The 60,948-nt window shown below is 46.6% G+C and overlaps 2 protein-coding genes and 1 long non-coding RNA gene across 4 annotated transcripts; all 3 read left to right on the top strand.

Moving 5' to 3' along the window:
• Nucleotides 1–341: 341 nt before the first annotated feature.
• On the top strand, nucleotides 342–4,971 carry rpain (RPA interacting protein). Of its 2 annotated transcripts, XM_023266997.3 has the most exons (8): nucleotides 342–541; nucleotides 647–838; nucleotides 2,345–2,434; nucleotides 2,818–2,890; nucleotides 3,036–3,156; nucleotides 3,436–3,499; nucleotides 4,543–4,683; nucleotides 4,846–4,971. In XM_023266997.3, the coding sequence occupies exons 1-8, from the start codon at nucleotides 470–472 to the stop codon at nucleotides 4,873–4,875; spliced, it is 783 nt and encodes a 260-aa protein (XP_023122765.2). In that variant the 5' UTR covers nucleotides 342–469; the 3' UTR covers nucleotides 4,876–4,971. The 2 variants fall into 2 exon arrangements, with proteins under 2 accessions (XP_023122765.2, XP_023122766.2); XM_023266998.3 differs by lacking the exon at nucleotides 2,345–2,434.
• Nucleotides 4,972–6,812: 1,841 nt separating this feature from the next.
• Nucleotides 6,813–19,470, top strand: LOC111566415 (26S proteasome non-ATPase regulatory subunit 11A). The gene is made up of 13 exons (XM_023266995.3): nucleotides 6,813–6,971; nucleotides 7,658–7,759; nucleotides 9,719–9,915; nucleotides 11,795–11,852; nucleotides 12,082–12,276; nucleotides 12,411–12,555; nucleotides 12,718–12,778; nucleotides 13,948–14,010; nucleotides 14,184–14,309; nucleotides 15,348–15,383; nucleotides 15,526–15,577; nucleotides 15,687–15,830; nucleotides 18,210–19,470. The coding sequence occupies exons 1-12, from the start codon at nucleotides 6,881–6,883 to the stop codon at nucleotides 15,827–15,829; spliced, it is 1,269 nt and encodes a 422-aa protein (XP_023122763.1). The 5' UTR covers nucleotides 6,813–6,880; the 3' UTR covers nucleotide 15,830; nucleotides 18,210–19,470.
• A 15,099-nt stretch (nucleotides 19,471–34,569) lies between these two features.
• Nucleotides 34,570–37,071, top strand: LOC129347660 (uncharacterized). Its single transcript, XR_008599858.1, has 4 exons — nucleotides 34,570–34,710; nucleotides 34,783–34,913; nucleotides 35,705–35,854; nucleotides 35,927–37,071. It is a non-coding gene; the product is annotated as an uncharacterized LOC129347660 (long non-coding RNA).
• The last annotated feature ends 23,877 nt before the right edge of the window (nucleotides 37,072–60,948 follow it).

The following is a 60,948-nucleotide window of genomic DNA, read 5'->3' as shown; positions in this document are numbered from 1 at the left end:
TTAATTTGTTGATGTACATTTTAAAATGTAATTTGTTTGCTATTCTGTCTCATGGTTCATACTTTGGTCAGTGTCAATATTTTTGACTCAGTATTTTGCTACTGTTTAATCATAGTAATACACCAGGATGTAATTGTAATTATTCATAATAATAATAATGAAACAAACAGTTTTTATTTTATTTTATTTTATTTTATTTTATTTTATTTTATTTTATTTTATTTTATTTTATTTTATTTTATTTTATTTATTTGTTCATTTTTATTTTTATTTTATTTTACTTAAGGTGGTTTTGCGTTTTAGCAGCAAGAAACGTCATAGCCCGTCATACAACCCGGAAGAGCACATTAACTTCCGGGGCGCGGGGTGAAAAGCTGAAATGTTATGGTTTTGGAGTGTTCTTCAACTTTAGCTTGTTTGTAACAACGAGTTTTAGTATAAAAACATAAACCCCCTAGCAGCACTTTTAATGGACGCATTGCAAAGACACCAGTCACTTTATAAAGGGAGGACTCCGCCATGGAAAGAAATGTACCGACAGGTGAGAAATAAAACTTTACCGTGTCAATTAGCTGGCTAGTTAGCATGCCGATGCTAGTTCTTGTTTCGCTTTAACGTCGTGTTCTTCTACTTTTCTCTTTTTAAGCGCTGTGTAAACAGGCTGAAAAACAGCCGCTCCAGGCTGCTGGAGAGATACCGGCAGATGGGGGAGAGCCCGCAGTGTAGCGGCTCCGGGGCCTCCATCATCGTCCAGGAGGTGATGGAGGAGGAGTGGAGCGCCCTGCATTCAGAGGACTGGAGGCTGCCCTCCCTGTGGGGGCCGGACGGCATGGCGGAGGTCGGTGTCTTAGTCTCTACCGGGCAGAATCCAAGTCGTATTTTTCTCCACTTTTAGGACTGTCTTGTGTAATTGTTAGCAGTTTTGTGTGTGTGTTGTTTTGAATCAGTGGCGGTTCTAGGCAGATTTTACTGGGGCAGCCAATGTTTAATCACAGGGGCACATTAAAACAACGACAACAATGGTATTTAAGCACTAAAACCTTTTATTTTGCTTCATATTAAAATGAAACAAACATAACTGCCCTGGGGCAGACCGACGGAAGCGTGGCTGCCAATCCGCCCCTCCGACCACCACCAACATTCACACACATTCATACTACAGTGTGAGTAGCAGCACTGGAGGCCAGGTGGGTAAAGTGTCTTGCCCAAGGACACAACAGCACATGACTAGGACAGAGCGGGAATCGAAACGCCGACCCTTCGATCATTGGACGACCCGCTCTACCACCTGAGCCACAGTCACCCCCAACATTTGAACTTTTGGCTGACAGAAGTTAGACGAGAGAGTAAAACTGATCCTCCCTTGTTTAGAACAGGCAGGTTCTACTTTGAAAAACTGAAAGACCTCCTGAGAGCCCAGAGGCAGAGATACGAAAAGCTCAACAAGGCCAAAGACGAGGAGCTGGATCAGCTGAAGAAACAGACCAGGAGATCCTCAACCTGCAGAGTAAAGAGGAGCAGAAGGATACACAGCAGGGGGAGAAAGAAAAACTGCAAGAGAACAGTCAAGAACAACAGGAAGAAAATAATCAAGAACTGCAGGAAGAAAAGCAAGATTTGGAGGAGGGAAATAAAGAAGTAGAAGAGGACAAAAAAGTAGTGGAGCTCCATGAAAACAATCACAAAGACAGGAGCTTCTTCGGTTTCTGGTAAAGAAAATACAGAGGAAGAAAGATAAGAAACAGAAAGAGAATGTAGAGAAGACGGAGCTGAAAAGGAAATTTAATAAAAGCAGGAGCATTTTACATTTTCCTCTTTGATGCTTGTAGAATCTTAAATTTCCCAAAACACAATTCAGTGACCAAGTATTGATTAAACCAGACATCAAAGAATTTAGGAAATGTGATTTCCTAAGTATTAGGTCTCTTTTAGCATTGGAGCAGCTGAAAAACAGTTGAAGCAACTGAAACGATGGGGTTATCAGGGCCGGTGTTGAAATGTGTAACATAAGTCAAATTTGAAATCAATCACATGGAACAAAAGTGGTGTAGTTTCCTGCCATTCAAAATCCTAGAACTACAGCAACAGGATATGGTGGTAGTGCTGTCTGGTAAACTGGTCCTCAGATACGTCAAGATCCAAAGCCTTGGCCTGTCTGGATTCTTCTATATCTGTGTAAAGATGCACAGTAAACATAGTTTACAACTACGGTTATATATTAATTTATTTAATGCTTCATCTCTCTCAACACCTTGACATGACCTCGTTGCTTTCACTTTTTTATTTGTGGCAAAAAAAGATGTAATGTTCCTTTGCTTACTTTGTGCGTGTCTCTTGCAACAAGAAATCTAGCTCCTCCTGTCTCCAAAATTTGTCGCAAGATCGAATCCCACCAAACGCAGGCAGATCTTCTGTCTACGAGGCAGACAGCACAGTGAGTAAAGCTGAGTTGATTCATCTATAGAGCACAGAGTTTCAGTTTTGGCGGTAGCACATATCATCGTGATTAAAGTGATCAGTTTTCTTATTCAGTCAGCACAGCGGCCTCTGTAGGCCCCTGTGTAGAACCGCCACTGCTTTGAACTGTTCAAGTGTCTGATCTCCAGGAGAGCTGCCTTGCATTCACACTGTGCAGGAACTTTTAATAAAAATCTTGTTTAAAATATGTCTTCCCTCTCATACAGTTAATAGTGAGTGACTGAATAAGCACAGCAAAGATGTGAGATGTCCTCAGATTCAGAGCCAGAATACACATTACTTTTAAGAGCTGAATACTATTATAATAAGCGTTTTTCTGGATCCTCTTCTTATAAACAGATGTTCAGTGTCACAAGGGAATATGATGAACTAGCAGTGCTGGAAGAAATCCAGCAGGAGCTCATGTCTCAAGGTAATACATTCCTAACTAATAAATACATGGACATGGTAGTGGATGCTTGAGTTATTTCTTCCCATGGATTAGAAATGTAGGCTGTGTGAGCCTGATGATTATGAGTATCATACTCAAGCTGAACATGGTTTTCTTTGCACCACAGAAATGTCTATTATTGAAGAGTACGAGAAGAACCTGCAGTTTGAGCAGCAGTACATCTCCTCTGTTGTGGAAGGGATGGAAGAGATGGAAGAAATGCATATTATTTGTCCCATATGTCACAGGTGAGTACGGGAAGTCACTGCTTTAAACATGTGAGGTCGGCATTGGTTGATTTTTTTTTTCCCCATTTTAATATGTTTTTACAAAAATATTATTACCACAAATCTAAAGCTACTGTACCACAGTTTTCAAAGCGGTGCTCAGTGCATCTTAAACTTTTAATTTTGTGTGATATCTTTGATTTGGGATATCATTTCTGTAAGACAGAAATCTGTGCCTTATTTTTGAAGTTGCATTGACAACATATTGTTATGCTTCAATGCTGCGTCTTAATCTTTCAGGAACAACCTGAACATCAACAGCCATTTTATCTCCTGTCCATGTGGAGTTTATATCAACACTAAGGTAGGTTTGTCAAACTCTGATCTCTTGATAGTGATCCCAAAAGTCTCAGTTTTAGGGCTATTAAAAACTGGAGCAGTGTGGAGGCATAAGCATAGGCAAAGTTGGAAGTTTTAAAATGACAGTATATTAGTTTGGATGCAGCAGTTTGCTGTGATTTGCACCAAAAATCAAAACGTAATTCATATTTTCTCTCAGCATTGTTACTGTAATGTCAACTGTCAGCTGATATCTGACAATCTACTCGGGATTCATATAAAAAAAGACGCTCCAGAATGTGCCTGAGGATCTTATTTTCTTCAGAGTCACGTTATGAAAGTGGTTGTGCATCGATCGGCCACAATATTATAACCACCTGTTAGGTCCCCATTGTGCTGCCATAACAGCCCCGACCTATAGGGGCTGGGACACAGGACCTGTGAGGGTTTCCTGTGGGGTCTGGCAGCAGATCCTCTGGGTCGCGAGGCCTGCATGTGTTCTTCTTCTGAAGGATCCCAGATATGTTCGATCTGATTGGAGTCTTCGTTGTGTTCGAGTCATTTATGAGCAGTTTTTGCAGTGTACTTCATCTGCAACAGTGTGGAGATTGTCAAGTAACATTCACATAATTACCAGAACCTAATGTTTCCCAGCTGTACATTGGATTGTAATGAGATTATCATCGTTAATTGCTTCACCTGTGGGTGGTTTCAGTGTAGTGGTTGATCTGATTCACTGGTATGGGTTAGGTTAGCCTCCAGCTGTCTCACTGAATCTGTGGCAAAACTTGACGTAATTCTCCATATCTCAGAAGTAAGAGAAAGACCTTACAAAGACACTAAGTCAAATCAACATGATTCCTCTGTCCCTGGAACGTGTACTATATGACTCATTCAAGCAGAAGGGATTCTTCTTAGTCATCCATCCATCCTACTTTGATACTTATAAGTTACCTCCAGGCTAAAACATGACTATGCTGAATGCCTGTGGACAAAGAAAGAAAAAACTAAGTAAGTCATTACTTTGGCTAATATGATGTAATGTAATGTTGTACATCTTGTTCTCAGAAACAGAACATCACCCCTGACATCCTGCAGCATCTTCTGGAGTCCAGAGTCTCAGAACACATGGAGGACTGTCTCCACAACCCTGTTTTCTCCTTAACTCCCAGCACAGAAAGCTCTCTCAACCTAATGATAAGCTGCCAGGTACGACACAGTCACTGGCAAGTCTGTGATGTCTTTAACAGACTGGATGTTTATAGTGATCCAAAACAAAGGAATAAATTACTGCTACTGCAAAGTTAAAGGAGATAACTCTGAGTTGTAACAGATTCAGTATTGATTCATTCTTGTTTTCTCTGCTTTCAGGTTTGTGACTATCTGTCCATCGTCCTGTGAACGGAGACACGGCTGTCAAATTTGATTTGAGGTTTATTTTGGTGCTCACTTTATGTTTTTTGAAATAAAGACTATTTTTTTTTATATTTAACAAGTGATTGCTGTCTTTTACTGTATGTTGTACCTCTCTAGCCACCATGATCTGTTGATCTTTCACATTGAAATTCAAATCTGATGGATTTTGCTGTGGGATGAATTTACTTTTTCCCCCAAGATTTTATTTCCACAAAGTGTCAGTTCCATATCAATTGTTTGAGTATGTCACCTTTATGTGCAGGCACTATTTATAAGTAGTGCAGGGAACATTACAGACAGATAAATGAATTATGAATCAAAATTATATTTGTTGAGAAATAAGTTTATGTCCTTCATGTAGTGGTGCTTGCTTGTATACTGTTGTTTTTAGTTTGATGATGCATTTCTCTGTAATTTTAAAATCATTTCTGTTGCATCTTTGGCTTAATATGACCCCTGAATTATTAATTTCTCAAAATGAAAACCAGAATTTTGGTGGAAATTGTATGCAAAATAAATTCACAAATAGCAAAGTTATTTATTGAAATAGACCACAGTAACCAATATGAAGGGGCAGTGGTGGCGCAACGGTTAAGTCTTTGGACTACTGATCAGAAGGTCAGAGGTTCAAGCCCCGATGTGGTCACTGTGGGGCCCTTAACTCTTCCCGTGGCTGACCTGTCGCTCTAACCACAGTAAGTATATAAAATATGCAATACAATAAAATCCCACTAAAATGTTATAAAGACCAGTAAAATGTAGAATTCCCATCATACTTCTTCCCTTTTAGCATTTTCTAATAATAAATGATACAAATTGAAAATAATCTTGCAAAATGTTTGGTTATGCTGTAATTTCCTAATATATTATCTACCAACAACAACCTTTGTTAGATGTGGATTAAAGATGAGAAATAATAAAAACACACTGCAATTTGATTTCGACTACACTAATTATAAAGCATAGTGTCTTAATCCCACTATGAAGGAGAGGAATAGTGCAGGATTGATCAGTTATCAATTTAAAAACCTGGAGGTTTTTAAATTTCTGCTGGAGGGTAAATTGCATTAGAAATCTTTTAAAATTAGATGTTATATTGTTGTAGTGTAAATTGCCTGTCGAATTATATAAGTATCTAAATGACTATACTTGTTTTTGAACAGAGATGGTGGTTATTACAGGAGGGGGGATTTAAAATTAAAACATGTAAGATTTCTCCCGTTAAAGTCATTTTATCTTTCAATATGTGGAATGATGTTGTGGAACAGATTGGAGGTGGAGCTCAAGCAATGTCCAAGCACAACCCAGTTTTAAAAGCGGTACAAAAATTTGGTTTTCACAAGGTACAGAGAGGAGGGAGTTTGACACAGGTATACCACTGATTATTAAATGTCTTTATATATATATTGCTTATTTTCTATGTTCTAAATATGTACATAAGTAATTGTGGGGGTGGGGTACAGAGTGACTGATGGTTGAAATGGAAAAGGGGTAGGAGTAAATAAGCTTATGCTTTGTCCTACTTCTTTTCGGATATGTTGAGTTACTTTTTTTTTTGCTTTGTTTTATTGTTTGCTTGTTTTGTTGTGTTTTATATTGTTTTGTTGTTGTTTTGGATATTTTGATTTTTTTTTGTGTCTTTTTTCCCCCCTCTCATGTCCGAAATAAAACATTCATGTTACTAAGCTGTGTTTTTTGTCTTATTTCTCTCTTTTTTATTTTTATTCCGATATTGCTTGCTCTAGATTTGTATATATATTTATCCCTATTTCTTTATTACCTCATTGTTGCACTGCCTGCTCTACGTGTCTTATTAATTACCCCCTGGGGACAAATAAAGTTTTCTGAATCTGAATCTGAATTCGTTCATGCATTCATTCAGGCAGGCGGTGCTGGATGCCGCCTGTAGGGGGCAGCGTTGCTCCGAACATGGGTACGACCTGACCGGAAAACAGCCGGGCAGAGTGGAGCGGAGGCAGGCGAAGGAAAGATGGCAGCCGCGGCAGTGGCTGAGTTTCAGAGAGCACAGTCTCTTCTTGGAACAGACCGGAATGCCTCTATCGATATCTTACATTCAATAGGTAAATATAACCGACGGGCCGCGGCGCTAGAAAGACAGTAGTTAAACGGTCAGACACGGACGCTGTACTTTTACTCCATCAGTTAGCTCGCTCCACTGTTAGCGCGTTAGCAGCTAAGCTAAGCTAGGCTAGCTAGCTCAGTGCTGAGCGTCTCTTTTTTTCTCCCTGCTTGCACAGTGAGTCAGCAGCAGTGGGCTAGCCGGCTAGCGGCATACCGGCTAGCTCATGAGACGGGCTAACGCTAGCTAGCTGGGCTCATTCATTTGACAGGGGTTTGGGTGACAGCTGGCTAGTTACCGTTAGCTTGCAGCTAGCGTTGTTAGCGGCTATTCCTCGCCTTGTCAAATGTCAGGCCGGCAGGGAAATTAAAGTGAAACCGAGTTAGCTCTCTGACATTACATTCTTTGACATAGCGTTTAGCACAAACCCATATAGCACATGTTTTTGTGTTGTTTTTTTAAAGCTTAGCTGTGTAGCTGTCATTGTCGTTTATTGTTTAATTTGACAGCTACGGTATTTCGCAGCTTCACTAACCACTTGGCTGTTTGCCATCTATCCACGATATAACTTGACTTCTTAGACCCCAGCAGTGTAACATAAGCATCTTCACTGTTTGTGAGTCGCGTTGATTCACGTTCATACGGATCAGATTACATCATCGGTACATACGTGTGTGTGTGTTGTAGTGAAGCGGGACATCCAGGACAGCGATGAGGAGGCGGTTCGTGTTAAAGAGCAGAGCATCCTGGAGCTGGGCGGGCTGCTGGCAAAGACGGGACAAGCTGCAGGTACACAGGACATGATGTTCACATTTCACGCTGTTTGGTTTGAGCACACACACATAAGGAATGATGAGACAAGACACTTTGTCAAAACAGTAAACAACTTGATCAGTCTGTCTTGAAAGTTCAGCAAAGACACCAGCTGTTTTTACATTCTGTTAAGAGTCTTCGGTTTGCAGCATGTGAGTGAAATGCTCTATACCAGGGGTGTGAAACTCATTTTAGTTCAGGTTCCACATTCAGCCCAATTTGATCTCAAGTGACCAGTAAAATCACAGCATTATTACCTATAAATAACCAGAACTCCAAATGTACACATTTGAGGAATTATCTTTTTACAAAACATTTTAACAACAATTTTTTTCATTTTAACAACATTAAGCCTCAGTTCATCATTTCCACATTACAACTTCCAGATCACAGAGAGTCTACAAAGGAACACAACATTTAGTCACAGGTATATGGAACTGAATGATATAGTATTTTACTTTATGATCAAAACGACAAAAGTCAGGCAAAAAAAGACCAAAAAACAAGACAAAATATTACAATAACAAGACAAAATATTACAAAAATGATACAGAAAATGACAAAAAAATGAGAGGACTGACACAAAACAAAACAAGAGACAGAAAATTTGCCAAAAAATTTAAGAGCTTGCAAAAAACGAGACAAAAATTACACAAATGACAAATGAGACAAAAAAAACAAAACGACACAAACAACACAAAACCATTGAAACACAACACAAAATGATAAAAATAAGACAAGCGAGACAAAAAGAAAACACAAAACAACAAAAACATGAGACAAACGACAAGTCAGACAAAAAAAAGGCATACAATATTACAAAACTGAGCCACAAAACAACCATGAGCAATCTAGTATTTTACTTTATGATCAGAACAACTTGTCATGGTCTAGGAATTATTATAAATTTATAGTTTTCTAAATTCAAAATTTGCGGTTAATGTCTTCTCTTTAATTTTTCTAAAATTGTCCTGCGAGCCTGATTGGACCCTCCGGTGGGCTGGTTTTGGTCCAGAGGCCACCTGTTTGACACCCCTGCTGTAGAGTCTGAGTCACAGTCATATGCACATTTATAATGTTCCTGAAATGCAAGGAGTTGGTGGAGTTCTGGGCCAAAAAAATTGTACTTTTTGTTCATAGAAACAGTCTCTGTAGGGTCTTCTTCTGACAGATGTGGCTGCCCTTAAATAAACGAAACAAAGCAACATGTTGTGCTGGGGAAATATTAGGTTTAAACATCCTGTGGGAAGCGTGAGTGGTTTTGGGCTGACCAGTGTGTTCCTGTTTGGGCTTGTGGGAGTGTTATAACTCATCAAAAACAAAAAGTAGAACCAAAAGAAATTCTGACCTGTGTTTTACTGGTGTCTGGAATTACTTGTCATTGATAGGGCTGAAATAACTGCTTATTTTAATTGTCACTTATTTTCTCAATCAAGTAATTCACTCTTTGGTCTATAAAATGTCATAAAATGTTCATCAGTGTTTCACAAAATCTAAGATGAGGCCCTCAGATCTCTCTTTTTTTAAAAAAAATTAAGATTAAAGAAGTTTACAAAAGCAAACTCAAACTGATTAATCTGTTATCAAAACACATGGAGATTATTTTTAATAGTTAACAGTTAATCAAGTAATCATTGCAGTTTTAGTCATTGATGACACAACAAGATGATGATGATGCCTAATTGCCCAAATTCTCAATTTTCAGACTGTCCATGTCTTCAAGATGTCTGGTGGGCTTCAAATTAGACAGAAAACATTTTAATTGCTGATCACGACCATGTCCAATTGAATAATGAGATATCTGTCTGCACCGAAATCGTACGAGACATATTGACTCTATTGCTAAGGAGGCACATCCTGTTCTTCTGAATTATCTGATTTGCTTTGGTAAAAGTTTTCTATTTACACATTTCCCTCGTTTGACCCTCCTCTCAGAGCTCGGAGGCCTGCTGAAGTATGTACGGCCCTTCCTTAACTCTATCTCCAAGGCCAAGGCAGCCCGGCTCGTCCGCTCTCTGCTGGACCTGTTCCTGGACATGGAAGCCGCCACAGGTCAGGAGGTAGAGCTCTGTCTGGAATGCATAGAGTGGGCCAAGGCTGAGAAGAGGACATTCCTCAGACAAGCACTGGAGGTAAGACTCGGTGCCGCCGCATGGTTTGTCTTCACCGTGTGATCTGTTTCACCACTGGAGCTGTTCTTTTCATGTTTATTGGGACAAGCAACAGCAGATGATTTGTACTCAAATGTCAACAAGATGCCTCAAATAGTTGGTCTCTAAACATTTCCATTACTTGTGTTACTTTTTGTCCTGCACACCAAACAGACAGGTCAGTTCAAGTTTAGGAGAGTACATGTCTGGGAGGTCTCTGGTTTTGGCACCGATGTGGAAAAAAATGACTGGATCAATATCTGACTAACTGAAAAAAAAGTCTTCTTTGTGTCACCAGTTTTCTGACTGTTACTATGAAGTGCTTACACTGCCAACATGTTTAATGCTATTGTGTTGTAATCTAAAACCTTAAATATGTGCAGCGTTATTTGGTATTTTTAATACTTTATTTGTTATTGTGTTTAAAAATATGTTAATTAAATATATTGTTCACACTTTAGTGGGGCTTTTAGGCTACATGGGTAGTGCATGCAGCAAAATGTGCACTGAAACCTATTTGATTAGTCGTAGGAAAAATATCTGTGCATTATCTTTAGATTAACTAAATCTGCTGCAGTGCACTGATTACACTGTAACTGCTAGTTTTATCAGCCTCAATGAAATATAAATTAGCGTACAAAGCCACTATTTCTAGCATATTCAATTATGTTCACCTTGATTGTTTTATACTGAAATGAAACGGACTCAAAGCAGACCAGTGTGCATATTCATATGGTTTATGAAAGTAGAACTCTATCAGTCCCAGCTGAAGAACTGTTGATGTATTATGTTAGTTGTTGGCCTGTAATATATAAACTGCTCTTTGCAAAGTTTACACTGGAAAAAAATGCAGTCACCCCAATGACTTCTGTGAAATGGTATCAGTTATTCTGGAGCCGACCCTGAGTAAATAATCGGTAAATGTTAAGTACGTTAGGACTGTCAGTTTTCATTCGTAGTGTGAGTTTAAAGTTGTGAAAACATGGGGGTGTTTACAGGCCGTCTGTGCCTTCTACAGTCAGAAATACTGGAGTAATCCTGTTCTTGAAAGTCTTTTTTTTTTTTTTTAACGGAAGTAACACAGACAATTGTCACACCAAAAAGAATTAGATAATTTTGACAAAAATCATTCACTATTTTACCTCTATTAAAGGTATATGTTCGGTCTACTTGCTCTAGCAGTTGATGCACATTTTTGTTGTGTAAATTTTTCCACGTACCAGATGTGTACTTGAGCCCTGAGATAGTTGGTCTAAGGGAGAAGGTAGTAACATAAAGCTAGACAGAGGATATCAGAGGTCAATTTTTTGTGCATTTTAATCTCTTAAACCAAGTTAAACGTTATTCTGTTCCTCACAATCACCCATTGACAACATACAAAAGAAACAATAAACATGGGGCGCCCGTATAGCTCAACGCGTTGAGTGGGTGACCCATGTACAGGGCTGGTCCCCGACGCAGCTGGCCCGGGTTCGATTCCCGCTCGCGGCCCTTTGCTGCATGTCTTCCCCTGACTCTTCTCCCATTTCCTGTCTCTCTCTTACTGCACCTATCCAATAAAAGCCGATAAAAGGCCAAAAAAAAAATAACTTTAAAAAAAAAAAAAGAAACAATAAACATGAAAAGTCTTGACCATATACGTAACTGTACACAACAATATGGGTGTCAGCAGGCGGCACACGTGTCCAGGAGACCGAGAGGTGCTGCTCCTCCACCTCTATGTACCCCAAGATGGACTGTAATTGGATGCAGTTTCCTAGATTTAATAGCATGAGGGAGCAACTAAGCAACAACTCGGCACATATTCGCACAATTTATCAGGCATACATTCGGAGGAACATAACATCTTTTCTCTCCTCAGGCTCGACTCATCTCCTTGTATTTCGACACGAAGTGCTATCAGGAAGCACTACAACTGGGTGAGTGTTAAACCTCCTGGAGGTTGTTTTAAAGCTGGTTGGCCATTACAGAATATAAAGAGGACAAAAGAAACATTGTCATGAAACTGTTGGCTTGAGGTTTTTGTTTTAAACTGTGCTTGTTAGTTCACGTCCTTACTCCAGGGTTGAATTTTTTTTCTTTAATTTGCACCAAAATCTCAGCCTGAAAGCATTTTGTTGACTCTACTACACATCCTCCTTTCTCTAGGCTCCCAGTTGCTACAGGAGCTCAAGAAGATGGACGACAAGGCCTTGTTGGTGGAGGTTCAGCTGCTGGAGAGCAAGACATACCACGCACTCAGTAACCTGCCCAAGGCCCGCGCCGCCCTCACGTCTGCCAGGACAACCGCCAACGCCATCTACTGCCCACCCAAACTACAAGCAGCTTTAGACATGCAGTCAGGTACCATAAACAACACATACACCAGAGTTTCTTGTCATGATCGAAACATAATCTGTTAAGAAAATTAAAGCTGCAGTTCTCTCTCCAACGCTGCCGTTAATTTGACATTCATGTGGGTGTTCGTGTGTTTCCAGGGATCATTCACGCAGCAGAGGAGAAAGACTGGAAGACAGCTTACTCCTATTTCTATGAGGCCTTCGAGGGCTACGACTCCATTGACAGCCCTCGAGCCATCACAGCCCTCAAATACATGCTGCTCTGCAAAATCATGCTCAATGCGTAAGTGGTTTGCGTACAGATCTGTAGCATCTATAGTTTAAAATTAGGCTTTAATAGATCTTATGTAGCATGTACGACTGTGTTAAAAGTTAAATATATTTCATTTTCACTGAGGGGGGACATACAGTGTTTGTGTCTGATGTAAATTGTTTTCTGTTTCAGGCCTGAGGATGTCCAGGCCCTCATCAGTGGCAAACTAGCTCTGCGGTATGCTGGCAGACAGGTATCACTCTTCATTCCTAAGACTTTCTACTCGAAGCTTTAAGAATCGACTTTTAGCTAAGCTTTCCTTGAACAGAGATTGTTCTATCGTAGCTTAAATTAAAATCTAAAAAATCTAAATTAAAATCGAATGCCATAACAGATCTTTAAAAGTCTTGACAGGTTTTAAAATCCAAGATCACGCCCAGAACTTGGGACTGAATGATTCTGAAAAACAATTTAATTATAATTTTTTGGCAGATATTGCAATTTAATGTATCATTTTTTTAAAAGTCAAGTTTCAGTTCAATATTCACTCACCTGCAGCATGAGATGCAATCAAAAGCCTGATTGTCACAGGAGGAGGACAAATGAATTTGTAAAAGCAAAACATTTTAAAACCTGTGTCAGAATTGCTGCAAGCCACATCCCTGAACCCCATAATATCCACTGATCAATGGGCAGCATAAATAGCCCATTAACGTTTCTTCTCAAAATACATAAAGTTTTGTTTTAGATCAGTACATTTTTCTTCATTTAATGTATAGTAGTGGAACACAGTTTATTGCATTGTTTTGATTATATTATTTTTGCAAATTTAAAATGAATTTAGCATCAGTTTATTATATATATACATATAAGCAGGCCTTAAAGTCTCAGAAAGCAATAAATTAGATTTAAAAAGAGTGCAGATTGTGTGTGGCACATGCAGTTTAAGTCTCAGTCTTTTAGCATCTTTAAGCCCTTTTGTAGGGTTATGGTTCTAAACAGGTCAGTTTGAAACATAAAAAAATCAGAGGCAGTGTTTTGCACCAACCCCTGAAGCTAATCATTGACCTCTCGTAGATTTCAGTCTGCAAAATTTCTGGTCACTGGACATTTATGAAAAGTGACCTCCTTGTGAAGTCAAGAACCCAGTAGTTTAACTTTAGTGGTAGATCTGCCTCAGTTTTCATTGCAAGTTGCATAATATGACATGTGAGAATGGACGGACATAGCAACAGTAACTATGCTTACCCAAAGATCAGTTAAATTTGGATGGATGGTTTTTGCTGGATTTATTTAAGAACAGATATTGAAATTGCTTACTTTGCATTCAGTACAACACTCGTCTCTTTTAGTAAAAGCTGTTCATTCGCTGCCATCTCCCTGTAACCCTTTCTTCATATTTCTCACTTGTTTTCCTTACAGACAGACTCACTGAAATGTGTGGCACAAGCCAGCAAGAACCGGTCGCTCGCAGACTTTGAAAAGGTTTGTGTGTGTAGAGTTTGATGCTGTGTGTGGACTTTTTGTAAACTGTGGACAAACTTGAAGCCGCTGTGATTGAAACACTGTCTGTCTGCATGTTTATGTAATTTTTAAATTGTGTTTTAGCCACTTCACCCTTAATTTGTCATTAAAAAATCGCTCCTATCCTCCCCAAGGCACTAACAGAGTACAAAGCAGAGCTGAGGGATGATCCCATAATCAGCACCCATCTGACCAAGCTGTATGACAACCTGCTGGAGCAGAACCTCATCAGGGTCATCGAGCCTTTCTCCAGGGTCCAGGTAATCATCCTCAGTCAGTTCAGACAGATATGGAACAACATCGTGACATGGAAGCGGTTCATTAAGACTTATATATGAAAGTCACCACAATAATAAAACCACTCACAGGTGAAGTGAATAACATTGATTATGTTGTTGCTATAGCGCCTGTCAGTGGGTGGGATCTATTAGTGAGCAGCTGTGTCTTCAACCTGATGTGTTGGAAGAAGGTGAATTGACAGCCTGAGGATCTGAGTGACTTTGGCAAGGACTGACTTGTGGAAACAGATGGCTGGTTTGTTGGATTGTTGGGTGCTACTGGTGTGCAGTGGTTAGAAACTGCAAAAAAGGTTCAAGGGAGGATAGCCGGTCAACTAATGAAAGGGTTATGGGCATGAAGTGGAAGCAGGCCTGTATGGTTTGATCCTCAGAAGAGCGACTGCAGCAGGAACTGGACTATGGAGCAATAGAAGGTGACCTGGTCTGATGAATCACTTATTTTTGTTGATCATGTGGACAGCTGAGTGCATTATTTACTTGAGAAAGAGATGGCAGCAGGCTGCAATGCGGGAGGCAGTGTGATGATATGGGGAATGTTCTGCTGCTGGGAAACCTTGGGTCCTGCATTCATGTGGATGTTACTTTGACACGTACCACCTACCTAAACGTTGCTCCTTCTGCAGGATAATCCTCCCTGGCACGCTTCAGAAAGGGTTCAGGTGTGGAATGAAGAACATGACGAAGACTTCAAGGTGTTGACTGGGCCTCTAAATTCCCCAGATATCAGTTTGATCGAGCACCTGTGGGATGTTCTAGAAAGACAAATCAGATCCATAACTTGCAACTTCTAGTCTTAAAGGATCTGCTGCACAGCACAGGACACCTTCAGAGGTCTGTGGAGACCAGGATTTGATGACTCAGAGCTGTTTTAGCTACACAATATTAGACAGGTGGTTTTAATGCTGTGGCTGATGGGTGTATACTTTAATGTCTGTACTAAAATGCTTAAAGCTGCTGAGGGTCTTGAAACAGTCTGATTGTACTTCTTTTCTTTAACAGATAGCACACATTTCCTCCCTCATCAAACTACCTAAGGTAAGGTTTTGGTCATCATCATATCATCTGATCCGTATTTTCTTAAAGACTTTAGTTGTCATTTCACTCTAGTTGCCTATTTTAAGTAATTGTTTAAGTTTTACAGCGGAAAAGCTACAGTCAGATTGTGTCTGCCTTACAGGGGGATGTGGAGAGGAAATTATCACAGATGATTCTGGATAAGAAGTTTCATGGTATGTCATGGTCTTTTCTGTAAACTCTTTATGTCAGTGTTTCCTTGCTGTAAATATTATCACTCTGTGGTCATTTCCTGATTTTATCCCACCTCCTCCTCCACAACAGGTATATTGGACCAAGGTGAAGGCGTGCTGATCGTCTTCGATGAGCCGGTGGTGGACAAGACGTACGAGGCAGCACTGGAGACCATTCAGAACATGAGCAAAGTGGTCGACTCGCTTTACAACAAAGCCAAGAAGCTTACATAAGGTCAGCACCAGTAACAGTTGTGTGTTTCTGCAATAGTTCAATAAAGGACATGCAATTTAAATAATGCGTGTTTATCCACAGCTCCTAAAATTATGGTCATTAGGAGAACAATTTATCCTGATTTGTGGGTGTATTTGCCCAAAGTTATCACAATGAGGCTTAAGTTTAAAGAAATTGTTAATAACCCTATTTATTCTTTCACACTTTCAGCGCCTCGACTTCCACATGTATTGATGTAATTGAACTTTTTAAAAACTGCTCATTAAATTGTCAAAGTTAGATCAAGTACAGTCTGATATTGAATCCAACTTTTATTTTATTATTTCTCTATTATCCCAACAAAAGGAACTGTTGTTGCCCTCCACATTTTCCTACTGATCTTAAATGTCCCACCCTGTGCAGTTATCGCCACCTTTTAGTTTGACACTTGTTATCAGTACTAATGATAAGAAGTCTCAGAAAGAGCTTTTAATGACTACAGCAGTAAGTGTTATCGGTCAGCATACAGTCAAAGCATTTAGTCTGTTGTGTTATTTTGAAGAAATCTGTGCATTTTTCTGTTATTTCTGACAATTTCATGAACAAAATAGTCTATTTTGCTTCAGTAAATAAAGATAGAATAAGATGGTGCCAAATGGAAAAGAATACAAATTGAATTCTTATCCTTTTGGCACTGGTGAGTTTCCTTTGGCACCGGCTATAACCTCTTAGAGGTTTGCCAAAAAATCCTCTGTGGTGGAAAACCCCGACATAAATAATTAGCTACCATATATGCAATAATGGTGCCAAGTTAGGATCAAACCACAGCTGATAATATCCACAACAAATGCACCATTTTAGCATAAAAACTGGAGATAGAGAGACTACAGGAGTTTTAAACCCCTATCCCACCCCTCCTGCCAACCAAACGGGCCAAATCTGGTCTGATGTCTTGGTTTGAACCAATGTTGGTAATGTGAGATGTTACAGGTCCGGTCTGAATCCTCCTGAACTGCACTTAATATCAAACATGCGTGATATTCAGGCTTTAAAATCTGGAGGATTAAGATAATAAGCCGGCACCTGGAGCAGCAGTCTCTGTTGCCAAGCAGTGCCAAACCCTCTATCCCCTGAGGCTAATGTTAGCTACAGATGACAAAACTGCAGTTCTGACCATGCTGAATGTGTCGTCCCCACCATGTTCTCATCCAGACTTGTGTAGCCCTCTGCTTCTGTTTCATTTCTCCCAGCAGAGTAGGATTAGTGTTACAGCAGGTTTCCCACTGAGATCATGTGGGGTGGTGCACAGCTGCCTGATTACTCCCTTTGGCACAATAATCTTAATTAACATCCTGTAGCGTATAATGTGCCATTATTTTCAGATTGTGTAGTTCATGCATGTCTGAGATTAGAGAGAAGATTATGTGGAGTTTCTCCTAATGTGCGTGATGCAACCTGATCACTAAATCTGTTAGGATTTTAAAACTTCTGTGATGTGAGCCTGCATTAGGTGTCCAACAAAATGCACGTACCAGCATCTAGAGGTAACCAGTCGCTTCATATTTAACATACAGATATGAGTGTGGTGTCTGTCTTACCTAACTCCAGGCTAGAAAATAAATACAGTTTCAGCCACCCCACACATTTGTGAAATATTGCATTAAGAATCAGTCTTAGGTCTTCAAGTATAATTTCTTTTAGTACAATCACAGCCATAGTACTAAACAAATTCTAACAAAAAAAGCCATTGAAAACTTAAAATTGATTGGTTCCATGAAAATAAGAGATTTTGAGTATTGGGCCATTTTATTAGACTGTAGTTTTGTTAGTTTTTTTGTAAACAATAAACAAAAAAAAAGTCATTTGTATTTGTTTGTCTGTCTAATGCAGCTGCACCTTTTGAAACGCAAAAAAGATTTTTCCACTAATATTTCATGATAATATTTGAGATCGTGTAAAATTTTAAGGGTGTCCGAAATCTTTTTTCCACCACTGTACATGTACTTCCCACAATTGTCTCAAGATGTTTTACAGAACCCATTAAGCCTGAGCAAGACCTAAGGCGACAGTGGCAAGAAAGAACTCCCTTTTAACGGGAACAAACCTTGAGCAGAACCCGGCTCACATGGGCCGACCCATCTGCCTCACTCCTATTTCTATTTTACACATTCAGTGAAAGTCACCCTTATTATTCTAGTTATGAATGACAGGTTCACTGCTATCATATGCTGTTACAACATTACTTTTAATGTATATCGGGTCCACATATCAGTTATTGGCCTCTCTTGATTTCCAGTAATCGTCATCCATATTGTTAAACAACACCAGCTTCATCCTTTACAACATTTCTTACTTGATGCTCATTTACCATGTTTGTGTAAACTGTCATTCTATCCCCAGAGTGAAACCATCGGTGACGTGGGCCAGTCAGACCTCCGTCGATCGCTCACTTCAAGCCGGGAGGGATGAGGGGAGGAGGATGAGGAGATTACAAACACTTAACAACCCAGCAAGCAAGCAAACAAACCAGCTGACCAATTGAAGACAACCCAACAGAACAACAAGCTGACAGGGTGGACTCCCTCCCTCAGCCCCTCTGCTCTCCCTCCCTCCCTCCCTCCCGCCACTGTCTCTACCTTCCAATCTGATTGGGGTTGATCAGACACAAAGTGCTCCTCCCTGTGGACAAATCCAGGCACTGCGTCCCTCCTCTCCTGTTCCACCACTGGTTTCTACAGTATGTAAAATTGGACAAGCCTCCCTTCCTCCTCCCTTTTTCTTTTCTCCTGTTTCTCTCTGCGCTGGCCATCAGGGAATCTTGTAAAATAACAATAAAGAATACATATACAGTACTTATACATACATGTATTATACAAAAAACCCCCAAACCAACATGTTGGGTCTGTTTTCAGAGTGTAACCTGGGGGTAAAGGCGGGTAGCTCGGTCTGCCCCTCACCGGATTCTACCTGTTCTGTTCCATTTGCCAACTGGCCCTAAAACTGAATGTTTAAATATTTTCTGCGGTTGTGAAAAAACAAAAAAATCCACCCGAGGAGTGATTTTTGAAAGTGCAGGGTGTCATAACGACCCCCCTCTCTTCTCTCCTCACATCCCCTCCATGACCTCCGCCCTCCCGACCCGTCTCACCCTGAGCGCTCTCACTCGCTCACTCACAATGCATTGTGGGATTCGTGGACCATACAGGGAATTCTGTCCACTCGGGACCATTCCACAAGGAGAGGGGGGGACGTTCACCACCACACCGGGGTCTCCCATAATCCCCCTCTTCCTTCCACCCCCCTCTCTCTGCACTCCCACTTCCTGTTTGTATATAACATTGCCAAGCGCCTGTATTCATCCGAGGCCTGATGTATTCACACTGTCCCCCTTTTTTATAATACATAAGAACGGCGCAAACCTCGCCTCCGAGAGCTTGGTCGGTCACACTAAGTGCTTTTAAAGCCTCCAGACGTGACTGGGATAGAGAGCTCTGTGTTCTGACCTGTGATGAGTGGATTGTGCAGAAAAAAGGCAGGTTTTTGCTGAAGAAATTAAAGCTGTACATTTCTGGGAACTAAACTTTGCAAGGACTCGAGGGTTTACCATATATGACGTTGGAGAAAGACAAATGCTAATAAAAAAAAAAGATTAAACCTGCAAGTTGTGTGATTTGAAGGTCCTGGAAATTATTTTTGTTTTCTCTTTGTCTAAATAATAGTTGTGCTTTTGTGTGTGAGAATATGCTTTAATGATTTTTTCCTTGTGTTCAGTTGCCTGTAGTGCATGAAAATAAGGAAGCTGGCATATAGACAAGTCACAAAGTAGTGGGATGTAAAATTAACCCTCGTGTCGTCCTGCGGGTCAAAATTGACCCGTTTTAAAGTTTGAAAATTTTCATAGTGAAACTTCTGATGTCCACATTTTAAAATTTTTTGGAAAATCTTTGAACTTTTTTTGGTGGAAAAAAATGTTGACAATGTTTCTTAAGAATATTCACAAAAAAATCAACCAAAATCCAGTCCGATGCAGTTCAGCAGTTCCTTTGTCCACATTCCCACTATAGGAGCATCCATACTTTCCCAACAAAGTGTAATTTCTCTCCTGGCCTGGAGAAGTTCAAAGTTCCATATTTGTGTCTGGTTTGATGCATATGAAAAATCCTTTGGGTTTATTCCAAGTATGCATAGTTTAGTACTTAGGGGTTCATTAACTTTAAACATTTCTGACAGACATTTTAAGACTTCTTACCAGAATTTCAAATAATTTGTTTACATTTCCGTTACCTCCACTTTTGCAATCCAAAAAATTACTGATTTAAAAAGAGGCCTGCAGGCATGTCCGAGTTTCAAATCACATACTTTTACTGTATAAGTACATATTATAGTACGGATGTATGAATATTGGAAAACACCCACTGGGTTCCAGATAAGTGCCAAGATAAAGAGGAGGAAAATCTTGTTTTTGCAACTACGAACAGCACAGCTGTGTTAATTGAACTTAACTGGAGTCCACCTGTGACTCATTGAATGGATTAGACATAGTTTAAAAAGGCACACACTGGTGTATATAAGGGACATGATATGTGCTGCATGTCAGGACACAAACCAAGCTGTGAAATAAAATGAAAAACTGGAGCTGTGTAGATCAGGGCAAAAATATATAAACATTTCTGAATGGTAGGAATTCTTTCAATGTGACAATGACCTGAAAATATGCACAACACATTAAATAGACGGACAAAAAACAAAAACTACGCTGAAATGTGTGACGTTTCTGTTGATTCAAACAAGACTAACAAAAGCTGAATTAAAAATTGACAAAAACAAAGATACATTTTGGTCAAAAACACGTCAAAATAAAACTGAAATCAGCTGCCACAGACAAACCTGGAGCTTTGACAACATTTCATCTGTTTAACCTCCAAATTCTCCCAGATGTTTCTGAATCGGTCCAATCTGAGCCAAGAGATGCAGCTTTAAATCTAATTATTAGACCACCTGTTGGTGCTACAAAGAGGAATACAGTTTAATGGAATACAGTGAGAGTTTTAAATAACCATTTTGGATTCAACATAACAGCATCCATTAGAAGCTTAAGAAAAAAAAGCAGAATGTCTTCACCAAGAACCACAAAGGTGGAGGCCAAAACACAGCGGTCACAGTGGTCCAGTCATTATTTCCAAAGCTGTAAGCTGAGATCCTTGGGAAGAAGTGATTTATATGAGGCTGAGCTTCAGACTGGACAGACGGATTGGACTCAGAACCCAGCATAAGAATCACCTTTACATTTATATTTAACCCTCGTGTCGTCCTGCCGGTCAAAATTGACCCATTTTAAAGTTTGGAAAAGCGAAAAAAAAAAAAAAGAAATTCTCAGTGAAACTTCTGATGTCCACATTTTCAACATTTTTGGGAAATCTTTGAACATTTTTTCGTGGAAAAAAAAGGAACGTTAAAAATGTTTCTTAAGAACATTCACAAAAAAAATCAACCAAAATCCAACAAAATTCGCTGTATTTATTTTGATTTTTATGTGAATGTTCTTAAAGAAAATATTACAAGTTTTACTGATATGTATATAATCGCTTCAGATATTTTTAGGATTTTTTGGAAGATTTTTACTCATTTTTTTGAAAATATTTACAAGAATTTTCTTGCCAAATTTGGGGGATTTTTTATTTAAAATAAAACTTTTAAGGGAACCATTTAAGGAATTATTGGAATTTTCTTCCTGAAGGTTCTGCAAATTTTCAGAAATTTGGGAAATTTTTTTGCAGAATTTTTGGATTTTTTTCAGACAAGGAAACAATATTTTTTGGTGCTCATAAATGAGGACAACAGGAGGGTTAATACATAGTTTCACTAGCAGGAAGTACTCAGGTTCTGCACTTCAGTGTGTGAATTATCCTACTTAAGTTAAACTGATATATCAGTATAAATGACCTGATGATGTTTTAATAGTGAAGCATCTGCGGATCCGCAGCATGTTACTGTTGTAGCTGCTGCAGTTGGAGCTGGTTTAACTACTTTAGATGTAGTTTTATAGACAGGAACAGCAGATAAATCTGAGGTCTCCTCACGTGATTAATGAGAGAAACAAAGTCTGATACAAAAATTTGTTTCCAGTATTTCTCTCATCTTTCTGTAGTGAAGTGGAAGTATGAAGTAGTATGAAATGGAAATAACTCAGAATTATATTTAAATGTAGTAATAGAATAAATGTAGTAGTTTGTTTAAATAATAATACAGAAAATGCAGGATGAAATATGCTGAATGCCTGTTCTAATTCACGGTTGAATGTAGTACCCAGTAGCAGCCACTAGAGGCCACTAAACTACAGGTTTTAGTAACAGTGACTTCATGAACAAGCATCTCTATTATAGTTGTTTTGATGCCATTTTTAGTTCAGAAGGACCAAGTTAAACGGTATACAGTCTCTTCTGTAGTTTTTCTTGATTTTTTTGTTTTCATTTTTTCAATCAGAGTTGTTGAAAGTTCTTTTTTTAAATTTCTCTGACTAAAATCTTCTAGCATAAGAAGGATAAAATGCAAAAAGCTTCTCTGCAACGGACAGAATTTGGGTCACTGATTAGTTTGTTAACATCAGTGTGCGAACACGATCTGGGTTTAAAGCTTTCATGAAGAGCCGGTGCACACTCACGTGCACACAGAGCGATGCTGACAGCTCGGTGAGCCTCATAGCGTGAGAAGGCTGAGGAAGTGGCTGGTGTGAGAATGTTGCCACCGCAGTCCAGTGGCAGCTCACACTGAAACCTGTGGTCGTCTCAGTTCACCCTGTGAACCTCCATCAGCCTGCTTTTAGCTTCCACTGAACACAACACAGCAGTACTACTGATTAACATGATCACTGATAGTTATATTTTGAAGTTTATGATGTTTTTCCAGAAATTAAATCGACTGTTGTTGCTGTTTTTGAGTATTTTTGTCCACTATTTATACAAATCAAACAAAATGAACATGTCATATGTGACGTACAGTTTATTTTGGGAGAATACGTAAACTATGACTCAGTATGTCTCATTCAAAAATTAACTTTTAGTACCAGATGATTTTAAAAACAAAAATGTTCTGCGCTCCGTAACGCAACAAAAAAGCTGCGATTAAGTCAAGTGCAACCAAAAATTGCAAAATGACCACAAAAACACCTAAAATGATCACAAACAGACTGAAAACGGCCACAAAAGGCAGAAAATGACCAAAAAATGCACAAAATGACCACAAAAAGATTTAAAATGACCACAAAACAGTCTGAAAATGACCAAAAATGCAAAAAATGACACAATAGGACACAAAATGACCACAGAAAATGACTCAATGAGGCAGATAAATATCATATTAAGACACAAATTGATGAAAGACACACAAAATAACTACAAAATTGCAAAATGACCACAAAAATGCACAAAATGACCACAAAACAGTCTGAAAGTGACCAAAAAAGAAACAAAATGAGCACAAAGACACATGACCACAAAAATGCAAAAAATGACACAAAATGACCACAGAAAATGACTCAATGAGGCAGATAATTATCATATAAAGACACAAACTGACGAAAGACACACAAAATAACTGCAAGAAATTGCAAAATGACCACAAAAACACTTCAAATGATCCCAAATGGACTGAAAATTGTCCCAAAAAGGCACAAATTGAGCACATAAAGACCTACAATGCCCACAAAATGGACTGAAAATGACCAAAAAAGAAATCAAATGAGCAGGTCATGTGTTTACAACCAACAGTCGTGTGACAAAACATCTGGGGTGAACTGCAGGCAGTGTTTCCACAGAGCACAGAGGAGAAGTAGCCAAACTGACCAGGCTGTTTGGGCTATTTTCCAGCATTTCTGTCTACATGACTGTACGATTCCTCCCCCTTCTGCAGAAGAGATACATAATCAACAAACTTATCCATGTGCAATATTATTACTTTTGTTTGTGTTTTTCTTCATTTTGCATGTACTTGTGGCTTTTAAAGCTCCACTAACTGACTAATTCCTCCTTGAGAGGCTGAGCGGGAGCATGAAGCCCACTGACCGCTTACAGACACACAAACACGTGTTTCATGACTTTTTCTGATGCCAAAAAATAGAAAAAAAGAAATGCTGAATGTGGGTAATGATTCTTAGCTTCTCTTTCTCATTCTGTAGAAAGGTTATCTGGATCTCTAAAGGTTACTCGAGCTCATGTCTGAACAGCAGAACTGAAAAACAGGAAGGAATCTGAGGTTTGAGGATGGCAGTGAAGTGTGTCTGGTGTGAGTGTGGAGTGAAGCATGATGGGAAAACAGTGGCTGATTAAACACATGTTGTGCAACTCAGAAAACCCATGAGACAGAGGTGTGTGTGTGTGTGTGTGTGTGTGTGTGTGTGTGTGTGTGTGGAGGCGTGCATGAGTCTTAGTTTAACCCTCCTGTTGTTTTCATTTATGGGCACCAAAAAATATTGTTTCCTTATCTGAAAAAAATCTGGAAAAAAATTCCACAAATTTCTGAAAATTTGCAAAATCTTCAGGAAGAAAATTCCAATAATTCCTGAAAAGTTTTATTTAAAAAAAAAAAAGAAAAACAAACAAATTTTGCAAGAAAATTCTTGTAAATATTTTCAAGAAATGATTAAAAATCTTACAAAAAAATCCTAAAAATATCTAAAGTGATTCCATATATATCAGTAAAACTTCTAATATTTTCTTTAAGAACATTCACATACTTCTGATGTCACATTTTCAACAATTTTTGGAAATTTTTGAACATTTTTTGGTGGAAAAAAAGAAACGTTAAAAAAAAAAGTTTCTTTAAGAACATTCAGAAAAAAATCAACCAAATCCAGCGAATTTTGCTGGATTTTGAAGTGAAAGTGACTAGCTCACTGGGATGAATGCAGGACTCTCAACCCAGAGGTCCCTGGTTCAAAACCCAACTTGGCTGATTGATAAAAATGGTTTGGTTGGGGCAGTGGTGGCACAACGGTTAAGTCTCTAGACTACTGATCACAAGGTCAGAGGTTCAAGCCCTGATGTGGCCACTGTTGGGTCCTTAACCCTTTCTGCTCCAGAGGTGCTGTACTGTGGCTGACCTGTCGCTCTGACTCCCCCAATTGGAGAGATATGTGAAAATCAGAATTTCCCCTTGTGGGGTTAATAAGGGATGGTAAAAAAAAAAATATATAGATATTTTTTTTTCTGAATGTTCTTCAAGAAAATATTAGAAGTTTTACTGATATATATGTAATCACTAGATATTTTTAGGATTTTTTTTTTTTTTTTTAAAGTTTTTTTTTTTGGCCTTTTTTTGGCTTTATTTTAGGTGCAGTGAGAGAGAGAGTAAGGGAGAAGAGATACAGCAAAAGGCCACGAGCGGGAATCGAACCCGGGCCGCTGCGTCGGGGACCAGCCCTGTACATGGGTCACCCACTTAACGCGTTGAGATATACGGGCGCCCTTTAGGATTTTTTGGGAAGATTTCTCCTCATTTTTAAAAAATATTTACATGAATTTTCTTGCCACATTTGGGGGATTTTTTTTAAATAAAACTTTGAAGGGAAACTATTAAGGAATTATTGGAATTTTCTTCCTGAAGGTTTTGCAAATTTTCAGAAATTTGGGGAATTTTTTTGCTGAATTTTTGGATTTTTTTCAGACAAGGAAACAATATTTTTTGGTGCTCATAAATGAAGACAACAGGAGGGTTAAGAGACAGTGGTGACATAGTAGAGAAAGACAGAGATTCCTTCATTTTGTTTCACAGAACTAAAACTGGGTTCTTAGAACACCCACACACACACACACACACACACACACACACACACACACACACACACACACACACACACACACACACACACACACACACACACACACACACACACACACACACACACACACACACACGGTGCCCAACAGCTGAATGTAATGCGGACCGACAGCTAGCCTTCACGCTCTGACGCACCTCGCCTCCCAAAATGGACGCAGAAGGACCGTTGTGCACACGCACGTGCACGTACACACACACATGTGGCGCCTAAATGGGCTTTCTGTCCACAGCAGCTGAAAAACCCAAAACATGAGGTGGAGGAGGAGGAGGTGGGGATGAACGGGTGCAGAGGTGGGGGATTAGGTGGATGGATGATCAGGGCGTGTTCGGGCCAACCGACAGACGAACAGACGAACCAGGAATGCTGACAAAAGTCGCTCAGCGAGGGTTGCTGTGACAACGTTTTTGGCCACGATGAGAGCTGCATGAGACACTGACATGAAGCAGCGACAGTCATTTTTGTTTCATACACAGTTAAAGGGCATTCTAGAGATTATTAGGTTGGTGTGCCGAGAGACTTTCAAGAAACTGCTTGAAAAAAAAACAAGGAATGGGCAAAATCTGTCCATTTTGAAAAAATAAATATTTTCAAAAAAATGAATAAAAATCTTCCAAAAAAAATCCTAATTACATATATATCAGTAAAACTTCTAATATTTTCTTTAAGAACATTCAGAAAAAAGTCTTTTTTTCTGAATGTTCTTAAACAAACATTTTTTTTAGTATTTCTTTTTTTCCACCAAAAAATGTTTAAAAACTTCCCAAAAATGTTGCAAATGTGGAAGTTTTCACTGTGAAAATATTTTTTTTTCCACACATTTTCAAACTTTAAAATGGGTCAGTTTGACCCGCAGGACGACACAAGGGTTAAAACAGTGACATTAATATTACTTGCCAGCTTAATTGGATAAACTTAGTTCTATTTAAGCAACTCATTTGAACTGCTTCAGCAATTCTCTTTTTTCAGTGTAATATGACAACAACATCAGGAATATTATGGTTTATCATTGGTTTACTGCAATATAAAGCAGCAGTTTACACAATTATTATTTAGACTGAACGCTGTAATAACCAATTTGATCAGAATACATTTATTAGGTGATATATATTTAATGTTTATATGACTTGGATACACTTTTTGTTTTGTTTTCGTTCTTTCCTCTTTTCTTTTTCTGTCACAATCCTGAAGAAAACTTACGTCCTTGTTGAAAATGCAGTCATTTAAAGCCTCAAATCTGAGCTCTTCCTCTCAACAAACCCGTGTTTTAAAAGTGTTACAGTCAAACACAGGCCTGATCTGACCGGCAGCAGCAAGGAAAAGTTGGAACTGTTTATGATGCTCAAGAGGAAAGTGGGTGAAGTAGAGGAGAAAAGGAGCGTAGAGGGGAAAGTGATTTAGAGAGCGGTTGAGGTATGTAATAGAGACAGTGAGGTGTGATTTAGAGCTGAGAGGAAAATGGGGGAGTGGGGGTACGTTCTTGGCAAAGATTGAGTGTCATTTCATGCGGGAGTGAGTGGAGAAATTATTGCATGGCTGCTACACTAGCTGACTATAGATGTGACACATCGCTCATAAGGCCGCTATCCCAGCTGAATGGGAATTACCCCATTAACGCCAGCTGAATGCTAACTGCTACAGCACATATTGGGCTGGCAGCAAAGTGCTGAGCTGGCTAATGACCGTATGTCACTGTAATGGTGTGTCTCTATCAAGTGGCCCTGCCTCTGCGGGACTCTTAGTCTTCATCGCCCCAACTCTTCATCTTCACCTTGATGCCGGATGACCTTCCAACTGGAGCCTAAGACGAAGAAGTCGTCCCCGCGAGAGCTTTCTCACATCACACGTTCTGCACAGCACCACGCCGGTGTTTTCATAAATCATCCTCTGCTTTTAAGCTCCCCGGCTCGCAGACAGATGGGATTCTTTAAAACAGTGTTAAATAAAGAAAGATTCTGATTACCCCTTTTACACGACTTGGGAACAATTTGCTGTAACGATCCAGGTGCTTCCCATATAGAAAGCAATTTTCCTCAGGCATCCTTCACAGGCATGTCCAATAAGCTGTCAGAGTTCAGGAAATCAGATATGTTTGTGTTTTGGGTCCCTGCAGCACTCCAGACATGAATTTTTACACCATGCATTGCAGAATTTGAGCTAGCTCTTAGTCCTGATTGTGATATAGGATCGTTTTTTACAGGGTCAGCAACGATTTCACTCTGGCAGTCGACCACTAGTGTCTGTCTGGGATCACGAACAACGTAGGAAAAGGGATTTAAAAAGCAACCCTTCTAGACATGATGTTCAATTTAATCTTAGACTGCATTCTATGACAAGTAGTTAAGATTAGGGAAAGATTGCAGTCATACCAACAAAACCTCTATAGCAGGGGTGTCCAACATGCGGCCCACGGGCCAACAGCGGCCCTCCAGAGGGTCCAATCCGGCCCTCAAAGTGTAAAAATTACAGAGAAGACATTAACTGCAGATTATAAATTAGTAAAACTATAAATTTAAAATAATTTCTAGACCATGACAAGTTGTTTTGATCATAAAGCTGGTCTTAAATCCAGCGCTCTGCTCGGTACTGTCGGGTTTTTGAACTCTCTCTCTGCCGGTCGCTTCTCCGCTGCTTTTAATCAGCTCTGCGTCCCCTCTAGTTTATTATTATTCTTTGGTCGCATTTAAAATTGCACTTTTGGCGGCCTTATCATACCCCAAAACGTGTGAAACGCGGGGCACACATCAGGACCCACGAAAAATTTGATATTTTATGGCCATTAGGTCAACTGGCAGAGTGTTTCATCTACAGCTACAAAATTTTGTATGCATATGCAGCACATCAGGACACACGGAAAACTCAATCATGGCCACGCCCTAAACCCAACAGTAAGTCGGCCATTTTGAATTAGCTGTGATATTTTTTGAGATTAATAACTCATCAGGGATAAGTCCGAGAGATGTCAAATTTGGCCAGTACATGCAACAGTCGTCCCTGATGAAAAGCTATCAAAATGCTCCGCAAAAGTCAAAGGGCGTGGCCATGGCGACCCCCAAAATTATTGATCCTTCGCCATGAAACAGGAAGTGGTGTCTAACTCTCTTGTACATGCTCCAATCTGCCTGAAATTTTACATGTATGATCAGAGTCCTGCCCTGACAACATCCATGTGGTTATATACATTGACAGTCATAGCGCCACCTTGTGGTAGCAGGAAATAGACATTTTTTTTTACACTTTAATGTACTATTCTTAGCAGGTTGATCATATTCACTTCAAATTTGGTGACATAAGCCTGAACACATTGATGATGACTCACAGAGAAAATGGTGACTCGTCATCAAAGGGCGTGTCCGTGGCGGCACGGTGAATTTTGATTTCTCGCCATGAAAATTGAATTATTTATATCTCAGCTGGAAATGGTCCGATCTGGACCAAACTTCGTGTGATGGACACCAGTCTGGGTCTGAACACATCCACATTCATAAATTTAGAAATACTCATAGTGCCACCTATTGGCAATAGGAAGAAATTGTCATTACATTTGCACGTGCCATTGCCAGAAACTTTGTCATATCATTCTGAAAATTGGTCAGGTGAGTGGTCACACCTTGACGATGCCACAGTGTGAAGATTTTGACGATTCATAAAACGCTGTTGCCATGGCAACGCAATGTTGCCGTGACAGACAAAATACTTTTTGACAGGAACGCTCATATGCTCGCCAAAATTTCCACACACATCAGGACTACTGAAATATTTGATATTTTACAGAAATTGCACATGATTGTTGCAAAATGGCTCCATAGCGCCACCTGGAAATTTTCAAACATTTACGACAGGCCGTATGTGTCACCTACAGATCTGAAACTTGGTAGGCTTATGTAACTCGTCAAGATGCACAAAAATGTAATTGACACCCATGCCAAAACCCAACAGGAAGTCGGCCATTTTGAATTATATGTCATACTTTTTGACGAATTTGGGTCATTTTTGTACATTTTCAAAAGCTATAAACTCAAACACAGTAACACAGAGAGAGCTGAAATTCGTCCAGGATGTACTCCACATGGGTGATCAAAAGTTATCAAAATGCTCCGCAAAAGTCTGAGGGCGTGGCCATGGCGGCCTCCTGAACTTTGATGCTTCGCCATGAAATATCAACTGCTGTGTAACTATCCTCTACATGCTCCAATCTGTCTCAGACTTAACAGGTGTGATCAGAGTCCAGCTTTGAAGACATCCATAGACAAATGTACATTCAGAGTTATAGCGCCACCTGTTGGATGGAAGGAAATGCTCTATAACTAGCCTGTACATGGTCCGATCTGCCTGAAATTTTGTATGTGTGATCAGAGTCCAACCCTGATCACATCCATAGGCCAATATAGACTCTCGGTCGCAGCGCCACCTGGTGGATGGACAGGAAATGGTCTATAAGTAGCCTGCACATGCTCCAATCTGCCTGAAATTTTACACGTGTGATCAGAGTCCTCATCACATCCACAGGCCGACATGCACTCTCGGTGGCAGCGCCACCTGGTGGACATGCATGGATTCGCCGACCAGCAAGGATGCGAGGACCCGTCCAACGCTGCTTGCAGCTTTAATTTGTTTTGTTTTTGTTGTTTTTTTGTCTTTTTTTGTCCAACTTTTGTCGTTTCTCTGATGTTTTTGTCATTTTGTGTTTCCTTTTTTTCTCGTTTGTGTTTTTTGTCTTATTTTTGTCATTTTGTGTTTTGCTTTTTTGTTATTTTGTGTTTTTTATTCTCACTTGTGTTGTTTACTTTTTTGTCGCTTTGTTTCTTTTTTTGGTAATTTTTGTCTCATTTGTGTCATTTGTATAATTTCTTGTCTCGTTTTTATCCATTTTTTGTCACTTTGTAACCTTTTTGTCTAATTTTTTGTCTCTTTTTTTGTTTTGTTTTGTGTCGTTTGTCTTTTTTTGTCATTTTGTGTCTCACTTTTGTCGTGTGTGACTTTTGTCTTATTTTTGTAATATTTTGTCTTGTTTTTTGTTGTTTTTTGTCTGATTTTGTCATTTTGATCATAAAGTAAAATACTATATCATTCAGTTCCAGATTTGTGTCTTTATAGATCCTCTATGATCTGGAAGTTGTAATGTCTCAATGATAGACTGAGGCATAATGTTGTTGAAATTGAATCTATTTTTCTTAAGAAATTTCAGGTTATTTTTGATGTTTTGTAAAAAGATAATTCCTTAAATGTGAATATTTTCAGAATGTACTTTTGTGAACTAAAACTAATGAAAAAATTCGGAGTTGTGGTCATTTATAGGTTATTATTCTGTGCTTTTACTGGTCCAGAACACTTGAGGTCAAACTGGGATGAATGTGGAACCTGAACTAGAATGAGTTTGACACCCCTGGTTTAGAACATGCAGTGCAGGACCTTTAGTTTGCAGAATCACAGTCAGATTCACTGATGATGACCTGCAGACTCTGAAGGAACAAAGGGTTCCAGCTTCTCTTAAGATCTCTTCTTATATTCTTAACATTCCTACCACTGTCGGTTTGGGATTTACCACCAACAATAGACAACAAAACACAAAGAGAGAGACCTGCCTTTAAGATGAACACATCATCTAAACTAGATCCTGAACACGTGACTGTACTCTAAGAATGCTGATGAATGTTAACGTCGTCTCTTCTTACTTCCGTTTAATGTTTGACCTTCACTGTACAGACTGATGCTCCGTATGTTCAGACGCTGTTTTCAAATCCATCTTTAAGACGTGTACCTGCAGGATTCATGAAATCAGAACTTGTGTAGAAGCCAGTCTTGGTCCCATAGGCGGCTTACACAAGTGTGATGTGGAAACTTGAAGAACACACTCTAAATGTTTGTTTTTTTTTCAGTGGTAACTCTTTCCAGCAGTTCAACTTAAAAAAAAAAAAATTACCAAATCAAGAAAGCCAAAAAAAGAAGCTTAGACAGAACCAGGCTCAGGGAGGGCGACCATCTACCTCGACCAGTTGGGGTGAGGCTGAGCATGGAAAATGGTCATGACATAACACTGAGTAAAATACATTTAATGAGTACATAAATGGTTCTTAAAGCTGAGGTAATATTTTGGCATCATCAGGGAGAGGAAACTGGACTTCTTCTCTTATGTTTTCAGGCTTTAGAAAATCTGATTTTAGCCAATCAAAGGTCTTTTCAAGAGCAAATGGGATCAGTAAAGAGCAACAAAGTCCGGACTGGGAGCACAATGTGGAGGTCGGGTGGGTTAAACTAAGGACGTTCACTGAGGAGAGCAAACTTTGAGTTCAATTTCAGGCTGAAACTGAATTTTAACCTTTAGCTTGACTATTTTTTTCACCCTTAAAGACCATGCATATGCTGTAGAGATGCTGCCTACATCAGCTTTAAACATACAGTTTTAACTTTGTGGGTGTATTAATAAATGCAGTAGAAGACAACCACACTTTACTTTTTGGTTCCTGAAGATGTTTCATCTCCCACTTCTTCAGTTCCAGCAACACCTGGATGACTGAGAATCTTCATAGACACATGCAGTGGAAGCAGACTTTGCTAATTAATCATGATGTACTTAAGAATTTGTGACTTCTATGTCAAAAAAGGAGCATAACATTCTTTAAATTAGTGTATGACGCCAATATAAACTTCATATATTCATCATATTTTCATTCATTGTTTAATTTGGTCTCTTTTTAGTGGTATCTTTCTGAAAAGTTATAGCCAACCACTAATATTTACATAGAGGTCATTAGCATTTTGTTTTGCAGATTTTCTCATAAAATTTACCATACATTTAAAGGAAACCTTGTTACTATAACTGTGTTTATAATTCCCCCTTTGGAGTCACTAAAACAACCTAGTTTCTACATATCTATTGTTCATGAAGCCTCTTTTGCTTGACTGCTGCTGTAAACTCTTGTGAAAATGCATCTTTCTGTCTTGCACATGGCTGTACATTTTACCCAGTTACATCACCTTCATCTTTATATGTAATCACACTGAAGACGGCTCCTCCGGGGATTATTGCTATATTCAGAGGAACTAACTTCCTAATTGTTCCCCTGAGACTATCTATCTATTCTTTATACAGAGCAGGAGTCTGAAAGCAGCGGGTGATCTGTCATTCATGCTATTAGTTCATGGTTATCATCAGTGCTGGCCGAGGCCATTAGCCCAAAGACATTAACAGCAGCCATCAGCGGAGCCATTAACTGCCACGGCCCTCACCTCGTGCTTCTGTCTCCCCCCTTCCTCCCTCATATCTCCCATGATTCCCTGTGTGTCTCTCTGTGTTGGTGGGCGTGGCCTCTTCCTCCTGCACCTGAGCCACCATCATCTGCTCACCTCCTCCTCATCATCAATCCAGGCTTCTCACAGCGTCCGTTCAGAGTTCTGGTCTTTTGTCCACTAAAATGCAGATTGAAGTCACTGAAACTAACCTTGTGTGGAATTCCTTGTGTCATTCCCTTCTCCCTATCTAGGGACAACTACATAGTGAACTACGTCAGGAACTCCTCTGCAAAGAGTCTCAGCACCATAAATTGAGTCATTGCTTTCGCTCCACTTAAACATATCAGATCAATGACAGTGAACCAACTGTCATTTTTTATGCTACATTCATATTATACTGACTGTATTTTTCAAAATCCATCAATTAAAATAACTTTATTTCTTTGTGTTGCGATACAACACTCCACTTCCATTAAACATATCAATATGACTTTTAATTTGAACATCTGAACATTTTAGTGCCATAATTCATGGATTTGTCTCGTGTCTGTTGCCATTTTCGGCAAGCTACACAAATAGAAAAAGGTTTATTATGCAGAAAATATGTCTTAATGCTATAAAAGACATCTTAACAATATAAAAAACCATCAGAAATCTGAAGGAATAACATCAGTCCTCGACTGGCTCTCCCATCCGTCTACCATCCTCCTTCAACGCAATGCATGATAGATAGATAGATAGATAGATAGATAGATAGATAGATAGATAGATAGACGATAGATAGATAGATAGATAGATAGATAGATAGATAGAGAGATAGATAGAGAGATAGATAGAGAGATAGATAGATAGATAGATAGATAGATAGATAGATAGATAGATAGACGATAGATAGATAGATAGATAGATAGATAGATAGATAGATAGATAGATAGATAGATAGATAGACGATAGATAGATAGATAGATAGATAGATAGATAGATAGATAGATAGATAGATAGATAGATAGATAGATAGAGAGATAGATAGATAGACGATAGATAGATAGATAGATAGATAGATAGATAGATAGATAGATAGATAGAGAGATAGATAGAGAGATAGATAGAAAGATAGATAGATAGACGATAGATAGATAGATAGATAGATAGACAGATAGACAGATAGACAGACAGACAGACAGACAGATAGATAGATAGATAGATAGATAGATAGATAGATTTCTAAGTGACCCTAAACTTTTGAACAGTAGTGTACATGAGTTAAAGTTGCTCCATATTATTTACAGCTGCTCTATATCACTTAAAGTTGACCTATAGTACTGTTCAAAAGTTTGGGGTCACCTGGACAATTCATAATTAGCTAACACAATGTAGCATTAGAACACAGGAGTGATGGTTGCTGGAAATGTTCCTCTGTACCTCTATGGAGATATTCCATGAAAAATCAAGCGTTTCCAGCTACAATAGTCATTTACCACATTAACAATGTCTAGACTGGATTTCTGATTCATTTAATGTTATCGTAATTGAAAAAAATGCTTTTCTTTCAAAAATGAGGACATTTCTAAGTGACCCTAAACTTTTGGACAGTAGTGTATGTCATAGTTGTCATGAATACAGCCTGAGGCTGTGGTCAGGTCAGTGCTCTCTCCTCTAGCTCTATTCTCTCCCTCTCTCTCTCAGGTGTGTATTGGTGCAGAAGGCTGCAGCAGGTGTTCTGAGTTGGTGATTGGGTGATTGTGTGCAGGTGGAAGTCATGCAATCAAGCTGCTCCCGCTCTGCTTATAATCAGACGCCACTCTGTCGTGGATGTGGGACTGTGAGCAATGAACAGTAAGTGCTCTGCTCAGTTCATGTGTGCACCTCCGTTTCAGTTCTCTCAGTAATCCTGTTTTCTTTGTTTAGTGTCGACTTCTGCCTGCTTCAGCTCCCGGATCCTCTGCCTGGTTACCTACCTCCTTCCCACCTTTCAGCCTCCTGGATGAAACACCTGCTGTCAGCCAGACCTCGCCACCTGAGACGCCATAACCATCCAGGTGGGTTATAATCTAGTGGAAAGCTTGGACGCCTCGTAGCCATACCTCTGCCTCAGCTGCTCCATTGCTGGTCCAAACACCTGCAAGAGGATTCACTTAGCTGGACTGGCCCGGCTTTCCCCCTATCCTGAACTCTGTTCCTCCATGACAGCCAGTTAAGTCTCTGTTCCCGAGTAGTATCGGACTATCGTTGACCAACATTAGTATTACAGCCGTTCGTTAGTTGTATCCTGTATTATTCTCTGGTAAATAATTGTAGTTTTGTAAATAGTTGTTTTGGGTGTTGGATTACTGTTAGTATTGATTCTGGGTTTTTTCGGCGTTATTTAGGATTCCTGCCTTAGTGCTACCAAACGTGTGTTTTCGTAGTTTGAGACCAGCGCTCTGCTGTTTCCCCGGTGTGAGAGCACAGCGTTGGGCTCTCGGACCGGGGCAAGAGGAGAGTGGTTCCCTCCTGTTGCCCCAGTCTGAGAGTGATGGTTGCTGGAAATGTTCCTCTGTACCTCTATGGCGATACTCCATGAAAAATCAAGCGTTTCCAGCTACAATTGTCATTTACCACATTAACAATGTCTACACTGGATTTATGATTCATTTAATGTTATCGTCATTGAAAAAAATGCTTTTCTTTCAAAAATGAGGACATTTCTAAGTGACCCTAAACTTTTGGACAGTAGTGTATGTCATAGTTGTCATGAATACAGCCTGAGGCTGTGGTCAGGGCAGTGCTCTCTCCTCCAGCTCTATTCTCTCTATCTCTCTCTCTCTCTCTCTCTCTCTCTCTCTCTCAGGTGTGTATTGGTGCAGAAGGCTGCAGCAGGTGTTCTGAGTTGGTGATTGGGTGATTGTGTGCAGGTGGAAGTCATGCAATCAAGCTGCTCCCGCTCTGCTTATAATCAGACGCCACTCTGTCGTGGATGTGGGACTGTGAGCAATGAACAGTAAGTGCTCTGCTCAGTTCATGTGTGCACCTCCGTTTCAGTTCTCTCAGTAATCCTGTTTTCTTTGTTTAGTGTCGACTTCTGCCTGCTTCAGCTCCCGGATCCTCTGCCTGGTTACCTACCTCCTTCCCACCTTTCAGCCTCCTGGATGAAACACCTGCTGTCAGCCAGACCTCGCCACCTGAGACGCCATAACCATCCAGGTGGGTTATAATCTAGTGGAAAGCTTGGACGCCTCGTAGCCATACCTCTGCCTCAGCTGCTCCATCGCTGGTCCAAACACCTGCAAGAGGATTCACTTACCTGGACTGGCCCGGCTTTCCCCCTATCCTGAACTCTGTTCCTCCATGACAGCCAGTTAAGTCTCTGTTCCCGAGTAGTATCGGACTATCGTTGACCAACATTAGTATTACAGCCGTTCGTTAGTTGTATCCTGTATTATTCTCTGGTAAATAATTGTAGTTTTGTAAATGGTTGTTTTGGGTGTTGGATTACTGTTGGTATTGATTCTGGATTTTGTTGATGTTATTTAGGATTCCTGCCTTAGTGCTACCGAATGTGAGTTTTCATGGTCTGAGAGCCCAGCTCTCTCCTGTTGCCCCGGTCTGAGAGCCCAGCTCTCTCCTGTTGCCCCGGTCTGAGAGCCCAGCTCTCTCCTGTTGCCCCGGTCAGAGAGCCCAGCTCTCTCCTGTTGCCCCGGTCAGAGAGCCCAGCTCTCTCCTGTTGCCCCGGTCAGAGAGCCCAGCACTCTCCTGTTGCCCCGGTCAGAGAGCCCAGCACTCTCCTGTTGCCCTGGTCTGAGAGCCCAGCCGACTGATTGGTTGGCTGGCCGGTGGCTCGCTGGCTGGCTGGCTCCCTCCTGTTGCCCCGGTCTGAAAGCCCAGCTTTCTCCTGTTGCCCCGGTCAAAGAGCCCAGCTCGGCTGGGCTCTCAGACCGGCTGGCTGGCTGACTGGTCGGCTGGCTGACTGGTCGGCTGGCTGGCCGGCGGGCTGGCTGGCTCCTGTTGCCCCGGTCAGAGAGCCCAGCTCTCTCCTGTTGCCCTGGTCTGAGAGCCCAGCTCTCTCCTGTTGACCTGGTCTGAGAGCCCAGCTCTCTCCTGTTGACCCGGTCAAAGAGCCCAGCTCAGCTGGGCTCTCGGACCAGCCGGCTGGCTGGCTCTCTCCTGTTGCCCCGGTCAGAGCGCAGTTCTTTCTCCTGTTGCCCCGGTCAGAGAGCCCAGTGCTTTCTCCTGTTGCGCCGGTCAAAGAGCCCAGCTCTCTCCGGAGCTCTCAGACTGGCCAGCTGCCTGGTTGGCTGGCTGGCTGGCTGCCTCCCTCCTGTTGCCCCGTTCTGAGAGCCCAGCTGACTGGTTGGTTGGCCGGCCGGTGGCTCACCAGCTGGCTGGCTCCCTCCTGTTGCCCCGGTCTGAAAGCCCAGCTATCTCCTGTTGCCCCGGTCAAAGAGCTCGGCTGGGCTCTCAGACCGGCTGTCTGGCTGGCTCTCTCCTGTTGCCCCGGTCAAAGAGCCCAGCTCGGCTGGGCTCTCAGACCGGCTGTCTGGCTGGCTCTCTCCTGTTGCCCCGGTCTGAGAGCCCAGCCGCATGGCTGGCTGGCTCTCTCCTGTTGCCCCGGTCAGAGAGCCCAGCTCACTCCTGTTGCCCCGGTCAGAGAGCTCAGCTGGCTGGATGGCTGGCTGGTTGGTTGGCCGGCCGGTGGCTGGCTGGCTCGCTCCCTCCTGTTGCCCCGGTCTGAAAGCCCAGCTCTCTCCTTCTGACCCGGTCAAAGAGCCCAGCTCAGCTGGGCTCTTGGACTGGCCGGCTGGCCAGCCGGCTGGCTGGGTCTCTCCTGTTGCCCCGGTCAGAGAGCCCAGTGCTTTCTCCTGTTGCCCCGGTCTGAAAGCCCAGTGCTTTCTCCTGTTGCCCCGGTCAGAGAGCCCAGCTCTCTCCTGGGCTCTCGGAGTGGCTGGTTGGCTGGCTGGCCGGCTGGCTGCCTCCCTCCTGTTGCCCCGGTCAGAGAGCCCAGCTCTCTCCTGGGCTCTCGGAGTGGCTGGTTGGCTGGCTGGCCGGCTGGCTGCCTCCCTCCTGTTGCTCCGGTCTTAGAGCCCAGCGCTCTCCAGTTGCCCTGGTCTGAGAGCCCAGCCGACTGGTTGGTTGGCCAGCCGGTGGCTCACCAGCTGGCTGGCTGGCTTCCTCCTGTTGCACCGGTCTGAGAGTCCAGCGCTCTCCTGTTGCCCAGGACTGAGAGCCCAGCTGCCTGGCTGGTTGGCTGGCTGGTTGGTTGGCCGGCTGGCTGGCTCTCTCCTGTTGCCCCAGTCAGAGAGCCCAGCTGGCTGGATGGCTGGCTGGCTGGTTGGTTGGCCGGCCGGTGGCTCGCCGGCTGGCTGGCTCCCTCCTGTTGCCCCGGTCTGAAAGCCCAGCTCTCTCCTGTTGACCCGGTCAAAGAGCCCAGCTCAGCTGCGCTCTTGGACTGGCCGGCTGGCCAGCCGGCTGGCTGGGTCTCTCCTGTTGCCCCGGTCAGAGAGCCCAGTGCTTTCTCCAGTTGCCCTGGTCTGAGAGCCCAGCCGACTGGTTGGTTGGCCAGCCGGTGGCTCACCAGCTGGCTGGCTGGCTTCCTCCTGTTGCCCCGGTCTGAGAGCCCAGCGCACTCCTGTTGCCCAGGACTGAGAGCCCAGCTGGCTGGCTGGATGGCTGGTTGGTTGGCCTGGTGGCTGGCTCTCTCCTGTTGCCCCGGTCTGAAAGCCCAGCTCTCTCCTGTTGACCCGGTCAAAGAGCCCAGCTCAGCTGGGCTCTCAGACCAGCCGGCTGGCTGGCCGGCTCTCTCTTGTTGCCCCGGTCAGAGAGCCCTGTGCATTCTCCTGTTGCCCCGGTCAAAGAGCCCAGCTCTCTCCTGGGCTCTCAGACTGGCCAGCTGGCTGGTTGGCTGGCTGACCGAGTGGCTGGCTGCCTCCCTCCTGTTGCCCCGGTCTGAGAGCCCAGCTCTCTCCTGTTGCCCCGGACTGAGAGCCCGGCCGGCTGGCTGGTTGGTTGGCCGGCCGGCTGGCTGGCTCTCTCCTGTCGCCCTGGTCAGAGAGCCCAGCTCCCTTCTGTTGGCCCGGTCAAAGAGCCCAGCTCTCTCCTGGGCTCTCAGACCGGCTGGCTGGCTGACTGGTCGGCTGGCTGACTGGTCGGCTGGCTGGCCGGCGGGCTGGCTGGCTCCTGTTGCCCCGGTCAGAGAGCCCAGCTCTCTCCTGTTGCCCCGGTCAGAGCGCAGTTCTTTCTCCTGTTGCCCCGGTCAGAGAGCCCAGTGCTTTCTCCTGTTGCGCCGGTCAAAGAGCCCAGCTCTCTCCGGAGCTCTCAGACTGGCCAGCTGCCTGGTTGGCTGGCTGGCTGGCTGCCTCCCTCCTGTTGCCCCGTTCTGAGAGCCCAGCTGACTGGTTGGTTGGCCGGCCGGTGGCTCACCAGCTGGCTGGCTCCCTCCTGTTGCCCCGGTCTGAAAGCCCAGCTATCTCCTTTTGCCCCGGTCAAAGAGCCCAGCTCGGCTGGGCTCTCAGACCGGCTGTCTGGCTGGCTCTCTCCTGTTGCCCCGGTCTGAGAGCCCAGCCGCATGGCTGGCTGGCTCTCTCCTGTTGCCCCGGTCAGAGAGCCCAGCTCACTCCTGTTGCCCCGGTCAGAGAGCTCAGCTGGCTGGATGGCTGGCTGGCTGGTTGGTTGGCCGGCCGGTGGCTGGCTGGCTCGCTCCCTCCTGTTGCCCCGGTCTGAAAGCCCAGCTCTCTCCTTCTGACCCGGTCAAAGAGCCCAGCTCAGCTGGGCTCTTGGACTGGCCGGCTGGCCAGCCGGCTGGCTGGGTCTCTCCTGTTGCCCCGGTCAGAGAGCCCAGTGCTTTCTCCTGTTGCCCCGGTCTGAAAGCCCAGTGCTTTCTCCTGTTGCCCCGGTCAGAGAGCCCAGTGCTTTCTCCTGTTGCCCCGGTCTGAAAGCCCAGTGCTTTCTCCTGTTGCCCCGGTCAGAGAGCCCAGCTCTCTCCTGGGCTCTCGGAGTGGCTGGTTCGCTGGCTGGCCGGCTGGCTGCCTCCCTCCTGTTGCCCCGGTCAGAGAGCCCAGCTCTCTCCTGGGCTCTCGGAGTGGCTGGTTGGCTGGCTGGCCGGCTGGCTGCCTCCCTCCTGTTGCTCCGGTCTTAGAGCCCAGTGCTCTCCAGTTGCCCTGGTCTGAGAGCCCAGCCGACTGGTTGGTTGGCCAGCCGGTGGCTCACCAGCTGGCTGGCTGGCTTCCTCCTGTTGCACCGGTCTGAGAGTCCAGCGCTCTCCTGTTGCCCAGGACTGAGAGCCCAGCTGCCTGGCTGGTTGGCCGGCTGGCTGGCTCTCTCCTGTTGCCCCAGTCAGAGCCCAGCTGGCTGGATGGCTGGCTGGGTGGTTGGTTGGCCGGCCGGTGGCTCGCCGGCTGGCTGGCTCCCTCCTGTTGCCCCGGTCTGAAAGCCCAGCTCTCTCCTGTTGACCCGGTCAAAGAGCCCAGCTCAGCTGCGCTCTTGGACTGGCCGGCTGGCCAGCCGGCTGGCTGGGTCTCTCCTGTTGCCCCGGTCAGAGAGCCCAGTGCTTTCTCCAGTTGCCCTGGTCTGAGAGCCCAGCCGACTGGTTGGTTGGCCAGCCGGTGGCTCACCAGCTGGCTGGCTGGCTTCCTCCTGTTGCCCCGGTCTGAGAGCCCAGCGCACTCCTGTTGCCCAGGACTGAGAGCCCAGCTGGCTGGATGGATGGCTGGTTGGTTGGCCTGGTGGCTGGCTCTCTCCTGTTGCCCCGGTCTGAAAGCCCAGCTCTCTCCTGTTGACCCGGTCAAAGAGCCCAGCTCAGCTGGGCTCTCAGACCAGCCGGCTGGCTGGCCGGCTCTCTCTTGTTGCCCCGGTCAAAGAGCCCAGCTCTCTCCTGGGCTCTCAGACTGGCCAGCTGGCTGGTTGGCTGGCTGACCGAGTGGCTGGCTGCCTCCCTCCTGTTGCCCCGGTCTGAGAGCCCAGCTCTCTCCTGTTGCCCCGGACTGAGAGCCCAGCCGGCTGGCTGGTTGGTTGGCCGGCCGGCTGGCTGGCTCTCTCCTGTCGCCCTGGTCAGAGAGCCCAGCTCCCTTCTGTTGGCCCGGTCCAAGAGCCCAGCTCTCTCCTGGGCTCTCAGACTCGCTGGCTGGCTGGCCGGCCGGCTGCCTCCCTCCTGTTGGCCTGTTCTGAGAGCCCAGCGCTCTCCTGTTGCCCAGGACTGAGAGCCTGGCTGGTTGGCTGGCTGGTTGGTTTGCCGGCTGGCTGGCTCCCTCCTGTTGCCCCGGTCCGAGAGTCCAGCGCTCTCTCCTGTTGCCCCGGTCCGAGAGTCCAGCGCTCTCTCCTGTTGCCCCGGTCCGAGAGTCCAGCGCTCTCTCCTGTTGCCCCGGTCCGAGAGTCCAGCGCTCTCTCCTGTTGCCCCGGTCCGAGAGTCCAGCTCTCTCCTGTTGACCCGGTCAGAGCCCAGTTCGGCTGGGCTCTCAGACCAGCTGTCTGGCTGGCTGGCTCTCTCCTGTTGCCCCGGTCTGAGAGTCCAGCGCTCTCCTGTTGCCCCGGTCCGAGAGTCCAGCGCTCTCCTGTTGCCCCGGTCCGAGAGTCCAGCGCTCTCTCCTGTTGCCCCGGTCCGAGAGTCCAGCGCTCTCTCCTGTTGCCCCGGTCCGAGAGTCCAGCGCTCTCTCCTGTTGCCCCGGTCCGAGAGTCCAGCGCTCTCTCCTGTTGCCCCGGTCCGAGAGTCCAGCGCTCTCTCCTGTTGCCCCGGTCCGAGAGTCCAGCGCTCTCTCCTGTTGCCCCGGTCCGAGAGCCCAGCGCTCTCTCCTGTTGCCCCGGTCCGAGAGCCCAGCGCTCTCTCCTGTTGCCCCGGTCCGAGAGCCCAGCGCTCTCTCCTGTTGACCTGGTCCGAGAGCCCAGTTCGGCTGGGCTCTCAGACCAGCTGTCTGGCTGGCTGGCTGGCTCTCTCCTGTTGCCCCGGTCCGAGAGCCCAGCGCTCTCTCCTGTTGCCCCGGTCCGAGAGCCCAGCGCTCTCTCCTGTTGCCCCGGTCCGAGAGCCCAGCGCTCTCTCCTTTTGGCCCGGTCCGAGAGCCCAGCTCTCTCCTGTTGACCCGGTCCGAGAGCCCAGTTCGGCTGGGCTCTCAGACCAGCTGTCTGGCTGGCTCTCTCCTGTTGCCCCGGTCCGAGAGTCCAGCGCTCTCTCCTGTTGCCCCGGTCCGAGAGTCCTGCGCTCTCTCCTGTTGCCCCAGTCAGAGAGCCCAGCTCACTCCTGTTGCCCCGGTCAGAGAGCTCAGCTGGCTGGATGGCTGGCTGGTTGGTTGGCCGGCCGGCGGCTGGCTGGCTCGCTCCCTCCTGTTGCCCCGGTCTGAAAGCCCAGCTCTCTCCTGTTGACCCGGTCAAAGAGCCCAGCTCAGCTGGGCTCTTGGACTGGCCGGCTGGCCAGCCGGCTGGCTGGGTCTCTCTTGTTGCCCCGGTCAGAGAGCCCAGTGCTTTCTCCTGTTGCCCCGGTCAGAGAGCCCAGCTCTCCTGGGCTCTCGGAGTGGCTGGTTGGCTGGCTGCCTCCCTCCTGTTGTTCCGGTCTGAAAGCCCAGCTCTGTCCTGTTGACCCGGTCAAAGAGCCCAGCTCAGCTGGGCTCTCAGACCAGCTGTCTGGCTGGCTGGCTCTCTCCTGTTGCCCCGGTCCGAGAGTCCAGCGCTCTCCTGTTGCCCCGGTCCGAGAGTCCAGCGCTCTCCTGTTGCCCCGGTCCGAGAGTCCAGCGCTCTCTCCTGTTGCCCCGGTCCGAGAGTCCAGCGCTCTCTCCTTTTGCCCCGGTCAGAGAGCCCAGCACGCTCTCTCCTGTTGCCCCGGTCCGAGAGCCCAGCGCTCTCTCCTGTTGCCCCGGTCCGAGAGTCCAGCTCTCTCTCCTGTTGCCCCGGTCAGAGCCCAGTTCGGCTGGGCTCTCAGACCAGCTGTCTGGCTGGTGCTCTCCTGTTGCCCCGGTCCGAGAGTCCAGCGCTCTCCTGTTGCCCCGGTCCGAGAGTCCAGCGCTCTCTCCTGTTGCCCCGGTCCGAGAGTCCAGCGCTCTCTCCTGTTGCCCCGGTCCGAGAGTCCAGCGCTCTCTCCTGTTGCCCCGGTCTGAGAGTCCAGCGCTCTCTCCTGTTGCCCCGGTCCGAGAGTCCAGCGCTCTCTCCTGTTGCCCCGGTCCGAGAGTCCAGCGCTCTCTCCTGTTGCCCCGGTCCGAGAGTCCAGCGCTCTCTCCTGTTGCTCCGGTCCGAGAGTCCAGCGCTCTCTCCTGTTGCCCCGGTCAGAGAGCCCAGCTCTCTCCTGGGCTCTCGGAGTGGCTGGTTGGCTGGCTGCCTCCCTCCTGTTGCCCTGGTCCAAAAGCCCAGCGCTCTCCTGTTGCCCCGGTCCGAGAGTCAGGCGCTCTCCTGTTGCCCCGGTCCGAGAGCCCAGCTCTCTCTCCTGTTGCCCCGGTCAGAGCCCAGTTCGGCTGGGCTCTCAGACCAGCTGTCTGGCTGGCTGGCGCTCTCCTGTTGCCCCGGTCCGAGAGTCCAGCGCTCTCTCCTTTTGCCCCGGTCCGAGAGTCCAGCGCTCTCTCCTGTTGCCCCGGTCCGAGAGTCCAGCGCTCTCTCCTGTTGCCCCGGTCCGAGAGCCCAGTTCGGCTGGGCTCTCAGACCAGCTGTCTGGCTGGCTGGCTCTTTCCTGTTGCCCCGGTCCGAGAGTCCAGCGCCCTCCTTTTGCCCCGGTCCGAGAGTCCAGCGCCCTCCTGTTGCCCTGGTCCGAGAGCCTAGCGCTTTCTCCTGTTGCCCCGGTCAGAGAGCCCAGCGCTTTCTCCTGTTGCCCCGGTCTGAGAGCCCAGCGGGCTGGCGCTCTCCTGTTGCCCCGGTCCGAGAGTCCAGCGCTCTCTCCTGTTGCCCCGGTCCGAGAGTCCAGCGCTCTCTCCTGTTGCCCCGGTCCGAGAGTCCAGCGCTCTCCTGTTGCCCCGGTCCGAGAGTCCCGCGCTCTCCTGTTGCCCCGGTCCGAGAGTCCAGCGCTCTCTCCTGTTGCCCCGGTCCGAGAGTCCAGCGCTCTCTCCTGTTGCCCCGGTCCGAGAGTCCAGCGCTCTCTCCTGATGCCCCGGTCCAAGAGCCCAGCGCTTTCTCCTGATGCCCCGGTCCAAGAGCCCAGTGCTTTCTCCTGTTGCCCCGGTCAGAGATCCCAGCTCTCTCCTGGGCTCTCGGAGTGGCTGGTTGGCTGGCTGCCTCCCTCCTGTTGCCCTGGTCCGAAAGCCCAGCGCTCTCCTGTTGCCCCGGTCCGAGAGCCCAGCGCTCTCTCCTGTTGCCCCGGTCCGAGAGTCCAGCGCTCTCTCCTGTTGCCCCGGTCCGAGAGTCCAGCGCTCTCTCCTGTTGCCCCGGTCCGAGAGTCCAGCGCTCTCTCCTGTTGCCCCGGTCCGAGAGTCCAGCGCTCTCTCCTGTTGCCCCGGTCCGAGAGCCCAGCTCTCTCCTGTTGACCCGGTCCGAGAGCCCAGTTCGGCTGGGCTCTCAGACCAGCTGTCTGGCTGGCTGGCTCTTTCCTGTTGCCCCGGTCCGAGAGTCCAGCGCCCTCCTTTTGCCCCGGTCCGAGAGTCCAGCGCTTTCTCCTGTTGCCCCGGTCCGAGAGCCCAGCGCTTTCTCCTGTTGCCCCGGTCCAAGAGCCCAGCGCTTTCTCCTGTTGCCCCGGTCCGAGAGCCCAGCGTGTTCTCCTGTTGCCCCGGTCCGAGAGCCCAGCGCCCTCCTGTTGCCCCGGTCAGAGAGCCCAGCGCTCTCTCCTGTTGCCCCGGTCCGAGAGCCCAGCGCTCTCTCCTGTTGCCCCGGTCCGAGAGCCCAGCTCTCTCTCCTGTTGCCCCGGTCAGAGCCCAGTTCGGCTGGGCTCTCAGACCAGCTGTCTGGCTGGCTGGCGCTCTCCTGTTTCCCCGGTCCGAGAGTCCAGCGCTCTCTCCTTTTGCCCCGGTCCGAGAGTCCAGCGCTCTCTCCTTTTGCCCCGATCCGAGAGTCCAGCGCTCTCTCCTGTTGCCCCGGTCCGAGAGTCCAGCGCTCTCTCCTGTTCCCCGGTCCGAGAGCCCAGCTCTCTCCTGTTGACCCGGTCCGAGAGCCCAGTTCGGCTGGGCTCTCAGACCAGCTGTCTGGCTGGCTGGCTCTTTCCTGTTGCCCCGGTCCGAGAGTCCAGCGCCCTCCTTTTGCCCCGGTCCGAGAGTCCAGCGCTCTCCTGTTGCCCCGGTCTGAGAGGCCAGCGCTTTCTCCTGTTGCCCCGGTCAGAGAGCCCAGCGCTTTCTCCTGTTGCCCCGGTCTGAGAGCCCAGCGGGCTGGCGCTCTCCTGTTGCCCCGGTCTCTGAGCCCAGTGCGCTTTCCTGTTGCCCCGGTCAGAGCCCAGTTCGGCTGGGCTCTCAGACCAGCTGTCTGGCTGGTGCTCTCCTGTTGCCCCGGTCCGAGAGTCCAGCGCTCTCTCCTGTTGCCCCGGTCCGAGAGTCCAGCGCTCTCTCCTGTTGCCCCGGTCCGAGAGTCCAGCGCTCTCTCCTGTTGCCCCGGTCCGAGAGTCCAGCGCTCTCTCCTGTTGCCCCGGTCCGAGAGTCCAGCGCTCTCTCCTGTTGCCCCGGTCCGAGAGTCCAGCGCTCTCTCCTGTTGCCCCGGTCCGAGAGCCCAGCTCTCTCCTGTTGCCCCGGTCCGAGAGTCCAGCGCTCTCTCCTGTTGCCCCGGTCCGAGAGTCCAGCGCTCTCTCCTGTTGCCCCGGTCCGAGAGTCCAGCGCTCTCTCCTGTTGCCCCGGTCCGAGAGTCCAGCGCTTTCTCCTGTTGCCCCGGTCAGAGAGCCCAGCGCTTTCTCCTGTTGCCCCGGTCTGAGAGCCCAGCGGGCTGGCGCTCTCTTGTTGCCCCGGTCTGAGAGCCCAGTGCGCTTTCCTGTTGCCCTGGTTTCTGAGCCCAGCTGGCTGTATGTCTGGTTGGTGGGCTGGTTAGCTGGCTGCCTCCTGTTGCCCCGGTCAGAGAGCCCGGCTCTCTCCTGTTGCCCCGGTCCAAGTGCCCAGCGCCCTCTCCTGTTGCCCCGGTGGATCGGCTGGTTGGCGGGCTGGTTGGCTCCCTCCTGTTGCCCCGGTCCGAGAGCCCAGCGCCCTCCTGTTGCCCCGGTCCGAGAGCCCAGCGCCCTCCTGTTGCCCTGGTCAGAGAGCCCAGCGCCCTCCTGTTGCCCCGGTCCGAGAGCCCAGCGCCCTCCTGTTGCCCTGGTCAGAGAGCCCAGCGCTCTCCTGTTGCCCCAGTCTGAGAGCACAGCCCAGTGCAGTCTTGTTTCATAGTTTGTGATTATTCCGTCAGTCCTCTAGAGGCGCTATCTCCATTTCCTAGGTAGTCGTTGGTTATACTTCTGGTTCCGTTTCATGTTCTGTTCCATTTCCTGTTTAATTTATTGAAAATTAAAGCATTCAGAAACGCTACCTGTGTTTGTAATCTCCTACCTGCACCTCAGCCTTTGCACTCACTGTAACAATAGTTGTAAAACTGCAACAATGTGTCTTATATGTGAACAAGTGTCATTTTTTTTTTCCAATGTCAAGTAACCAAAATAACGCAATCAATTGCATCCTCCTCAGTTCACTCATTTCTGGCCACCAGTAACTCTGAACACTGCAGCCCAGTAGGTGGCGGTAATGAACCTAAAGTCTGTTTGTAGCCATGAAGAAGAAGCACAGGAAGCACTGAGTGAAGTCAGGCACTGGTAAACAGTGAAAGAAGACCAGATTGAGCTTGTTCGGCAGAAAGTTTCCTTTTAACAATCTTCCTGATGGCAGCTTGGATAAAAGTCTGGTCGTGTGCAAATTGTACAACAAAGAGTTTTCTGATCACTGCGTCACTTCAAGCAGACTGTATCACCTCAATGTAAAACATGTTGCTGTTAGCACCAGAGCTAACGTTAGCTACGAGTCATGCTAACGGCTAACGGTGTAGCCATCCCATTATAGACCACTTTTCTAGACAGTGCTTGAGTTTACAGAAAGTCTTTAAATGTTGAATAAAATTGCTATAATTTCACTTAGATTTGCAGTAATGTGTGAATGTAGCAGACAGATGAAAAATGCAGATAAATAGAAATGAAACATTTTTGTGATTTAAGTTTTTACTCTGTCGAGGCTCTGCCTCCTTGGAGGAGGAATAACCTAAACAACAAAAATATCTCTTAACTTAATTATAAACTTTTTGTTTCGAAAAAAAATTACATAAATAAAAATTGATGTTCCTATAAAAAGAACCATCAAAATTCCACCATTTATTAGACCCAGAAAAGATGAAAACAGAATGAATCTCTGGATTTTCAACTTTCTGAAGCTCCTTGAACTATTTATGCTGATTTTATGTGCTATACAGTGGATTGGAACATCACTTATTGTGTCAAATATTGCTATTTGACAAAAACTGCAATTAATTGCGATTAATTGATTACAAAGCCTGTAATTAATTAGATACATTTTTGAATTGTGTCCCACCACTAATATATATATATATATACTTTTTCAATACTTGACTAAGAGTTCTTTTGTCCAGCAGGAGATCGACAGTTCAGTGAATTAAACTTTAATAAGGTGTTAAAATGTCCATTTAACAAGGCTAGCTCTGGACTTCTTTTTTTTCTTTTCGGCTTTTGAAAAATCTTCATATGTTTCAATTTCATCCAAACAAAGCCAAGCTAGAAACAACAAAACTCGCGAAATTTACGATTTTCAAATGAGAAAATCTGAACCGAGGAGCTTGATCTGTCCTTAAAAGTAGTTTAAAAACCCTCAGATTTATGTCTGTGTCACTTCTTTTGAGCAATGAAATGTAAGTAACTTAAGTTAGACAGTTAAAACTAGATTATCACAGAGCACCAACCAAGTGTTCCAGTGATAATAAATGTGAAACTGAGAAAATGAAACTGATCAAAAACCAACTTAAATGCTTAATCTTCAAGTTAATAGTATTCAAATGACAAATGGACATTTTAACACCTTATTAAAGTTTAATTCACTGAACTTTCAATCTCCTGCTGGACAAAAGAACTCTTAGTCAAGTATTGAAAAAGTATATATGTATATATATATATATATATATATATATATATATATATATATATATATATATATATATATATATATTAGTGGTGGGTTTCATTAGCAGAAAGATCAGGGCACTAAACCTGTTATTCACAGATATGGTGGATGTCGATAGGTTTGTTCTGCAGCCAGGATCAGGCGGTTCCTCATGTAGGTCAGACGGAGAAGAAAAGCAGAGAGCAACCATGTGTCGGATTCTTCAATAATTAATCAAACCATTTTTCCCTCCTTCTCTGCCTCCATGTCTGTGAGATGAGAACGAGCCGCGAGGCAGTCAGGCAAAGACACAGACAGCCAACTGCAGTTTATTTGTCCTCAGGGAGCCTTTAGCTTGGATCATCACCTCAAGGAGCTTTTAGCAAGCTGCTGTCATCACCTAACTTGTTCTAATTTTTCAGTGGGAGGAAGGTTCCTCGCGCCCACGCAGATGCTTTTGAGGAACGCCGTCGTGTCCTGCTGTTTGGATCTGCAGGATGCTCATGTGATCTCAGGGAGAAAATGAGGAACCCACAGCGAGGAGCGACGCTGCCGAGTGACTGACGTCTGCACGTGTGACTCATGCTGTCACACTTTCTGTTATATTAATCTCCTGTTTGATTTTCTTAATCACTCATCTGGTTGGCTTCCTGTCTTTGTTGGATCGGCCGCTCCGCCCGGATTCTTCTCACCTGTTCCGATTACATCCCCTGTGAATTTGATCTGTGCTTTGCTCTTTGCCTTTGTTCTTCCCTCGTGTTCCATGTTCAAGTTCCTCCTGTCATGTCTTCAGCATTACTGGCTTATATACTGTAAAAATAAAAAATAAAAACAATAAAATATCCTGTAAAATTGCAGTGAAAATCTGAAAAAATGGTGAAATTCTATAATGTGCAAAAACTGTGAAATGAAAAATAAAATAAAACAACCTGAAAATATTAAATATCTGGAAAATATATACATATATTTGTAAATACGACAAAATTATGTAATTCTACAGTCTAATGTTATAAAAGAACTGATTACATTTTGTAAAAAAAGAAAAAGATTTTTGATGTGGACATTATTTACAGTTTTGATCCCTTTTTTGTTTATTTGTTTGTTTTTTACACTTAGTATTTTGTGATTTTACTAAATCTGTAATATTACCAAAATAAAAGTTAATTAATTTATTTTATTTTTATATCTATATATTTTTATTTAATTATTGATATTGGCACTATTAACATTATTCAACCTGTATATGCATAATTTGTCATTCAAATAACAGATAAAATAATATTTTGTTATTTTTGCCGATTAATGTACAAAAAATAATGTAATTTTATGATTGAACATTGTAACAACAAATTTGTAAAAACAAAACAAAACAAAAACAAAACTGATTTTTGATGTGGATGTTATTTACAGTTTTTTGGCCCCTTTTTGTTGTTTTGTTGTTGTATTTTTTACAGTCAATATTTTGTGATTTTGGTAGATCTGTAATATAACCAACAAAAAGAGTGTTAATTTATTTTATTTTATATCTATATATTTTTTATTTCAATATCAACATTATTAACATTATTCAATCCTTCATATGCATAATTTGTCATTCAAATAACAGATAAAATAATAATAATAATAATAATAAAGTAACATAATTTTGCGATTGAACATTGTAAAACAAAAATTTCTAAAATCACAGATTTTTGATGTTATTTCCAGTTTTGTGTTTAATGTTTTTTATTACAGCTCGATAAAGTAATACTTTTTTCTGTGATTTTAGTAGTTATTAGTTGTTATTCTCTGTAATTTAACAAAACAGGGAAAATCTGTAAAGTATACAGTAAATTTAAAAAAAACAAGTTAAAGCTGTTAAAAAAATGTTGTGTTTCATTTTTTTTAAAGTGTACCCTTTTGTCACACTTTATAGTCTTCAGCCTCAGCTTGTTCTCTATGTGTTTAGTTGCCATCCTGGATCTTTGTTGGCCTTCGTCTGCCCTCCGAATTTTTTGTTCAAGTTGGATTTTCCTTTTGTTGCATCAGCTTCAGTCGTTAACGCTCGCTTTGTTGTTTCCAAACCTGCCTCCTGCATTTGGATCCTCTGAACTGAACGCTCACATAACAGAGATGAGCTCACACACACACACACACACACACACACACACACACACACACACACACACACACACACACACACACTCGCAGGCTGGTGACACAGGATATCCTGCTGTAGGCATCGGCTCAGGGAAGAAGAGGAAGTGCGATCTGCGAGCCTCGCCATGGAGAAGACTCAGGCTGCGTGTTTTCTTGCCATAAGACGAAAATATGAGGAAGGAAAAACCACAAACACAAAAAATGAGGACAGAAGCTACTGGCTCTTCATGACATTCATGACATGCCTGTAGCCGATGCCGACCCCTGCGTAATGTAGAATATATGAAGATCTGCGATGCCGTCCTCGGTTTTCACACCTGAACGTGATGCTGGGGTGAATAAGAACTCCTAACCTGACCTCATAACCTTTTTCAAAGCAAATCCACATTTTGAAAAGAAAAAGCACAACTGGAACTAACAACAGTGACAACAAATCAAGAACCTCGGTGGCCAAGAAGCTGCACAAATGAGACAACAGAAGCAACACCGAAGACCCTGAAGAAGCAAAACTGAAAACAGACATTATTTTTAAAAAAACTTCAGCGTTTCCTTGTCAAAAGTTAGATGCCAACAACCAGCTTGCCTTTGAATAAAAGCTGTAAACAGTGAATCTGACTGTGTCCAAAGGTAATAAATCCAGCACCATGGAATCTCACTGATTAACATGTTTGCCTAATTTGTAGAAATACTTCAGTTACTAATATGATTTAACTTCCAGAAACAGCAACAAACAAAAAACAGTGTGATGATTATTGAGATTTAAAGGTCTTAGAAGGTCTTAGAAGGGAGATTTTATTACCTTTAGACAGATGTTATCCAGCTGTTACCAAGTCAAGGGAAATCTGTCTCAGATGCAATGCTACAGTCTATTGCTTCATAACATTATGACCACCTGCCTGATATTGTGTTGGTCCCTCTTATGTCGTCAAAATGGTCTGAACCATTTGACATCAACAAGAGGACCTCTCAGGGTGTTCTATGGTGTCTGGAACCAGGACCTTAGCAGTGGATCCTTTGACATCTCCTTTATAGCCGTTCTGTGCATACTTTCAAGCCAGCTTTTCAGTTACACCGTTAGGTTGCTGAACTATGCTGTGATTCAATATCTAATGATGCTGCCGCGCTCGAAATAATGAGCTGAAAGAGGCTTAAAAGCTCTTCAGAACTGAGCTAAAGTGCACAGGTGGGTTATAGCTCTCTTTGTGTTCATCATTACTTTCACATTACATCAGTAGTTTTTTGTTTTGCTAATAGTTTCACCAGGACTGTATAAAGGAATAACCTTGACAGAACGTTTTGCTGCAGGAACATATTGATTCATGGTTGCAAATCTGTTTTTATCAATTTTTCTTGATGTGTGATGCATATTTCTGCAGCATTAGAGTCTTTCTCTTGTGAAAGGTGAAAATAAAATTGAATTCCTCAGAACTGGTCTGCCCAGAAACAGAGAAAAAAACAGCTTTAAAAAGGTAATAAATTGTTGTTAGAAAGGTTTTCAGATCTGCCACTGCTATGATTAACCTTAATGTTGTCTTGTGCGTCAAAACCGACCCGTTTTAAAGTTTGAAAATGTGGAAAAAATATATATATGTTCACAGTGAAACTTATGATGTCCACATTTTCCCCATTGTTGGGAAATTTTGGAAAATTTTTTGGTGGAAAAAAAGAAATGTTAAAAATGTTTCTTTAAGAACATTCATTTTAATTTTTTTGTGAATGTTCTTAAAGAAAATATTAGAAGTTATATGTTATATGTAATCAATTTAGATATTTTTAGGATTTTTTTTGAAGATTTTTTGAAAATATTTACTAGAATTTTCTTGCCAAATTTGGGGATTTTTTTTTTAAAAAAGTGAAATTTTAAAGTAATTATTGGAATTTTCTTCCTGAAGGTTTTGCAAATTTTCAGAAATTTAGACAGATAGACAGATAGATAGATAGATAGATAGATAGACAGATAGATAGATAGATTTGTAAGTGACCCTAAACTTTTGAACAGTAGTGTACATGAGTTAAAGTTGCTCCATATTATTTACAGCTGCTCTATATCACTTAAAGTTGACCTATAGTACTGTTCAAAAGTTTGGGGTCACCTGGACAATTCATAATTAGCTAACACAATGTAGCATTAGAACACAGGAGTGATGGTTGCTGGAAATGTTCCTCTGTACCTCTATGGAGATACTCCATGAAAAATCAAGCGTTTCCAGCTACAATAGTCATTTACCACATTAACAATGTCTACACTGGATTTATGATTAATTTAATGTTATCGTCATTGAAAAAAATGCTTTTCTTTCAAAAATGAGGACGTTTCTAAGTGACCCTAAACTTTTGGACAGTAGTGTATGTCATAGTTGTCATGAATACAGCCTGAGGCTGTGGTCAGGGCAGTGCTCTCTCCTCCAGCTCTATTCTCTCCCTCTCTCTCTCAGGTGTGTGTTGGTGCAGAAGGCTGCAGCAGGTGTTCTGAGTTGGTGATTGGGTGATTGTGTGCAGGTGGAAGTCATGCAATCAAGCTGCTCCCGCTCTGCTTATAATCAGACGCCACTCTGTCTTGGATGTGGGACTGTGAGCAATGAACAGTAAGTGCTCTGCTCAGTTCATGTCTGCACCTCCGTTTCAGTTCTCTCAGTAATCCTGTTTTCTTTGTTTAGTGTCGACTTCTGCCTGCTTCAGCTCCCGGATCCTCTGCCTGGTTACCTACCTCCTTCCCACCTTTCAGCCTCCTGGATAAAACGCCTGCTGTCAGCCAGACCTCGCCACCTGAGACGCCATAACCATCCAGGTGGGTTATAATCTAGTGGAAAGCTTGGACGCCTCGTAGCCATACCTCTGCCTCAGCTGCTCCATCGCTGGTCCAAACACCTGCAAGAGGATTCATTTACCTGGACTGGCCAGGCTTTCCCCCCATCCTGAACTCTGTTCCTCCATGACAGCCAGTTAAGTCTCTGTTCCCGAGTAGAATCAGACTATCGTTGACCAACATTAGTATTACAGCCGTTCGTTAGTCGTATCCTGTGTTATTCTCTGGTAAATAATTGTAGTTTTGTAAATAGTTGTTTTGGGTGTTGGATTACTGTTAGTATTGATTCTGGGGTTTTTCGGCGTTATTTAGGATTCCTGCCTTAGTGCTACCAAACGTGTGTTTTCGTACTTTGAGACATGCGCTCTGCTGTTGCCCCGGTGTGAGAGCACAGCGTTGGGCTCTCAGACCGGGGCAAGAGGAGAGTGGTTCCCTCCTGTTGCCCCAGTCTGAGAGTGATGGTTGCTGGAAATGTTCCTCTGTACCTCTATGGCGATACTCCATGAAAAATCAAGCGTTTCCAGCTAGAAATGTCATTTACCACATTAGCAATGTCTACACTGGATTTCTGATTCATTTAATGTATCGTCATTGGGGGAAAAAAAATGCTTTTCTTTCAAAAATGAGGACGTTTCTAAGTGACCCTAAACTTTTGGACAGTAGTGTATGTCATAGTTGTCATGAATACAGCCTGAGGCTGTGGTCAGGGCAGTGCTCTCTCTCTCTCTCTCTCTCTCTCTCTCTCTCTCTCTCTCTCTCTCTCTCTCTCTCTCTCTCTCTCTCTCTCTCTCTCTCTCTCTCTCTCTCTCTCTCTCTCTCTCTCTCTCTCTCTCTCTCTCTCTCTCTCTCTCTCTCTCTCTCTCTCTCTCTCTCTCTCTCTCTCTCTCTCTCTCTCTCTCTCTCTCTCTCTCTCTCTTAGAGAGATCTCTCAGGTGTGTGTTGGTGCAGAAGGCTGCAGCAGGTGTTCTGAGTTGGTGATTGGGTGATTGTGTGCAGGTGGAAGTCATGCAATCAAGCTGCTCCCGCTCTGCTTATAATCAGACGCCACTCTGTCTTGGATGTGGGACTGTGAGCAATGAACAGTAAGTGCTCTGCTCAGTTCATGTCTGCACCTCCGTTTCAGTTCTCTCAGTAATCCTGTTTTCTTTGTTTAGTGTCGACTTCTGCCTGCTTCAGCTCCCGGATCTTCTGCCTGGTTACCTACCTCCTTCCCACCTTTCAGCCTCCTGGATAAAACGCCTGCTGTCAGCCAGACCTCGCCACCTGAGACGCCATAACCTTCCAGGTGAGTTATAATCTAGTGAAAAGCTTGGATGCCTCGTAGCCATACCTCTGCCTCAGCTGCTCCATCGCTGGTCCAAACACCTGCAAGAGGATTCATTTACCTGGACTGGCCAGGCTTTCCCCCCATCCTGAACTCTGTTCCTCTATGACAGCCAGTTAAGTCTCTGTTCCCGAGTAGTATCAGACTATCGTTGACCAACATTAGTATTACAGCCGTTCGTTAGTCGTATCCTGTATTATTCTCTGGTAAATAACTGTAGTTTTGTAAATAGTTGTTTTGGGTGTTGGATTACTGTTAGTATTGATTCTGGATTTTGTTGATGTTATTTAGGATTCCTGCCTTAGTGCTACCGAATGTGTTTTCATAGTCTGAGAGCCCAGCTCTCCTGTTGCCCCGGTCAAAGAGCCCAGCGCTCTCCTGTTGCCCTGGTCTGAGAGCCCAGCCGACTGATTGGTTGGCTGGCCGGTGGCTCGCTGGCTGGCTGGCTCCCTCCTGTTGCCACGGTCTGAAAGCCCAGCTCTCTCCTGTTGCCCCGGTCAAAGAGCCCAGCTCGGCTGGGCTCTCAGACCGGCTGGCTGACTGGTCGGCTGGCTGGCTGGCTCCCTCCTGTTGCCCCGGTCTGAGAGCCCAGCGCTCTCCTGTTGCCCAGGACTGAGAGCCCAGCCACCTGGCTCATTGGCTGGCTGGTTGGTTGGCCGGCTGGCTCACTCCTGTTGCCCCGGTCAGAGAGCCCAGCTCTCTCCTGTTGACCCGGTCAAAGAGCCCAGCTGGGCTCTCGGACCAGCCGGCTGGCTGGCTGGCTCTCTCCTGTTACCTCGGTCAGAGCGCAGTTCTTTCTCCTGTTGCCCCGGTCAGAGAGCCCAGTGCTTTCTCCTGTTGCGCCGGTCAAAGAGCCCAGCTCTCTCCTGGGCTCTCAGACTGGCCAGCTGCCTGGCTGGCTGGCTGCCTCCCTCCTGTTGCCCCAGTCTGAGAGCCCAGGGCTCTCCTGTTGCCCTAGTCTGAGAGCCCAGCCGACTGGTTGGTTGGCTGGCCAGTGGCTCGCTGGCTGGCTCCCTCCTGTTGCCCCGGTCAGAGAGCTCAGTGCTTTCTCCTGTTGCCCCGGTCAGAGAGCCCAGTGCTCGCTCCTGTTGCCCTGGTCTGAGAGCCCAGCTCGGCTGGGCTCTCAGACCGGCTGACTGGTTTGCTGGCCGGCTGGCTGGCTGGCTCTCTCCTGTTGCCGTGGTCAGAGAGCCCAGTGCTTTCTCCTGTCGCCCTGGTCAGAGAGCCCAGCTTGCTTCTGTTGGCCCGGTCAAAGAGCCCAGCTCTCTCCTGGGCTCTCAGACTGGCCAGCTGCCTGGCTGGCTGGCTGCCTCCCTCCTGTTGCCCCAGTCTGAGAGCCCAGCGCTCTCCTGTTGCCCTAGTCTGAGAGCCCAGCTGACTGGTTGGCTGGCCAGTGGCTCGCTGGCTGGCTGGCTCCCGGTCTGAAAGCCCAGCTCTCTCCTGTTGCCCCGGTCTGAGAGCCCAGCTCGGCTGGGCTCTCAGACCGGCTGACTGGTCGGCTGGCTGGCTCCCTCCTGTTGCCCCGGTCTGAGAGCCCAGCCGCCTGGCTGGCTGGCTGGCTCTCTCCTGTTGCCCCGGTCTGAAAGCCCAGCTCTCTCCTGTTGCCCCGGTCTGAGAGCCCAGCTCGGCTGGGCTCTCAGACCGGCTGACTGGTCGGCTGGCTGGCTCCCTCCTGTTGCCCCGGTCTGAGAGCCCAGCCGCCTGGCTGGCTGGCTGGTTGGTTGGCCGGCTGGCTGGCTGGCTCTCTCCTGTTGCCCCGGTCAAAGAGCCCAGCTCGGCTGGACTCTAAGACCGGCTGGCTGGCTGACTGGTCGGCTGGCTGGCTGGCTGGCTGGCTGGCTCCCTCCTGTTGCCCCGGTCTGAGAGCCCAGCGCTCTCCTGTTGCCCAGGACTGAGAGCCCAGCCACCTGGCTCGTTGGCTGGCTGGTTGGTTGGCCGGCTGGCTGGCTCACTCCTGTTGCCCCGGTCTGAGAGCCCAGCACTCTCCTGTTGCCCAGGACTGAGAGCCCAGCCGCCTGGCTGGCTGGCTGGTTGGTTGGCCGGCTGGCTGGCTGGCTGGCTCCCTCCTGTTGCCCCGGTCCGAGAGCCCAGCGCTCTCTCCTGTTGCCCCGGTCCGAGAGCCCAGCGCTCTCTCCTGTTGCCCCGGTCCGAGAGCCCAGCGCTCTCTCCTGTTGCCCCGGTCCGAGAGTGCAGCGCTCTCCTGGGCTCTCAGACTGGCCGGCTGGCTGGCTTCCTCCCTCCAGTTGCCCCGGTCTGAAAGCCCAGCGCTCTCCTGTTGCCCTGGTCTGAGAGCCCAGGTGGCTGGGTGGCTGCCTCCTGTTGCCCCAGTCTGAGAGCCCAGCCGGCTGGGTGGCTGCCTCCTGTTGCCCCGGTCAGAGAGCCCAGTGCTTTCTCCTGTTGCCCCGGTCAGAGAGCCCAGTGCTTTCTCCTGTTGCCCCGGTCAGAGAGCCCAGTGCTTTCTCCTGTTGCCCCGGTCTGAGAGCCCAGCCGGCTGGGTGGCTGCCTCCTGTTGCCCCGGTCTGAGAGCCCAGCCGGCTGGGTGGCTGCCTCCTGTTGCCCCGGTCAGAGAGCCCAGTGCTTTCTCCTGTTGCCCCGATCAGAGAGCCCAGTGCTTTCTCCTGTTGCCCCGGTCAGAGAGCCCAGTGCTTTCTCCTGTTGCCCCGGTCAGAGAGCCCAGTGCTTTCTCCTGTTGCCCCGGTCAGAGAGCCCAGTGCTTTCTCCTGTTGCCCCGGTCAGAGAGCCCAGCGCTTTCTCCTGTTGCCCCGGTCAGAGAGCCCAGCGCTTTCTCCTGTTGCCCCGGTCAGAGAGCCCAGCCGGCTGGGTGGCTGCCTCCTGTTGCCCCGGTCTGAGAGCCCAGCTGGCTGGGTGGCTGCCTCCTGTTGCCCCGGTCAGAGAGCCCAGCCGGCTGGGTGGCTGCCTCCTGTTGCCCTGGTCAGAGAGCCCAGCGCTTTCTCCTGTTGCCCCGGTCAGAGAGCCCAGCGCTTTCTCCTGTTGCCCCGGTCAGAGAGCCCAGCGCTTTCTCCTGTTGCCCCGGTCAGAGAGCCCAGCGCTTTCTCCTGTTGCCCCGGTCAGAGAGCCCAGCGCTTTCCCCTGTTGCCCCGGTCTGAGAGCCCAGCCGGCTGGGTGGCTGCCTCCTGTTGCCCCGGTCTGAGAGCCCAGCTGGCTGGGTGGCTGCCTCCTGTTGCCCCGGTCAGAGAGCCCAGCCGGCTGGGTGGCTGCCTCCTGTTGCCCTGGTCAGAGAGCCCAGCGCTTTCTCCTGTTGCCCCGGTCAGAGAGCCCAGCGCTTTCTCCTGTTGCCCCGGTCAGAGAGCCCAGCGCTTTCTCCTGTTGCCCCGGTCAGAGAGCCCAGCGCTTTCTCCTGTTGCCCCGGTCAGAGAGCCCAGCGCTTTCCCCTGTTGCCCCGGTCTGAGAGCCCAGCCGGCTGGGTGGCTGCCTCCTGTTGCCCCGGTCTGAGAGCCCAGCCGGCTGGGTGGCTCCCTCCTGTTGCCCCGGTCTGAGAGCCCAGCCGGGTGGGTGGCTTTCTCCTGTTGCCCCGGTCAGAGAGCCCAGCGCTTTCTCCTGTTGCCCCGGTCAGAGAGCCCAGCGCTTTCTCCTGTTGCCCCGGTCAGAGAGCCCAGCTGGCTGGGTGGCTGCCTCCTGTTGCCCCGGTCAGAGAGCCCAGCCAGCTGGGTGGCTGCCTCCTGTTGCCCCGGTCAGAGAGCCCAGCCGGCTGGGTGGCTGCCTCCTGTTGCCCCGGTCCGAGAGCCCAGCCGGCTGGGTGGCTGGCTGCCTCCTGTTGCCCCGGTCAGAGAGCCCAGCGCTTTCTCCTGTTGCCCCGTTCAGAGAGCCCAGCGCTTTCTCCTGTTGCCCCGGTCTGAGAGCCCAGCCGGCTGGGTGGCTTTCTCCTCTTGCCCCGGTCAGAGAGCCCAGCGCTTTCTCCTCTTGCCCCGGTCAGAGAGCCCAGCGCTTTCTCCTGTTGCCCTGGTCAGAGAGCCCAGCGCTTTCTGTTGCCCCGGTCTGAGAGCCCAGACGGCTGGGTGGCTGGCTGCCTCCTGTTGCCCCGGTCAGAGAGCCCAGCGCTTTCTCCTGTTGCCCCGGTCAGAGAGCCCAGCGCTTTCTCCTGTTGCCCCGGTCAGAGAGCCCAGTGCTTTCTGCTGTTGCCCCGGTCTGAGAGCCCAGCCGGCTGGGTGGCTGCCTCCTGTTGCCCCGGTCAGAGAGCCCAGCCGGCTGCGTGGCTGCCTCCTGTTGCCCCGGTCAGAGAGCCCAGCCGGCTGGGTGGCTGTCTCCTGTTGCCCCGGTCAGAGAGCCCAGCCGGCTGGGTGGCTGCCTCCTGTTGCCCCGGTCAGAGAGCCCAGCACTTTCTCCTGTTGCCCTGGTCAGAGAGCCCAGCGCTTTCTCCTGTTGCCCCGGTCAGAGAGCCCAGCGCTTTCTCCTGTTGCCCTGGTCAGAGAGCCCAGCGCTTTCTCCTGTTGCCCCGGTCAGAGAGCCCAGCGCTTTCTCCTGTTGCCCTGGTCAGAGAGACCAGCCGGCTGGGTGGCTGCCTCCTGTTGCCCCGGTCTGAGAGCCCAGCCGGCTGGGTGGCTGCCTCCTGTTGCCCCGGTCTGAGAGCCCAGCCGGCTGGGTGGCTGCCTCTTGTTGCCCCGGTCAGAGAGTCCAGCGCTTTCTCCTGTTGCCCCGGTCTGAGAGCCCAGCGCTTTCTGCTGTTGCCCCGGTCAGAGAGCCCAGTGCTTTCTCCTGTTGCCCCGGTCAGAGAGCCCAGCGCTTTCTCCTGTTGCCCCGGTCTGAGAGCCCAGCCGGCTGGGTGGCTGCCTCCTGTTGCCCCGGTCTGAGAGCCCAGCCGGCTGGGTGGCTGCCTCCTGTTGCCCCGGTCAGAGAGCCCAGTGCTTTCTCCTGTTGCCCCGGTCAGAGAGCCCAGTGCTTTCTCCTGTTGCCCCGGTCAGAGAGCCCAGTGCTTTCTCCTGTTGCCCCGGTCAGAGAGCCCAGCGCTTTCTCCTGTTGCCCCGGTCAGAGAGCCCAGCGCTTTCTCCTGTTGCCCCGGTCAGAGAGCCCAGCGCTTTCTCCTGTTGCCCCGGTCAGAGAGCCCAGCCGGCTGGGTGGCTGCCTCCTGTTGCCCCGGTCTGAGAGCCCAGCCGGCTGGGTGGCTGCCTCCTGTTGCCCCGGTCTGAGAGCCCAGCGCTTTCTCCTGTTGCCCCGGTATGAGAGCCCAGCCGGCTGGGTGGCTGCCTCCTGTTGCCCCGGTCAGAGAGCCCAGCCGGCTGGGTGGCTGCCTCCTGTTGCCCCGGTCAGAGAGCCCAGCCGGCTGGGTGGCTGCCTCCTGTTGTCCCGGTCAGAGAGCCCAGCGCTTTCTCCTGTTGCCCCGGTTTGAGAGCCCAGCCGGCTGGGTGGCTGCCTCCTGTTGCCCCGGTCAGAGAGCCCAGCGCTTTCTCCTGTTGCCCCGGTCAGAGAGCCCAGCGCTTTCTGTTGCCCCGGTCTGAGAGCCCAGACGGCTGGGTGGCTGGCTGGCTGCCTCCTGTTGCCCCGGTCAGAGAGCCCAGTGCTTTCTCCTGTTGCCCTGGTCAGAGAGCCCAGCGCTTTCTCCTGTTGCCCCGGTCAGAGAGCCCAGTGCTTTCTGCTGTTGCCCCGGTCTGAGAGCCCAGCTGGCTGGGTGGCTGCCTCCTGTTGCCCTGGTCAGAGAGCCCAGCCGGCTGGGTGGCTGCCTCCTGTTGCCCCGGTCAGAGAGCCCAGCCGGCTGGGTGGCTGCCTCCTGTTGCCCCGGTCAGAGAGCCCAGCACTTTCTCCTGTTGCCCCGGTCTGAGAGTCCAGACGGCTGGGTGGCTGGCTGGCTGCCTCCTGTTGCCCCGGTCAGAGAGCCCAGCGCTTTCTCCTGTTGCCCCGGTCAGAGAGCCCAGCGCTTTCTCCTGTTGCCCCGGTCAGAGAGTCCAGCGCTTTCTCCTTTTGCCCCGGTCAGAGAGTCCAGCGCTTTCTCCTGTTGCCCTGGTCAGAGAGTCCAGCGCTTTCTCCTGTTGCTCCGGTCTGAGAGCCCAGCACTTTCTCCTGTTGCCCCGGTCAGACAGCCCAGCGCTTTCTCCTGTTGCCCCGGTCAGAGAGCCCAGCTGGCTGGGTGGCTGCCTCCTGTTGCCCCGGTCAGAGAGCCCAGCTGGCTGGGTGGCTGCCTCCTGTTGCCCCGGTTACAGAGCCCAGCGCTTTCTCCTGTTGCCCTGGTCAGAGAGCCCAGCGCTTTCTCCTGTTGCCCCGGTCGGAAAGCCCAGCCGGCTGGGTGGCTGCCTCCTGTTTCCCCGGTCTGAGAGCCCAGCCGGCTGGGTGGCTGCCTCCTGTTGCCCCGGTCAGAGAGCCCAGCGCTTTCTCCTGTTGCCCCGGTCAGAGAGCCCAGCGCTTTCTCCTGTTGCCCCGGTCTGAGAGCCCAGCACTTTCTCCTGTTGCCCCGGTCTGAGAGCCCAGCCGGCTGGGTGGCTGCCTCCTGTTGCCCCGGTCTGAGAGCCCAGCCGGCTGGGTGGCTGCCTCCTGTTACCCCGGTCTGAGAGCCCAGCGCTTTCTCCTGATGTCCAGGTCAGAGAGCCCAGCCGGCTGGGTGGCTGCCTGCTGTTGCCCCGGTCAGAGAGCCCAGTGCTTTCTCCTGTTGCCCCGGTCAGAGAGCCCAGTGCTTTCTCCTGTTGCCCCGGTCAGAGAGCCCAGCGCTTTCTCCTGTTGCCCCGGTCAGAGAGCCCAGCGCTTTCTCCTGTTGCCCCGGTCAGAGAGCCCAGCGCTTTCTCCTGTTGCCCCGGTCAGAGAGCCCAGCCGGCTGGGTGGCTGCCTCCTGTTGCCCCGGTCTTAGAGCCCAGCCGGCGGGGTGGCTGCCTCCTGTTGCCCCG

The sequence above is a fragment of the Amphiprion ocellaris genome, chromosome 19 (assembly GCF_022539595.1).
Source record: "Amphiprion ocellaris isolate individual 3 ecotype Okinawa chromosome 19, ASM2253959v1, whole genome shotgun sequence".
Classification (NCBI taxonomy): Eukaryota; Metazoa; Chordata; class Actinopteri; family Pomacentridae; genus Amphiprion; species Amphiprion ocellaris.
Note: the sequence above shows the minus strand (reverse complement) of the source record. Positions and strands in the feature narration are given on the sequence as shown.

Coding starts and splice junctions, on each gene's coding strand:
- rpain (XM_023266997.3), top strand. CDS start 470: ATGGACGCATTGCAAAGACACCAGTCACTTTATAAAGGGAGGACTCCG. Junction 2,891..3,035: donor GCAGGAGCTCATGTCTCAAG/GTAATACATTCC, acceptor TTTGCACCACAG/AAATGTCTATTATTGAAGAG. Junction 3,500..4,542: donor GAGTTTATATCAACACTAAG/GTAGGTTTGTCA, acceptor TCTTGTTCTCAG/AAACAGAACATCACCCCTGA.
- LOC111566415 (XM_023266995.3), top strand. CDS start 6,881: ATGGCAGCCGCGGCAGTGGCTGAGTTTCAGAGAGCACAGTCTCTTCTT. Junction 12,277..12,410: donor AGCTTTAGACATGCAGTCAG/GTACCATAAACA, acceptor GTGTGTTTCCAG/GGATCATTCACGCAGCAGAG. Junction 15,384..15,525: donor CCCTCATCAAACTACCTAAG/GTAAGGTTTTGG, acceptor TCTGCCTTACAG/GGGGATGTGGAGAGGAAATT.